The 72,089-nt window shown below is 42.1% G+C and overlaps 2 protein-coding genes across 2 annotated transcripts; both read right to left on the bottom strand.

Moving 5' to 3' along the window:
- Positions 1–42,070: 42,070 nt before the first annotated feature.
- On the bottom strand, positions 42,071–44,052 carry hmx4 (H6 family homeobox 4). The gene is made up of 2 exons (XM_045211774.1): positions 43,727–44,052; positions 42,071–43,495 (listed from the first exon to the last, which is right to left on the bottom strand). Exons 1-2 carry the CDS (start codon positions 43,947–43,949, stop codon positions 42,936–42,938), a joined length of 783 nt encoding a protein of 260 aa, XP_045067709.1. The 5' UTR covers positions 43,950–44,052; the 3' UTR covers positions 42,071–42,935.
- A 1,147-nt stretch (positions 44,053–45,199) lies between these two features.
- On the bottom strand, positions 45,200–48,045 carry LOC121554392 (homeobox protein HMX1-like). The gene is made up of 2 exons (XM_041867961.1): positions 47,338–48,045; positions 45,200–46,547 (listed from the first exon to the last, which is right to left on the bottom strand). The coding sequence occupies exons 1-2, from the start codon at positions 47,615–47,617 to the stop codon at positions 45,937–45,939; spliced, it is 891 nt and encodes a 296-aa protein (XP_041723895.1). The 5' UTR covers positions 47,618–48,045; the 3' UTR covers positions 45,200–45,936.
- Between the last annotated feature and the right edge of the window lie 24,044 nt (positions 48,046–72,089).

The following is a 72,089-nucleotide window of genomic DNA, read 5'->3' as shown; positions in this document are numbered from 1 at the left end:
GGGGGGATACCAGTGCCTGCAGCTTATGAGTATAGGTATGTATTAATATTTGGGCTTTTCTACATCAGGTCGTATTCGTGATCGTTGGAGAAAGCAGAATATTTGGGCATGTCACCAACAGTATTCTATTACAGCCCCCATTCATGTTAATTTTCTCGCTTTAGGGTTTAGGGTTCTCAATATCTTGTGTAAAAGCTTTAAGATCTTGATATCAGTCTTGTCTCTATCTTTGCTGGCTTAAAAACAAATAAGGGCCAGACACCAATGGGCTTTCTTTCTTTTTTTAACATAATGACAACATTCTGCTATAGTATGATTGGACCTTGGATCTACCCCAGTGTCTGTTAACTCTAGAGGATTACTTACCTGTATTGTGAGTGGCTATGTGACTGTACAAAACCTTAACAACACCTTCCTAATATTGAGTTGCACTCCCCCCCTTTTGCCCCCAGAACAGCCTCAATTCATCGTGGCATGGACTCTACAAGGTGTCGAAAGCGTTCCACAGGGATGCTGGCCCATATTGACTGCAATGCTTCCCACAGTTGTGTCAAGTTGGCTGGATGTCCTTTGGGTGGTGGACGATTCTTGATACACACATGAAACGTTTGAGGCTGAAAAACCTAGCAGCGTTGCAGTTCCTGACACAAACCCCGTTCAAAGGCACTTCAATCTTTTGTCTTGCCCATTCACCCTCTGAATGGCACACATACACAATCCATGTCTCAATTGTCTCAAGGCTTAAAAATCTTTCTTTAACATGTCTCCTCCCCTTCATTTACACTGATTTGATGTGGATTTAACAAGTGACATCAATAAGAGATCATAGCTTTCACCTAGATTCACCTGGTCAGTCTATGTAATGGAAAGAGCAAGTGTTCTTAATGTTTTGTACACTCAGTGTACACAGTGTTATGTTGGGAAAAGGCCGTACTAATTTGCTCTGCTTTCTAAACAAACCAATGCAAACATTTAAAAAATAGGTTTTTGTATTTACATGGTCAATTTATTCATACACTTTCTTTAAAAAAAAGTTTTACTTTTCAGAGCAATTAACTCTTAACCATTCACCTGCCATACTTCCTAAAATGCCTTGCAACAAATTACTATGATGAAGATTGTGACAAGTGTCATGTCATCTATTATACACGGTCGACTGACTCACAGTTGATGTCAAGTGTTAGTGTTCAGGCATTTTATTGCCCTGAATGTTCCGGAGGCAGCCTGTAGCTGTAACTGTGTCACTACTGAACAGAGGGTGCAGAGGTTTGCCTGTCTGAATAAGCCAAAGGGGCTAAAGCAAAAGCTGCCATATGTGTCCTTCCAACATCAAATGCATCACACACTGTACAGCACTTTTCCTCTGAACTCAGTCCCTTATGGCACTATGTACATTTTGTCTCTTTGCAATCTGTTGAGGAAGATTTCTTAGTGCCCTCTGGTTTTCAGAGTGAAGAACTCAATAAGCATGGGAGGGACTGTGCTAATACACTGAAGCTCATCCACCCAACTGCTCTCTCGCAATGGGGGTTCTCTCTCTTGCATATGTGAGCTATTCTCAGCAAGGCACAGTCTAGACACAGCCAAATTAAGGGTCAGGAATAAAACATAAAGCGCAATCAAAATAAGTGTTCTTGATCTTAATGCACATTATTGCAGTGTCCCACGGATAAAACACTTAAAAGTCAGTCAGGAAGAAGAGAAAAGCCGGAGGCTCTGGAGGCTGGGTACATGTCCGTGATGCACCCGGCTACTTTAGCTGTCATGCAGCAATATCTCAGTGCATTCGCTGAGTGCACTGATGCTTGGCTTAAGCCATTTAGCAGCGCCCTGGTTAACTGAAACTGACAAAACTTCTGATTCCAGCCTGATCTTAGAATAACACCCCTGGCGAGTGTGAAGCTGTCTTTGTGAATTTTGTCCCAGCAAAGCCCCATAACTGCATTTGTAACTGACAAAAATACAGATGAAGATGCCTTATGATGTTGCCAATGTTGCCCAGAGAGGGATAGTAAATGACACAAGGCCAAGGATGCAAAGCCAAGGCTTTGAAAGTGCCATAACTAAAATTAAATAAGACGACATTGGGGCCTTTTGAGCCAATGGGTGCTCCATAGGGTAAAGTGCAGGCTGGTTTCAGCCTAATATTGGCCAAGATTTGCCTGTTTAATAGGGTAGTTACCCAGATCCATGTGGTTCCACATCAGTACATCGTAAGATGTTGTGATGTTTACAATCAACTGGAGAAGTGTAATTGTCCAATGGGCATGTGAAATGTCAGAATTAATCAAGCACTACATTTCACTGAACATAATAAATAAGGCAAGTGGTACAATGGTTAATGAGGTAAAAGCACCAGCCACTTGAGAATATGACTTTGAACTGTGGCTGCTAAGGCCTACAATGCAGCGTAATACTTCTGGTGCTAACATACATGCAATTGAGGTAATTTAGTCAACTTCCATCTTTTCTTGGTTATCTCCAGATTGTATTAGATAATAAGAGGTGGAAATGAGACTAATGATGTAGTATTAGTGGAGTACAGTAGAAATGGGATGATAGCTATAACAGCAGGGGACCAAATATTGAGCCCTGTTGGTCACCAGAATCAGAAGGCTGTTAAGCTGAAACATCTGTGTATGATCCCCTGTGCAGTGAAACGGATAAAAAAAACAACTAAAGATCAAGCAAGTTCTGCTATATATTTTTGTGTGCGGACCTATTATATTTTCTGTTTATCACTTCTGTAAATTCATAATCGGAGCGAAAAGGAGGACTGACTAGTTGTGTTTATCATGGAATAATCCATTGCCCGGAAACCATCCCCGTGGATCAGACCCAAAGTCCAAACTTAATATTAGGTACTGGACCAGTTCTTAAAGGAAAACCACCCAAAAACTATATTTTGGTATTTGTTTAATTAGTCCACTGTTGACATAGTCCCAAAATGTTTTGCATGTCAGCAATCAAGTTTTCAAGATGTACATGTCAAAATAGAGAAATCTGGCCCATATGATGCATTTAGTAACTTTCTGTATTTTGAAAGTTACATATCTTGAAAACTTGATTGCTGACATGCTAAACATTTTGGGACTATGTCAACAATGGACTAATGAAACAAATACCAAAAGATAGTTTTCGGGTGGAGATTTCCTTTAAAGACAAAACACCTATGCCGATTTTGAGGAACTAACTTTGAATATGCACCAATTGCAAAGCCTTGTAAAAACTTTAATGTGCACATTTGTGTAAGCAGCAGTGTCTTCCAGATACACTCTTGCTTCTTGTTTTCAGAATATAAATGAGATAACGATATTTCACATCCCTGCAATTTTTTTTATTTGAGCTGTGATAAAACCAAAAAGTAGCCCTAAGCTATTTCAGGCATTTTTAAGTAATATTCTTCAAAAACCAAAGAGAAATCGACATGGTTGTTGAATGTTACAGACAGCACCTTTAAGCCACTCAAAACGCCTGTCACTTTGACACATAATGGCTGCACTTGTCAAAGTAATATCTCATTCTAAACTGTTGCCCATGCCACCCTGCAGTTGTTATGAAGGCATAACATAACACACAAGCACTGAGCCTGGACAATTTGTATTATAAATGTGGTAAAATAAAAAACGTAATGCTCATCATAGCGTGTACAAGCTAACAAGTTAATTAAGCGTAATCCTCTGCACATGAACTTTAAGCTCGTATTAGTAGTCAAAAGCGATCTGCCGTTAGGTGCAGTGAGATAATTATGTGATAATAAATATTCTACGGCGTGAGGTAATTTCTCAATGCTCTTAAAAGATAGCGGAGGATATGGCAGATAACTGCTTGAAGCCTCTGCGAGTCAGGCTGCGGCTAGGCTAAATGTGGCAGCAAGTGTCAGGTCAAATCAATATACGCTTCCCAGGGTTCCTTTGGTGCTGTAATCCAGGCCTTGGTGGGCACTGACCTAGAGGGATGCCTGAGCTCTTGTTTTCTTGTCCCATTTTTTCAAGAGTAACTGCACTTATGGATATGACAGCAATGAGCAGAAGCTAATTACCTTAAAAAAGCACAGTTTGTCTGTGCACTAAACCGCTTAGCTCATATCTGAGACACTTTTAACCTCCCGTTTCAACACTTGACAGCTAATGTAAAGGGCTGCTCATGGGAAATGGAAAATAATGGTACACTATATAGCCAAAAGTATGTGGCCACCCCTTCAAATTAGTGGATTCACCTTTCCAACAAGTCAGTTTGTCAAATTTCTGCCCTGCTAGAGCTGCCCCGGTCAACTGTAAGTGCTGTTATTGTGAAGTGGAAACATCTAGGAGCAACAACGGCTCAGCCGCGAAGTCGTAGACCACACAAGCTCACAGAACGGGACCGCCGAGTGCTGAAGCATGTAGCGCGTAAAAATAGTTTGTCCTCGGTTGCAACACTCACTACCGAGTTCCAAACTGCCTCTGGAAACAACGTCAGCACAAAAACTGTTCGTCGGGAGCTTCATGAAATGGGTTTCCATGGCCGAGCAGCCGCACACAAGCCTTGCGATCACCATGCGCAATGGCAACATCTAATCTTGTATTATCTTAAAATTAAAATAGATAATCCTAGCATAGTGCTTATTAGTCATGAAATTGAGGAGACTCCCATGGCTGGATGCTGCTGCAGCAAATTCAATGCAAGCCAACTCATGTGTGATGCGAAAATACTTATCCAGCAATCTGAGGTCAAACAAGGAGATCAAACCTTTGCCAATTACACTCATTTAAATGTAGTATTCTAGGATACATGTATTATAGTTGGGAAAGGACCACGTTTGTCCTAAAAGTTATTGAAGTCCAAGTGTGAACAGATGATTACAATCATTCATTGCAACGGGAGTTCATCAGAATTTGGCCTCAACGGACAGCCACAGTTTCTTCCTTTATTCACCAAGACAAATAATTTAATCCATCAGGAGGGATTGAAGCCAGGGAGAGAGTTTGCTAGAATGTTACAGCTCCCCTTGTAAGTGCTCCTCACTCACTTAAGCCATCAGCCGTGTCATTAAAAATGTAAAATTAACGTTTTTAAAGTGGAACACGATTCCGTTCCGTGCTCTGGGGGCACTGAAGCGCATGCTTGCATACGAAATGCATTTGGTCATCCCCCTGGCAACAGGGAAGGGAAGGAAAGGTGCCCTAAGTGAAACGGGAGAAGATAGTTTTTATTCTTTATTTAGAGAGTTATTCTAGCCAGTGAGTCATACTGATGCCCTGCTGATGTAAATCTGCCTTGCTCAATTGAGGCTGTTGTGGATAGAATATCTGGGGCAAACAGCAAGGATCAGTGGGAGAGTAGAACATTTCATTCAGGGCTTCCCGTTTGTCTTAAGACAGGTTTCTATCATGATAAGGATACTAGAAAGCTACACTAATCATTGTGACAGCACCTCTGTAAGAGGATGGTAAGGTTATAATCACACTATGTCACACTCACATTTGGGAATGTTATTACACTGCATAGATGAGGTCTGGGGAACCACTTTGAAATGGAATGATTCTTCAAATCAAATTTTATTTGTCACATTCTTTGTAAACAACAGGTGTAGACTAACAGTGAAATGTTTACTTATGGGCCCTTCTCAATAATGCAGAGAGAAAAATATTGAACAAATATTAACACAAATAATAAATACACAATGAGTAATGATAACTTGGCTATATACACAGGGTACCTGTACCGAGTCGATGTGCAGGGGTATGAGGTAATTGAGGTAGATATGTACATATAGGTATTGGTAAAGTGACTAGGCAACAGGATAGAAAATAAACAGTAGCAGCAGCGTACAGTGAGGGAAAAAAGTATTGGATCCCATGCTGATTTTGTACGTTTGCCCACTGACAAAGAAATGATCAGTCTATAATTTTAATGGTAGGTTTATTTGAACAGTGAGAGACAGAATAACAACAAAAAAATCAAAATAAACGCATGTCAAAAATGTTATAAATTGATTTGCATTTTAATGAGGGAAATAAGTATTTGAACCCTCTGCAAAACATGACTTAGTACTTGGTGGCAAAACCCTTGTTGGCAATCACAGAGGTCAGACGTTTCTTGTAGTTGGCCACCAGGTTTGCACCCATCTCAGGAGGGATTTTGTTCCACTCCTCTTTGCAGATCTTCTCCAAGTCATTAACGTTTCGAGGCTGACGTTTGGCAACTCGAACCTTCAGCTCCCTCCACAGATTTTCTATGGGATTAAGGTCTGGAGACGGGCTAGGCCACTCCAGGACCTTAATGTGCTTCTTCTTGAGCCACTCCTTTGTTGCCTTGGCCGTGTGTTTTGGGTCATTGTCATGCTGGAATACCCATCCACGACCCATTTTCAATGCCCTGGCTGAGGGAAGGAGGTTCTCACCCAAGATTTGACGGCACATGGCCCCGTCCATCGTCCCTTTGATGCGGTGAAGATGTCCTGTCCCCTTAGCAGAAAAACACCCCCAAAGCATAATGTTTCCACCTCCATGTTTGACGGTGGGGATGGTGTTCTTGGTGTCATAGGCAGCATTCCTCCTCCTCCAAACACGGCGAGTTGAGTTGATGCCAAAGAGCTCGATTTCGGTTTCATCTGACCACAACACTTTCATCCAGTTATCCTCTGAATCATTCAGATGTTCATTGGCAAACTTCAGACGGGCCTGTATATGTGTTTTCTTGAGCAGGGGGACCTTGCGGGCGCTGCAGGATTTCAGTCCTTCACGGCGTAGTGTGTTACCAATAGTTTTTTTGGTGACTATGGTCCCAGCTGCCTTGAGATCATTGACAAGATCCTCCCGTGTAGTTCTGGGCTGATTCCTCACCGTTCTCATGATCATTGCAACTCCACGAGGTGAGATCTTGCATGGAGCCCCAGGCTGAGGGAGATTGACAGTTCTTTTGTGATTCTTCCATTTGCGAATAATCGCACCAACTGTTGTCACCTTCTCACCAAGCTGCTTGGCGATGGTCTTGTAGCCCAATCCAGCCTTGTGTAGGTCTACAATCTTGTCCCTGACATCCTTGGAGAGCTCTTTGGTCTTGGCCATGGTGGAAGGTTTGGAATCTGATTGATTGATTGCTTCTTTGGACAGGTGTCTTTTATACAGGTAACAAGCTGAGATTAGGAGCACTCCCTTTAAGAGTGTGCTCCTAATCTCAGCTCGTTACCTGTATAAAAGACACCTGGGAGCCGGAAATCTTTCTGATTGAGAGGGGGTCAAATACTTATTTCCCTCATTAAAATGCAAATCAATTTAAAACATTTTTGACATGCGTTTTTCTGGATTATTTTGTTGATATTCTGTCTCTCACTGTTCAAATAAACTTACCATTAAAATTATAGACTGATCATTTCTTTGTCAGTGGGCAAACGTACAAAATCAGCAGGGGATCAAATACTTTTTTCCCTCACTGTATGTGATGAGTCAAAAGAGTTAGTGCAAAGAGGGTCAACGCAAATAGTCTGGGTAGCTATTTGGTTAACTATTTAGTAGTTTTATGGCTTGGGGGTAGAAGCTGTTCTGGGTCCTGTTGGTTTCAGACTTGGTGCATCGGTAGCACTTGCCGTGCGGGAGCAGAGAGAACGGTCTGTGACTTGGGTGGCTGGAGTCTTTGACCATTTTTAGGGCCTTCCTCTGACACTACCTGGCATAGAGGTCCTGGATGGCAGGGAGCTCAGCACAGTGATATACTGGGCTATACGCACTACCCTCTGTAGCGCCTTGCTGTTGAATGCCAAGCAGTTGCCATACCAAGCGGTGATGCAGCCAGTCAAGATGCTCTCAATGGTGCAGCTGTAGAACTTTTTGAGGATCTGAGGGTCCCATGGCAAATTCTTTATAGCTGTTTGATGTTCTCTATGAATAGAAAAAGAAAATGCTATTTTTGTCGGTTTGTTCTATTTTCTATGGAGGTGTGTCCGTCCCAGTGTGAGGAAGGGCTTTTTTTTTGCTTTTCTTCTTCTTTTTTATTTTTACAACATGTCATGACATTACTAATCATGTTAATAATTGACTTCTGTACACAGCGGAGGTGAGGTGAGCTTGGTCATGGTTGGGCGCCAGCCTACTGGGCCACATGGTTCTGTTTTGCCTCTTCCACATTTGTAGGATCAAGTGACTTGAATAATTATTCATGTATTAAAGTGCAGTATTCATTTGTATCACTCCTCTAGTGTTACGCTATACTGTACTATAACATATTTATATCACAGCACTAGCTGCTCTTGAATTGTGTGGCCATGTATTTGTATGTATATGTCTCCCGAGTGGCGCAGTGGTAGCTGTGCCACTAGAGAACCTGGTTCGATTCCAGGCGCTGTCGTAGCCGGCCGCGACCGGGAGACCCATGAGGCGGCGCACAATTGGCCCAGGGTAGGGGAGGGAATGGCCGGCAGGGATGTAGCTCAGTTGGTAGAGCATGGTGTTTGCAACGCCAGGGTTGTGGGTTCGATTCCCACGGGGGGCCAGTATAAAAAAATGATATATGCACTCACTAACTGTAAGTTGCTCTGGATAAGAGCGTCTGCTAAATGACTAAAATGTAAATGTAATGTATTGTCGCATGTCATTTTACCTACATTACATTTCCATTTCAAAATGAAGTTAAAACTCTTTTTAGATTACTGTACTATGCTACTTATTTGATTTACTGCAACTTATCATAATACATCATTATAAATAATTACATTCAAAAACAGATTATATGCAAAAATAAGAATACTTACTCAAAGGGAATGTAATTATTTTGCCCACTTGTCATCATCAATCATAATTACTTAACAATTTCATCACCTTGGATCAATTTGTGCCATTGAGATCAAACAGTAGTGCTAATGGAGACCCAGGTCTCCCCAAAGGTAATGTATTTCATGTGGGGTGACCCATTTCAGTAGCTGTGCAAACCGCTACCATTGCTTTCACCATGCAAGCTAACTCTAGTTATTTCCCTCTTGGTTTGGCACTGAAATATTATATCATCAAATTGTTTATGAAGTACTCTGTAAATACATCATTAAATCCTATACTGGACATGCCATCGGCAATATGCCTGCAAGTCCACTTTATGTTCATATTAGCATGAATGATCTAAATACATTTTATAACACTATGAATAAGCCACGGGGGTGTTTAAAAAAAAATAATGGTTAGCATTAGCTCTTTACCCTTTGTACTTAATGTAGGGATCTGCTTTATAAATATGAATGTTATTCTTTATTGCTTATGACAAGTGAAAGGGGTCCTTAAAGTCATCAGTGCCAGAGAGTCTTAAGATAAACTGGGTCTTCAAAGCTTTCACCCACACTGCAATTACTACTAATTGTCACTGCAGGCAGAGTTCTGGGAGAGAGTGTCCCCCTGCTCTCTTAATGGGTCGCAGAATAACACTGATGCTGGTCAGTTCCCACAATCCAACAGCTCACATCAAAGAGAACTAAATAGGAAGTTGGTTCTTTGAGGACAGGAAATGGAAAAGTGGTGTAGGTACAGCCAACAGGGGGCTGATGACCAGTTTGAATTAAACACGAACTGGAGGCCGGTAACACTTCTTCATCTAGATTACAAGGTGTGACACATTTTTTAGGTATTGTACTGTACAATGACTTGTGTTTGAATAGGGGGACTCCGGGCCTTGAGTTTCAATTTGAGGATGTTCTGCCAATCATTACACTTTTAACTTATTGTAAACAAACAAAAGTGGGAGTATTAGAAAAGGCTTAATTGGAATTGGCATGTTCATGCCTAAGAGGAGTAACTTTATAGTGTTGAGGAATATGAAACATGGTGTTGTATAGATTAAAAAGGCATTGGGTGTCACGATCGTCGAAAGGAGCAGACCAAAGCGCAGCGCGTTGAGTGAACATGACTTTATTAGATAAAAGTCTAAACACGAAAACAACAAAACAATTGACGATAATGAAGTCCTCTGTGACACCGACAGAACATGGAACAAAAACCCACAAACACACAGTGAAACCACAACAGTTTAAATATGGCTCCCAATCAGAGATAACGAGCCGACAGCTGTCACTCGTTACCTCCGATTGGGAGTCACATGAATAATCAAGAACCACCACAAACATAGAAATGAACACCTAGAAAACCAACATAGAAATACACCCAAAAGAAAATGAACAACCCTGGCTCAATAATCAAAGTTCATGGAGCCAGAGTGTCACAGTACCCCCCCCTAAAGGTGCGAACTCCGGGCGCACCAGCATACAGTCTAGGGGAGGGTCTGGGTGGGCGTCTGTCCATGGTGGCGGCTCTGGCACTGGTCGTGGTCCCCACCCCACCATAGTCACTACCCGCTTACGTAGCCTCCTCCAAATGACCACCCTCCCATTCAACCCCACTGGATTAAGGGGCAGCACCGGACTAAGAGGCAGCACCGGACTAAGGGGCAGCACCGGACTAAGGGGCAGCACCGGACTAAGGGGCAGCACCGGACTAAGTGGCGGATCCTGGCTGGCTGGCTCTGGCGGATCCTGGCTGGCTGGCGGATCCAGGCTGGACGGCTCTAGCGGATCCTGGCTGGACGGCTCTGGCGGATCCTGGCTGGACGGCTCTGGCGGATCCTGGCTGGACGGCTCTGGCGGATCCTGGCTGGACGGCTCTGGCGGATCCTGGCTGGACGGCTCTGGCGGATCCTGGCTGGACGGCTCTGGCGGATCCTGGCTGGACGGCTCATGGCTGGCTGACGGATCTGGCTGCTCATGGCTGGCTGACGGATCTGGCTGCTCATGGCTGGCTGAAGGATCTGGCTGCTCGTGGCTGGCTGACGGATCTGGCTGCTCATGGCTGGCTGACGGATCTGGCTGCTCATGGCTGGCGGAAGGCTCTGGCTGATCCTGTCTGACGGAAGGCTCTGGCTGATCCTGTCTGGCGGAAGGCTCTGGCTGATCCTGTCTGGCGGAAGGCTCTGGCTGATCCTGTCTGGCGGAAGGCTCTGGCTCCTGTCTGGCGGAAGACCTCGGCTGCTCCTGTCTGGCGGAAGGCTCTAGCGGCTCCTGTCTGGCGGAAGGCTCTAGCGGCTCCGGTCTGGCGGACGGCTCTGAAGGCTCATGGCAGACGGGGCGGCTTTGCAGGCTCAGTACAGACGGGCGGCTTTAGCGCCCGTTGGGCAGACGGGCAGTTCAAGCGCCCGTTGGGCAGACGGGCAGTTCAGGCGCCGTTGGGCAGACGGGCAGTTCAGGCGCCGTTGGGCAGACGGCAGACTCTGGCCGGCTGAGGCGCACTGTAGGCCTGATGCGTGGTGCCGGAACTGGAGGTACCGGGCTGAGGACACGCATCTCAGGGCTAGTGCGGGGAGAAGGAACAGGGCATGCTGGGCCCTGGGGACGCACCATAGGCCTGATGCGTGGTGCCGGAACTGGAGGTACCGGGCTGAGGACACGCATCTCAGGGCTAGTGCGGGGAGAAGGAACAGGGCATGCTGGGCCCTGGGGACGCACCGTAGGCCTGATGCGTGGTGCCGGAACTGGTGGTCCCAGGCTGAGGACACGCATCTCAGGGCTAGTGCGGGGAGCAGGAACAGGCCGGGCTGGGCTGGCGACGCGCACCGTATCCCTGGTGCGAGTGGCCGGAACAGGCCGGGCCGGGCTGGCGGGCGCACCATATCCCTGGTGCGTGGAGCAGGAACAGGCCGGGCTGGGCTGGCGACGCGCACCGTATCCCTGGTGCGAGTGGCCGGAACAGGCCGGGCCGGGCTGGCGAAGCGCACCATATCCCTGGTGCGTGGAGCAGGAACAGGCCGGGCTGGACTGGCGACGCACACCGTATCCCTGGTGCGTGGAGCAGGAACAGGCCGGGCTGGGCTGGCGACGCACATCGTGGACCTGGTGCGTGGAGTAGGAACAGGCCGGTCCGTACCGGGAACACACACCACTGGCCTTAACTGGGGATCAGGAACGGGCCGGACCGGACTGGTAACACACTTCAGTCTCTCACGCCGTGCCACAACAACTTCCCTCCCTCTACTCGCCAATGGCTCCCGTAATCCAAAGCCTTCTCTCCATATCTCCCTGTGGCAGCTTCCTGCTGCCCAGCCGCCTGCCATGTGCCCCCCAAAAAATTTTTTTGGGGTTGCCTCCCGTCCTTCCGACGATAGCCCTGCCGACGCTGTTGCTCCTCTCGCCGTCGCCTCTCCACCGTTTCGCTCCATGGACGGCGATCCATCCCATCCAGGATCTCCTCCCACGTCCAGGACCCTTTTCCGTCCAACAGCTCCTCCCATGTCCAGACCCTTTGCTCCTGGACGCGCTGCTTGGTCCTTTTGTGGTGGGTTTTTCTGTCACGATCGTCGAAAGGAGCAGACCAAAGCGCAGCGCGTTGAGTGAACATGACTTTATTAGATAAAAGTCTAAACACGAAAACAACAAAACAATTGACGATAATGAAGTCCTCTGTGACACCGACAGAACATGGAACAAAAACCCACAAACACACAGTGAAACCACAACAGTTTAAATATGGCTCCCAATCAGAGATAACGAGCCGACAGCTGTCACTCGTTACCTCCGATTGGGAGTCACATGAATAATCAAGAACCACCACAAACATAGAAATGAACACCTAGAAAACCAACATAGAAATACACCCAAAAGAAAATGAACAACCCTGGCTCAATAATCAAAGTTCATGGAGCCAGAGTGTCACATTGGGGCCCCTCCACTATGTCTTACATAATATGTTTGTGGTTAGCAAGAGGTGCTTGTTTCAGACCCCATGTACTGTAGTTTAAGCAGCCCGTCAGTTTAAACTAATGTGAGTTGAAATATTGCTGGGGGACTGCTGGGAATGCTAATGCCTTGGGAGTCGTATCCTGTGGGTCTGTGGATGAAATCAAACCCAGATATGCATGAGAAAGACCAGAGGTGCAACAATGCCACTAAAGGAAGGGTGCCTCATAATGAAATCCTTTTGAAAGTCCAGCTTTGATCATAAGGCTTAGTAATTCATCATTACCTACACAGTGTTTGTTGTTGATATCGGTGCCCATGGGACTACAGTAAATAAATTACAATATATCTCCTTCTGAGGTGTTTTGTTAGGTTTACTATACTATACTCCTTTGAGTATAGGCTACTCATTCCATTCCCCAAACGGTGTCTTCATTGAAACAGTAATATTTCATAAATTGTATTATCTGAAATTATGCTTTTTGACTCTCGCTCAAATAGAGCGACAGTGAAATACTTATAGGCCATTTGAAGTGAAATGTCAGCACCAAATTAACGTTAGCTAATATTAACTTGCAATTGACATTTTGAAGACAGTTACACATAGTGCCTCAGGCATGACTCTAAACCTACGGTAGTGTTATTTAACTGGGAAATAAAATATGCTTTGAAATGAAGTGAAAAATTCTCTGTTAATACATTGTCAATATTCTATATTCATTAACGTTGAAGAGGATGAAGCCTTTGAGATTATTACACTGGTTTGAGTAGGCAGCATTATGGAGATTGTACTCCTATTAGACATACTTTGGAGAGACAGTTCCTCAGTTTAGGGTTCTTTAATATTGATCGTAGATTAACAAAGGTTCACACTTCTGTGCCATTACCACTCAGCAATGATTATCCATTTATCCATACACGATGTGGTCTGGAAATAATAAACATGAATACAATGGCATCAATACTAGGAAGGCAAATATTAATTAAATATAATAATACAGTGACTGAAACAAAAATACTGGTAGCTAGCTACAACAAGACTAGGCAGCTAACAATGACAGGCGAAAATGTAACTAACAATGTCCCAGAGCTAGCATAAAAACGAGATACATAAATGCTGTAATAATGACGAAAATATGATTTAACTGTTTGAAGGGTTGTTGCCTACATGAAGACTTTCCATGTGGTGAGCCTGCTGATGTTTGGGAGATAAGGACTGGAACTAACGGACAGTAGTTTCTGAAGAGCTCGAGAGCAGGCGGGACAGTAGTGGGGCCTTTTAAAGACTACGATGAGTCCACCTGATGGGCCTTCACATACTGGCTGTAAAGGTATCAGGAGGTAAGGCATGTCCGAACCGATCAGCAGCAGAGGTTGGGAAGGTTCCGGAGGTGGTTGTGTTGCCTTTGGAGAGCTGCGACTGAAAATGAGTGTTCGGTAAGGCCTAAGTTGTCGGCGGTGGATGTCTGATGCATCCGATACTTCTTGGAGGGTTCGAACAGATGGGAAACATCAAAGGATACTGAGGCACCTTGGAGTTGTACATCATCTTGGCGAACAGTTCTGAGGGTGAGTCTCTCAGGTTCAGTAGTGAGGTTCAGTTGTAGCACAGCTTGTGGCAAGACAACGCTTCGCTCTGAGCCATCGTCGAGCACGGCTTATGTCTCCATGGCTCCATCTCTGTTGTATAGTAGAACTTTCACAACCTTCAACATCACTTTCTGTGATCGGTTCGGTCCGTCCAGGTACACCTTTGTAGTAGGAATGCTCACCATGAGAACACTCTTCTGGTCTTGCTGGATGGAAACGTGAAGCACCGTTAGGTGCAGCTTGTTGCATTTCTTGCAGGGTTGTTTGAGGTTGCAAGCATCTGATTTGTGGGATCATCCACACTTCCAACACTGTTGTCCATCCTTTATCCACTCATTGATCTGTCCTGTGTTCAGCTTCTTGAACTGGGGACAGGCGTTTAGATGGTGTTCTTTGTTGTCACAGTGAGGACAGTATGGCTTGGGCTTGGAAGGGGGAATGGATAATGCAGACTCCTGAGAGTTGGGCCCTTCACTGGAGTTGAAGTAGGTCGAAGCAGATCGCTCTTTTGGTCGAGAAGACGCACATTGGTCTTTCTTAGCTGGCTCGGGCATGTCGCATTTGTAGAGGGCTGCAGCTCTGCTTGCAATATGCTTAGTCTGGGACTTCCTCTGCAACCAGGCTGCCAGGTCAGGTAAGGTGTACGTTTGGTCCCTGCCTGTCTTGAGAATGCCGTGAGTAAAGCAATACACTACAAAGGCATCCCAGTAGTTCTGTGGCATCTTTCTTAAGAGCCGGTCGACATGGGATAAGCGACTGAGCTCGTAGCCGTTCTGGACTTCAAGGGACCTACGCATGCCTACCAAGGCATAGGTAGACAGTGCAAAATCATCAAAGGCTTCTGCGTCATCGAGCTCAACGGTGGGGGAGTTCAGTATGGTGGCTAGCTCATACTGGACAAGTTGCCGGGGCTGACCGTACTTAACCTGCAAGGCTTGTAAGGCCGCAGTGTAAGGTCTCGGCTCATGCATGTAGGCCTTGGAGAGCTGGGGTGCACTTGGTAGTTTTAGGTGTCCAAGGAGCACTTGATGCTTGTACAGGTCATTCAGGTGTTTGTGATTGCTCATCATGTCGTCCAGGGCCATTTTGAGGAGGTCAAAGTCACTCTTTCCGTCTCTCTCGAAAATGGGGCAACGACAACTTTGGGATGCCATATGATGAGGCAATCAGATGTTCCATGCCAGGTGGCAGAGCAGGCGCAAGGTAGGGTCTGGTCTGGAGTGTTGGTCTGGAACGGGATAACCCGGGTGGAAGTAACTGGGTATGCTGGAGGTGGAGCAGGGTGCAGAACCATGGGAGCTGGAGCAGGGTGCAGAACCACAAGAGCTGGAGCAGGGTGCGGAACCACGGGAGCCGGAGCAAGTTGTGGAACAACGGGAGTTTGATCGGGGGGTGTGGATGCTGGGGCTGGGTGCAGAACTCTGGGTGCTGGAGCTGGTTGCGGAGATAGCCATGCTGGATCAGCCACCATGAGCTTGGTTGCTGGTCCAGGGTACCATGTAGGGAGACAAAGTTTTTCAAGTGGTAAAGACACAAAGCTTTCCTGTGATGAGTTGGACGACTCATCAGATAGTACTGGAGAGGTGCTCCTCTGGTCGTTATCTGGCTCATGAGTCATCGGGGCTCCGCGGGTAACAACATATTCCTCTTTCTCTTTAAGGAAGGATATGACGAGTTTGGCTAGCTCATTCTCTGTTTTCTTTAGACGCTGCCGCCTGGTCAGTTGTCTAGTTGCTTCACGGGCTCAGGGAGCTTCCTCCTTTCGATGCTGAGCGTCTGGCTTGGGTGACAAGGCGTTGACACTCCATGTCAACACAATGATTTTCCTCAAACTAACGTTGAGGAAGCTTCATTCTGTCCTCCACCATTGCTGCTTGGAGGTCGGAAAGGGCTGGGAATAGGCTCACTCAGCGGGCACTAGATCTGGAACTGGGCACACTCCTTTCAGATAGGATGTCTGCTTGACTACTCCATCGTCCTAGGGAGAGGCGTGGCTGTGTTGTGGCTGAGTGTTGTTCTTGGTGAAGGAGGTATTCAATTGCATAGTCAGCCAGGCGCGCTGAGGGATGTCTCTCTCTGGGATTACGGATGCATGGATGGGTCAGGTGCGTCCGTATGTGCTGTTGCCGTATCTTTAGGTGGTTACTTAATCCGGCTCCGAAGGACCATGTTGAAGAGGATGAAGCCTCTGAGATTATTACACTGGTTTGAGTATGCAGAGATATTAGAGAGACTTTGAGAGAGACAGTTCCTCAGTTTAGGGTTCTTTAATGCTGATCGTAGATTAACAAAGGTTCACACTTCATTCATAAACATGAATACAATGGCATCAATACTAGGAAGCACAACAAAACAAGATACAGCTCTCATCTGTTATAATAATATAATGACTGAAACGAAAACACAGGTAGCTAGCTACAACAAGACTAGCCAGCTAACAATGACAGGCAAAAATGTAGCTAACACTGTTACAGAACTAGCATAAAAACGAGAGATTCTGGCCACAGCAGCAGATGGCAAGCTGAACTTGGTAATAAATTGAACACTCTGCAGGCCCATGCTAGCTATGACATCATAATTTACTCTTAAAGGGATAGGCTTTCTTACAATTATGCAAAAAGTAATGTTTTTTAGTTACTATAGTAAATAAGATTTGAGATATTTTGATACACCAATAAACAACAGTATTCTTTCTGTGATATCTACAGTATATGTTGACTACTATACAGTAGTAGTAAAAAAAGATGGACGACATTCCCCTGAAATCCTTAATAATGTTATACCATTCTATATGTTTTTACACACGTTTTCTTCCACTCCTATAGCCAAATAACTGGTGCAAATTGCCAGTGTATATGCAGGCAACTAATGAGGTCTAAGATATTTTATTCTCCTGCTACTGCTGTCTGCAAAATATTTATGTTGAGTGTAATCGTGCTATGCTATCTGGCACAGACACTCTCTGGCGGCAGCGAGGCAAAACCTGCAGCCCAGAACTGCTCCACTTAATGCAACGTGATGTGAGAGGAGCAGACAAGCGAGAGTGGAAGGCCCTCCAGTCATGCAAAATGCAAAAGAAATATGACTTTATTATACCCCCCTAATGGTGACATAACAATCTGTTGAAGCACTTCGGCAAATCTCAAAACATTTCGGGGGATAAAATAAAATAGCAAGGGAATAATGGGGTCTTGAGGATGGCATTGGGTGTAGTTGTGGTTTGATGGAATTTTTTGTGACTACTGGAATTTTGAGTGACTACCGGTTTGATTGCTTGATTGAGAGCAATTGCTCTTAGACAGCTATATTGTGTGTTTGTGTGAAAAATAAACCCCCAGATATATGACTGGTATAACCCATTACCTACATAATATGAAAACATTATATTCTCAACCTTAAAATCTGAGACAGATTTTAACCTCTATTACTGATATCTTTATTAATTTTCAAATCCACAATGATGAAAATAATTTGGTAGTCTATCTGACATGATACTTTCACACACAATCCCCAAAGTACATACTTTCAAGGACTTCTTGGTGCATTCATTGACATCTTACACTAAGGAACCATGTCAACTTGCCTAAATCAAGTGCAGTATAAATGGATAATGGAGTGAAAAGATGAGAAACCCCTCAACTTCAAAGATTTGAACTAAATGTACTCATATGTAATGTACTTTGGGGAACGCTTGAAATATACAGAATATTTATACATCTTGGGATTTACGTTAGTTGAGAGCTTTTAGTTTTACCCCTGAAAGTACAGACGTGGACTCATCAAACTGCTTGTGATCTATTTTGTCTTGCCATGTTTCTCAAAGCGAAGGTTTTGGAAAGGCAGAGAAGGAATTTGTTTAATATGTTGTTATCATTTGTTCAGCGGGACCACACAAATTGTATGCCTATGGTCAATGGCCAAATACATATTTAATAGCAAAAGTTTCGAAGGGTTCTATTTATAAACACAAACTTCATGTTCTTTTTTTGCAGGCCCCTGCAATTATTGCGGTAAATAATGGATGGCTGAAAGCATCCTACGCGTCCAGTTGCATCTGCGCTTGGACACTGTACGCACCACTGTACTCACCAAGTAAACACTGATATTTATGAGTAGTGTTGTTTATCTTTGGAACAAAAGGATGTTCTATCACTTAACCCTTTCACTAACATGAAAAAGGAAGTTCCCTTTGTCCCTGGTGGTCCATTGTTACTCCCAGAATATGTTGTTTCTCAAGTCACCTGAATAGCAGATATAGTCTATTCAGGATATAGTTCTCTAACTGACTGCTGCTGATGTGGAATCAAAAAAAGGGAGGGAAAAAAGTATTGGATCCCATGCTGATTTTGTACGTTTGCCCACTGACAAAGACATGATCAGTCTATAATTTTAATGGTAGGTTTATTTGAACAGTGAGAGACAGAATAACAACAACAAAAATCTAGAAAAACGCATGTCAAAAATGTTATAAATTGATTTGCATTTTAATTAGGGAAATAAGTATTTGACCCCTCTGCAAAACATGACTTAGTACTTGGTGGCAAAGCCCTTCAAAGTCACAGAGGTCAGACGTTTCTTGTACATTTACATTTTAGTCATTTAGCAGACGCTCTTATCCAGAGCGACTTACAGTTAGTGAATACATTTTTTTTTTTATACTGGCCCCCCGTGGGAATCGAACCCACAACCCTGGCGTTGCAAACGCCATGCTCTATCAACTGAGCTACATCCCTGCCGGCCATTCTCTCCCCTACCCTGGACGAATTGTGCGCCGCCCATGAGTCTCCCGGTCGCGGCCGGCTGCGACAGAGCCTGGATTCGAACCAGGATCTCTAGTGGCACAGTTAGCACTGCGATGCAGTGCCTTAGACCACTGCGCCACTAAGTAGTTGGCCACCAGGTTTGAACACATCTCAGGAGGGATTTTTGTCCCACTCCTCTTTGCAGATCTTCTCCAAGTCATTAAGGTTTTGAGGCTGACATTTGGCAACTCGAACCTTCAGCTCCCTCCACAGATTTTCTATGGGATTAAGGTCTGGAGACTGGCTAGGCCACTCCAGGACCTTAATGTGCTTCTTCTTGAGCCACTCCTTTGTTGCCTTGGTCGTGTGTTTTGGGTCATTGTCATGCTGGAATACCCATCCACGACCCATTTTCAATGCCCTGGCTGAGGGAAGGAGGTTCTCACCCAAGATTTGACGGTACATGGCCCCATCCATCATCCCTTTGATGCAGTGAAGTTGTCCTGTCCCCTTAGCAGAAAAACACCCCCTTAGCATAATGTTTCCACCTCCATGTTTGACAGTGGGGATGGTGTTCTTGGTGTCATAGGCAGCATTCCTCCTCCTCCAAACACAGCAAGTTAAGTTGATGCCAAAGAGCTTGATTTTGGTCTCATCTGACCACAACACTTTCACCCAGTTCTCCTCTGAATCATTCAGATGTTCATTGGCAAACTTCAGACGGGCCTGTATATGTGCTTTCTTGAGCAGGGGGACCTTGCGGGCGCTGCAGGATTTCTGTCCTTCACGGCGTAGTGTGTTACCAATTGTTTTCTTGGTGACTATGGTCCCAGCTTCCTTGAGATCATTGACAAGATCCTCCCGTGTAGTTCTGGGCTGATTCCTCACCGTTCTCATGATCATTTCAACTCCAATGGGTGAGATCTTGCATGGAGCCCCAGGCCGAGGGAGATTGACAGTTATTTCGTGTTTCTTCCATTTGTGAATAATCGCACCAACTGTTGTCACCTTCTCACCAAGCTGCTTGGCGATGGTCTTGTAGCCCATTCCAGCCTTGTGTAGGTCTACAATCTTGTCCCTGACATCCTTGGAGAGCTCTTTGGTCTTGGCCATGGTGGAGAGTTTGTAATCTGATTGATTGATTGCTTCTGTGGACAGGTTTCTTTTATACAGGTAACAAGCTGAGATTAGGAGCACTCCCTTTAAGAGTGTGCTCCTAATCTCAGCTCGTTACCTGTATAAAAGACACCTGGGAGCCAGAAATCTTTCTGATTGAGAGGGGGTCAAATATTTATTTCCCTCATTAAAATGCAAATCAATTTATAACATTTTTGACGTGTTTTTCTGGATTTTTTTGTTGTTATTCTGTCTCTCACTGTTCAAATAAACCTACCATTAAAATTAGAAACTGATCATTTCTTTGTCAGTGGGCAAACGTACAAAATCAGCAGGGGATCAAATACTTTTTTCCCTCATTGTAGGCACAAATTGTGTATTAAACAGACATATTGAGAGGTAAAAAATACAAATTCTGGCAATAAATCAGAATGCTGGGACTTAATTCAAGCTCTGTATGTAATATGTGAAATTAACAAGACGAATCAGTTGGTTGAAATGTAATTTTGTCTATTGTATCTACACTACCAGTCACAAGTTTGGACACACCTACTCATTCAAGGGTTTTTCTTTATTTTTAATTTTTTTTACAGTGTAGAATAATAGTGAAGACATTAAAACTATGAAATAACACATATGGAATCATGTAGTAACCAAAAAAGTGTTAAACAAATCCAAATATATTATATATTTGAGATTCTTCAAATAGCCACCCTTTGCCTTGATGACAGCTTTGCACACTCTTGGCATTCTCTCAACCAGCTTCATGAGGTAGTCACCTGGAATGCATTTCAATTAACAGATGTGCCTTCTTAACAGTTAATTTGTGCAATTTATTTCCTTCTTAATGAGCCAATCAGTTGTGTTGTGACATGGTAGGGAGGGTATACAGAAGATAGCCCTGTTTGGTAAAAGACCAAGTCCATATTATGGCAAGAACAGCTCAAATAAGCAAAGAGAAACGACAGTCCATCATTACTTTAAGACATGAAGGTCAGTCAATACTGAACATTTCAAGAACTTTTAAAGTTTCTTCAAGTGCAATCGCAAAAACCATCAAGCGCTATGATGAAACTGGCTCGCATGAGGACCGCTACATGAAAGGAAGACCCAGAGTTACCTCTGCTGAAGAGGATAAGTTCATTAGAGTTGCCAGCCTTAGAAATTGCAGCCCAAATAAATCCTTCACAGAGTTCAAGTTACAGACACATCTCAACATCAACTGTTCAGAGGGGACTGTGTGAATCAGGCCTTCATGGTTGAATTGCTTAAAAAAAACACTACTAAAGGACACCAATAATAAGAAGAGACCTGCTTGGGCTAAGAAACACGAGCAATGGACATTAGACCGGTGGAAATCTGTCCTTTTGTCTGGAGTCTGGAGGTTTTTGATCAAACGCTGTGTCTTTGTGAGACGCGTGTGGGTGAACGGATGATCTCAGCTTGTTAGGGAGTGCTCCTAATCTCAGCTTGTTACCTGTATAAAAGAAACCTGTCCACAGAAGCAATCAATCAATCAGATTACAAACTCTCCACCATGGCCAAGACCAAAGAGCTCTCCAAGGATGTCAGGGACAAGATTGTAGACCTACACAAGGCTGGAATGGGCTACAAGACCATCGCCAAGCAGCTTGGTGAGAAGGTGACAACAGTTGGTGCGATTATTCACAAATGGAAGAAACACGAAATAACTGTCAATCTCCCTCGGCCTGGGGCTCCATGCAAGATCTCACCCCGTGGAGTTGCAATGATCATGAGAACGGTGAGGAATCAGCCCAGAACTACACGGGAGGATCTTGTCAATGATCTCAAGGAAGCTGGGACCATAGTCCTCTGTAGCTCAGCTGGTAGAGCACGGCGCTTGTAACGCCAAGGTAGTGGGTTCGATCCCCGGGACCACCCATACACAAAAATGTATGCACGCATGACTGTAAGTCGCTTTGGATAAAAGCGTCTGCTAAATGGCATATTATTATTATTATTATTATTATAGTTCAGTCTCGGCCCCGTGTAGCTCAGTTGGTAGAGCATGGCGCTTGCAACGCCAGGGTTGTGGGATCGTTTCCCACGGGGGGCCAGTATGAAAATTTTTATGCACTCACTAACTGTAAGTCGCTCTGGATAAGAGTGTCTGCTAAATGACTAACATGTAAAAATGTTAAAATGTAGTTCCCACTGTAAAGCATGGAGGAGGAGGTGTTCAGCTGTAGCTCAGCTGGTAGAGCACGGCGCTTGTAACGCCAAGGTAGTGGGTTTGATCCCCGGGACCACCCATACGTAAAAATGTATGCACGCATGACTGTAAGTCGCTTTGGATAAAAGCGTCTGCTAAATGGCATATTATTATTATTATGGTGTGGGGGTGCTTTGCTGGTGACACTGTCTGTGATTTATTTAGAATTCAAGGCATACTTAACCAGCATGTCTACCACAGCATTCTGCAGCGAAACGCCATCCCATCTGGTTTGGGCTTAGTGGGACTATCATTTGTTTTTCAACAGGACGATGACCCAACACACCTCCAGGCTGTGTAAGGGCTATTTGACCAAGGAGAGTGATGGAGTGCTGCATCAGATGACCTGGCCTCCACAATCCTCCGTCCTCAACCCAATTGAGATGGTTTAGGAATGAGTCGGACGGCAGAGTGAAGGAAAAGCAGCCAACAAGTGCTCAGCATATGTTGGAACTCCTTCAAGACTGTTGGAAAAGCATTCCAGGTGAAGCTAGTTGAGAGAATACCAAGAGTGTGCAAAGCTGTCATCAAGATAAAGGGTGGCTATTTGAAGAATCTCAAATATAAAATATATTTTGATTTGTTTAACACTTTTTTGGTTACTACATGATTCCATATGTGTTATTTCATAGTAGAAAATAGTAAATAACACATAATAAAATAGTAAATTTCAATGAAGAAAAAAACCCTTGAATGAGAAGGTGTGTCCAAACTTTTGACTGGTACTGTATATATTTCTATATATCTATGGAGAGTTAGTGTGCTCCCATGTGTGTGTACTTAGTCTATATGACATACTACATGGCAGTGCACTCCAGTCTTTGCCCCTGGCTATGCAGGAAGTACAGTAAATCTTCAAGGCAACCTCTGGTAAATTTTCTGTGCCGTTAAAATAATTATATTCCTTTACATTTCTAAAATGCCTGCTGGCCCAAAGCCTTATGTTCATGAACCTTATGTTATTTCAGCTCCTGTTTCTGCACATGGGGATGATGTTCAATGTCTGGCCTCATTTCATGTCTCATTTATTGATAATGCTGCGTCATTTATTTATAAGGCTGGGGTCAATTCAAATTGAAGTCAGTCAATTCAGGAAGCGATTTTAATAAAAAATTCAAAAATGGATAAACTTTTAAAATAAATATCTTCTACTCCTCAATTTATTGAGAAGTAATTAAAAATATATGCTGTTTTTTCAAATGTGGAATTGTTATTTAAGTTTACTTCCTGAATTGACTGCCTTCAATTCGAATTGACCCCAGTCCTGATATCTATTGCTATTGGTACCTGAGTTCTAAACATTTTAACATGTGGACATGTGCCTAACATTGATGGTCCATGCGATGGTGAACTTTAACCTTTTCGGCACATCATTCAGCCCTGTGTGTAGATGACTAACGTTGATATTCGTATTAATAGTGGCAGGAATAGCTGATGACAGATTGGATGATTGTCTCCCGAGCTTCTCTCCCCAGTGTGGATTATGATGATAGCCCAACCTCAGGCTGATGTCATGATGTGTTGACTCCTAGATTAAATGTAGTGTGAGGAGGTTCTTGGTGCCTTCCTGCAGCGACTAACTATACTGTACAGTTCTTGGGTAAGTTTGCCACGAGTCAGAGAGTCTGTGATTTAAGTGTGTTTGGGAATAGGAAGCGACTAGTGAAATTATCCCACTCAAGCTTTACAGAAGGTGTACATAACATCATAATAACTAGTGCATAATACATTAAACATGAATGCATAAATACATACTGTATGTATATTTACACTCTTAGAAAAAAGGGTTCCAAAAGGGTTCTTTGGCTGTCCCCATAGAAGAACCCTTTTTGGTTCCAGGTAAAACCCTTTTTGGTTCCAGGTAGAACCATTTTGAATTCCATGTGGAAGCATTTCCACATAGGGTTCTACATGGAACTCAAAATGGTTCACCTAGAACCAAAAGGGGTTCTACCTGGAACCAACAAGGGTTCTTCAAAGGGTTCTCCTACGGGGACAGCCGAATAACCCTTTTAGGTTCTAGATAGCAAAACAAATTCTAAGAGTGTATACATACTATGATATAATGCCTGCATAGTGTGTAAAACAATATTATTGAGAACAGTAATTGTGGGTACAGTAAGTAAATTAATTGAATAATATCTAAGCAGAGGCTACGGTCAGCTCGTAGGATCGTTGTATAATGAGCCGGCTAGTTCTGTCCCACCATCTGCATGCGTGTATTAGTCAAAGCCATTGGATTTGTTTCAGACGAGTGGTTCCAACTGGAATAGCTGAAGTGTTACAAATTGTGTTTCCCTTGGATTCCAGCTAGGGCCAAAGGACTGGTGAACAATTCACAGCCCTGGTACAGAGGCACCATTACGTTGACGCCGATTTGAGGAGTAGCAGCACAGTTTTGTGAATGGTCATCGGCGGGCAAGTGGAATGGCACACTGTTTATTAGTTCATTCATCATTGGTGCAGATTCATAGGAACAATAGGTGGATGTCTAAAGAGAGAACAAGGCTACAGTGCCTTCAGAAATTATTCATACCCCTTGACTTATTCCACATTTTGTTGTGTTACAGCCCGAGTTCAAAATGGTTTAAAAAGAAATCTCTACCAACTACACAAAATACCCCATAATGAAATGTATTGAAAATGAAATGCAGAAATAGCTAATTTACATAAGTATTCACACCCCTGAGTCAATACTTTGTATAAGCACCTTTAGCGGCAATTACAGCTTTGAGTCGTCTTGGGTATGTCTGTATCAGCTTTACACATTTTCTCCCATTCTTCCTTGCAGATTTTCTCAATCTCTATTAAGATAGATGGGGAGCGGCAGTGAACAGCAATCTTTAAGTCTTTTCACAGATTTTCAATGGGATTCATGTCTGGGCTTTAGCTGGGCCACTTTAGCTGGGCCACAGACGCGGTGTGGGTGAACGGATTTGTATTTGTATTTGTATTTATTATGGATCCCGATTAGCTGCTGACTCTTTCTGGGGTCCAGCAGAATTAATGCAATTCATACCATTTTAAAAACATTACAATACATTCATAGATTTCACAACACACTGTGAGTCCTCAGGCCCCTACCACATATCTACAGTACAAAAATCCATGTATACGTGTGTATAGTGCGTATGTTATTGTGTGTGTGTATGCATGTGTCTGCACCTATGTTTGTGTTGCTTCACAGTCCTCGCTGTTCCATAAGGTGTTTTTTAATCTGTTTTTTAAATCTAATTTTACTACTTGCATCAGTTACTTGATGTGGAATGGAGTTCCATGTAGTCATGGCTCTATGTAGTACTGTGCGCCTCCCATAGTCTGTTCTGGACTTGGGGACTGTGAAGAGACCTCTGGTGGCATGTCTTGTGGGGTATGCATGGGTGACCAAGCTGTGCGCCAGTAGCTCAAACAGACAGCTCGGTGCACCCAACATGAACACAAGTAGTGATGAAGTCAATCTCTCCTCCACTTTGAGCCAGGAGAGATCGACATGCATATTATTAATATTAGCTCTCTGTGTACATCCAAGGGCCAGCCGTGCTGCCCTGTTCTGAGACAATTGCAATTTTCCTAAGTCCTTTTTTGTGGCACCTGACCACACGACTGAACAGTAGTCCAGGTGTGACAAAACTAGGGCCTGTAGGACCTGCCTTGTTGATAGTGCTGTTAAGAAGGTAGAGCAGCGCTTTATTATGGACATATTTTTCCCCATCTTAGCTACTGTTGTATCAATATGTTTTGACCATGACAGTTTACAATCCAGGGTTACTCCAAGCAGTTTAGTCACCTCAACTTGCTCAATTTCCACATTATTTATTACAAGATTTAGTTGAGGTTTAGGGTTTAGTGAATGACTTGTCCCAAATACAATGCTTTTAGTTTTAGAAATATTTAGGACTAACTTATTCCTTGCCATCCACTCTGAAACTAACTGCAACTCTTTGTTAAGTGTTGCAGTCATTTCAGTCGCTGTAGTAGCTGACATATATAGTGTTGAGTCATCCACATACAGTGGGGAAAAAAGAGAAGTTACAGGTCTGTGAGAGCCAGAAATCTTGCTTGATTGTAGGTGACCAAATACTTATTTTCCACCATAATTTGCAAATAAATTCATTAAAAATCCTACAATGTGATTTTCTGGATTTTTTTTTCTCATTTTGTCTGTCATAGTTGACGTGTACCTATGATGAAAATTACAGGCCTCTCTCATCTTTTTAAGTGGGAGAACTTGCACAATTGGTGGCTGACTAAATACTTTTTTTCCCCACTGTACATACACACTCTGGCTTTACTCAAAGCCAGTGGCATGTCATTAGTAAAGATTGAAAAAAGTAGTGGTCCTAGACAGCTGCCCTGGGGAATTCCTGATACTACCTGGATTATGTTGGAAAGGCTTCCATTAAAGAACCCTCTGTGTTCTGTTAGACAGGTAACTCTGTATCCACAATATAGCAGGTGGAGATAAGCCATAAAACAAGTTTTTCCAGCAGCAGACTATGATCGATAATGTCAAAAGCCGCACTGAAGTCTAACAAAACTGCCCCCACAATCTTTTTTATCATCAATTTCTCTCAGCCAATCATCAGTCATTTGTGTAAGTGCTGTGCTTGTTGAATGTCCTTCTCTATAAGCATGCTGAAAGTTTGTTGTCAATTTGTTTACTGTAAAATAGCATTGTATCTGGTCAAACACAATTTTTTTCTAATAGTTTACTAAGGGTTGGTAACAGACTAATTGGTCAGCTATTTGAGCCAGTAAAGGGGGCTTTACTATTTTTAGGTAGTGGAATGACTTTTGCTTCCCTCCAAGCCTGGGGGCACACACATCCTAGTAGGCTTAAATTGAAAATATGGCAAATAGGAGTGGCAATATCGTCCGCTATTATCCTCAGTAATTTTCCATCCAAGTTGTCAGACCCCGGTGGCTTGTCATTGTTGATAGACAACAATACTTTTTTCACCTCTTCCACACTGACTTTACGGAATTCAAAGTTACAATGCTTGTCTTTCATAATTTGGTCAGATGTACTTGGATGTGTAGTGTCAGCAATTGTTGCTGGCATGTCATGCCTAAGTTTGATAATCTTGCCAATGAAAAAATCATTAAAGTAGTTGGCAATATCAGTTGGTTTCGTGACGAATGAGCCAGCTGATTCAATGAATGATGGAGCTGAGTTTGCCTTTTTTCCCAAGATTTCATTTAAGGTGCTCCAAAGCTTTTTACTGTCATTCTTTATGTCATTTATCTCTGCATGTGTATTTCCCATCGTAAAGCATGGAGGAGGAGGTGTTATGGTGTGGGGGTGCTTTGCTGGTAACACTGTCTGTGATTTATTTAGAATTCAAGGCACACTTAACCAGCATAGCTACCATAGCATTCTGCAGTGATACGCCATCCCATCTGGTTTGGGCTTAGTGGGACTATCATTTGTTTTTCAACAGGACAATGATCTAACACACTCCAGTGATGGAGTGCTGCATCAGATGACCTGGCCTCCGCAATCCCCCAACCTCCACACCAATTGAGATGGTTTGGGAAGAGTCAGACCGCAGAGTGAAGGAAAAGCAACCAACATATGTGGGAACTCCTTCAAGACTGTTGGAAAAGCATTCCAGGTGAAGCTGGTTGAGAAAATGCCAAGAGTGTGCAAAGCTGTCATCAAGGCAAAGGGTGGCTATTTGAAGAATCTCAAATATAAAATATATTTTGATTTGTTTTTAAAAAATGTGGGTTACTACATGATTCCATGTGTTATTTCATAGTTTTTATTTTTATTCTACAATGTAGAAAATTTTAAAAATTAAGAAAAACCCTTGAATGAGTAGGTGTGTCCAAACTTTTGACTGGTACTGTATGTAAATGAGATATTTCTGTATTTCATTTTCAATAAATGTGCAACAATTTCTAAAAACATGTTTTCTATTTGTCATTATGTGTAGATGGGTGAGAAGAAAAAAAAAATATTTAATCCATTTTGAATTCAGGCTGTAACACAACAAAATGTGGAATAAGTTAAGGGGTATGAATACTTTCTGAAAGCACTGCACGTTCCAATCGCCATACTAGCAAACCACTTTGAATTCATACCTAACACATTGCTTCATTCGAAGTGTACTAGTGTGGATATTGTTATAGAGTCACTGTGTGACATACTAATTCAGATCACATATGATTGTATGTGAAGGGTAAAGCTTGTGATTCAGCAGATCAAAAGTCATTTTTCCTTGCATTTATATTTCGGTGAACGATATTGGGAGAACGGCTTTGTTATTGTGCCATCCTATCGTCCCCATAGGTTAAATGGTTTACAAGCTGGGATGACACGGGCTGTAAACAAACTGCAGGTGCATCTACCTGGCAGGCTGCCACTTAGGCTAATTACCCACGATCCAATTAGTTATATTTGGGTAAGTAGGCGATTGCCTTTTCACTGCATCAACCGGAGCTCTGCTCTTCCACTCGTGTTCCACTCAGCTGGTGATTGTTCAGTGATATGCATTTCCCCATGTTCAATTCCCATGACTCCGCTTTTGTGCCTGTGATTTTAAGCCATCACACAGGATTGAGCCGTGTGATGCGCAGCTGCTAAGCCCTGTGGAAGGATTTGCTTGGAGCGCATGCAACCGCTCCGGTTGAAGGAAACAAAATGGCTTCGGGACAACCCGATTACATTCCTGTGGTAGGAGACGTGGGTCAGGTTGCCGTCCCCATCGCCAATTGTCTGGAAGGGGAGTGGTAAATCAACAGGAAATACAGCAGCTGTCAGCAATTGGATGCCATTCACTTTCACACTACAGTCATAAAGAAGTCAGCACATTACTCCATTACTCATCGGGTTCCATTACAGGAAGTCACAGTTGGTGATTGACCTCTGGAAGGTTTTTATAAAAGTGGTCATTTGTATTTTGACCACATTTTACATCGTACATTTAAGCACCTATTTGGATCCCACAGCTGACACCAGTGGAACAAAGCTGAGGGTCACTTCAAACCAGTACAAGTCTTGCACATGCAAAACCAGTATGCCACCATTTTAGTTGCCACAAAGTCTTGAGTAAAGCTCTACTACTGATAGTATTCCCTCTCATGCCAGAACCCAAGTTATATCTACCACAGGTACTAAAATAAAAGGGTGTTAGACTAAGAAATGATCATTGATGTTCATTACATTTACATTTTAGTCATTTAGCAGACGCTCTTATCCAGAGCGACTTACAGTTAGTGAGTGCATACATTTTTATTTTATTTTTCATACTTGCCCCCCATGGGAATTGAACCCACAACCCTGGCGTTGCAAACACCATGCTCTACCAACTGAGCTACATCCCTGCCGGTCATTCCCTCCCCTACCCTGGACGACACTGGGCCAATTGTGCGCCACCCCATGGGTCTCCCGGTCGCAGCCAGCTACGACAGAGCCTGGATTCGAACCAGGATCTCTAGCGGCACAGCTAGCACTGTGATGCAGTGCCTTGGACCACTGCGCCACTCGGTTCATCCGTGCCAACAATAACAGTGTTACGACACACTCATTGGATATTATTCTAGTTTCATAGACGGGTGATTTTGATGCTCAGATGTCTAGGTGGGATGCCAAGTGAATCCAATTAAGAGTTTAATCTGACCATTGTTTGTGTTCACTGTGGCGCCAAACAGCCCTAGGGACTGCTGGGAGGAAGCCAGTCATATCCCCTGATTACTGTATTTCACTCAGTACAGTATGTAGCTAGCCGAGCTCATCTATAGTCCCAATACAATCACGTCAAACACTCTATGTAGGCTAGCTAGCAGAGCTGAACCATAGTCCACTATGAACACGTCACACTGCTGGCAACATTGTCCAGCCCTATCACACGCAGTGGGCAAAGTAGCTTTAATCTTTTAATTAGATGGGACACAGCAATTTATCAAGAAATGTGTTTTGGATGATGCATGTTCTTTAATTAAATTGGTCTTATATAATAAACCACTAACAGTCCACTATTGATCAGAGAGAAAAGAGAGGGGCTCACAAAAGAGCTAAGAAACAGATATGTCTACGCGCACTCACACACACACACGGTGCACACGCACACACACACACACACACACACACACACACACACTCACACTCACACATACACACAAACACACACACAGTGCACACACAGTGCACACACACACACACATCACACACAGGGCGCACACACACACACACATATATTCACACACACGCGCAGACTTTGTGCCTCCTGGTGACATGCTATAGTCACAGTAGCCTCCTGGCGACTTCAGTCGATAGACTTCCATTAGGAGAGGATAGGCTGTCAAAGCAACCCATGACCTCCTCTCGCCCCCTTGGAGCCCACTGGCCTCTGCTGTCTGTATCAATATGAATTTTAGCCCCTGTGCCTGTCACCCACAATTCCTTATGTCCATTAGTCTCAAGTATCTTGTATTATTGATTTCTGTTGGTCTTTTGTCCAAAGTATATACAATGATCTTAAAACAGGGACTCTGATGTGTTGGATGGATTTCTATCCACTGGGGCATTGGAGTTCTTTGGTATTCTGCCATTTTAATGATTTTCAGGGCTCTGTAACTCTGTTTGCATATTTGCAAGATCTTATCGCCTTTCATAATTGCTTTAATAACAGTTATGTAAGCAGGCTAAACAGATGTGTCTGATAGTATGATGAGGTGTGACAGATATGGCCAGATGACAGGGCTTTTGTAGTCAAAGTGAAATGGACCTAAAAGTTCAAGGCATTTCATCTCAGTGGACTAGATGAAGAGAGCTGTTGTTGTCATCGACATGGAAGAATGGCACAGCAAATCTCAATGTGGTCATAATCTTATGAGATGTTGGGAAAGAGCCATAGGTTTGGGTCTCTATCTTCATATTCAAAAACATAATAGTCTAAAAGTGTTGTGACAATGGAAACTATAGTGTAAAACAGTGTTATCAATGTTTGGGAACTGCTATTCACTGCTAGTCATTTTTTTGTTCCATAACAGAATGATAAACAGTTCAAAGGAAAAAGGTAAATAAGAATGATGACAGATATCTTGTAACTTGCAACTTTGGAACAAATATGGTGTTTTGCTGGTGCTGCTTGTGTTTCATTGACAAAGTGGACGGGTGCCTGAGACAGGAAGGTTGAATGACCTTTGACTTTATTTTCATGTCCCAGGCCTTTTTTCTCAGATAGGGTCACTGTAATTCCTTAGCCCTCATTCAATTTACAGAGGCACTGTTTCACTGCAGGCCACTAAAGTCGACTAAATTAATGGATCAATAAGCCATCTGAAAGCCTATGGGGAGTACAGAGATTCCCCCAGTTGCTATCGGGTTACTGGTCATAATGAATGGGCTGTTGTTTATGTTGTAAAGTGCAGTGTCATTAAGTCTTTTGAACAAGCCCCCCTCTCCAGACCTTACCACTAGGGAGACGCTCCTTGGGCCTTGAATATACGAACGTCAGCTTACAAAAATGTCACTGTTTTTTAGAGACTGATGTGGCTTTGTTTACTTGTGGTAACACTACTTCATAGTGTTTTATTGTTCCTGTACGTACAATGTAACAAACCACTGTAAATACTAATTGTAACATTGCACTTACGGCTTTAGACCTAACCCTAATACAGTGTAATGCTTTACAATACTTGTTACACTGTACTTACAGGGCTAATTATACAACAATAAGAATACTGTAAAGTGTGACGGTACCATATTGACCAAGACACCTGCGGATCTAAGCCGGGGGGGGGAATTGTTTTAAGATGGTCATACCATGGATAATTTAGATATTTGATTTAGAATTTTATATATATATATATATATACAGTGGGGAAAAAAAGTATTTAGTCAGCCACCAATTGTGCAAGTTCTCCCACTGAAAAAGATGAGAGGCCTGTAATTTTCATCATAGGTACACGTCAACTATGACAGACAAATTGAGATTTTTTTTCTCCAGAAAATCACATTGTAGGATTCTTAATGAATTTATTTGCAAATTATGGTGGAAAATAAGTATTTGGTCACCTACAAACAAGCAAGATTTCTGGCTCTCACAGACCTGTAACTTCTTCTTTAAGAGGCTCCTCTGTCCTCCACTCGTTACCTGTATTAATGGCACCTGTTTGAACTTGTTATCAGTATAAAAGACACCTGTCCACAACCTCAAACAGTCACACTCCAAACTCCACTATGGCCAAGACCAAAGAGCTGTCAAAGGACACCAGAAACAAAATTGTAGACCTGCACCAGGCTGGGAAGACTGAATCTGCAATAGGTAAGCAGCTTGGTTTGAAGAAATCAACTGTGGAAGCAATTATTAGGAAATGGAAGACATACAAGACCACTGATAATCTCCCCTCGATCTGGGGCTCCACGCAAGATCTCACCCCGTGGGGTCAAAATGATCACAAGAACGGTGAGCAAAAATCCCAGAACCACACGGGGGGACCTAGTGAATGACCTGCAGAGAGCTGGGACCAAAGTAACAAAGCCTACCATCAGTAACACACTACGCCGCCAGGGACTCAAATACTGCAGTGCCAGACGTGTCTCCCTGCTTAAGCCAGTACATGTCCAGGCCCGTCTGAAGTTTGCTAGAGTGCATTTGGATGATCCAGAAGAGGATTGGGAGAATGTCATATGGTCAGATGAAACCAAAATAGAAAAAAAAAAAATAGAACTCGTCGTGTTTGGAGGACAAAGAATGCTGAGTTGCATCCAAAGAACACCATACCTACTGTGAAGCATGGGGGTGGAAACATCATGCTTTGGGGCTGTTTTTCTGCGAAGGGACCAGGATGACTGATCCGTGTAAAGGAAAGAATGAATAGGGCCATGTATCGTGAGATTTTGAGTGAAAACCTTCTTCCATCAGCAAGGGCATTGAAGATGAAACGTGGCTGGGTCTTTCAGCATGACAATGATCCCAAACACACCGCCCAGGCAACGAAGGAGTGGCTTCGTAAGAAGCATTTCAAGGTCCTGGAGTGGCCTAGCCAGTCTCCAGATCGCAACCCCATAGAAAATCTTTGGAGGGAGTTGAAAGTCTGTGTTGCCCAGCGACAGCCCCAAAACATCACTGCTCTAGAGGAGATCTGCATGGAGGAATGGGCCAAAATACCAGCAACAGTGTGTGAAAACCTTGTGAAGACTTACAGAAAACGTTTGACCTGTGTCATTGCCAACAAAGGGTATATAACAAAGTATTGAGAAACTTTTGTTATTGACCAAATACTTATTTTCCACCATAATTTGCAAATAAATTCATTAAAAATCCTATAATGTGATGTTCTGGAAAAAAAAATCTCATTTTGTCTGTCATAGTTGACGTGTACCTATGATGAAAATTACAGGCCTCTCTCATTTTTTTGTGTGGGAGAACTTGCACAATTGGTGGCTGACTAAATACTTTTTTCCCCCACTGTATATACATTACCAGTCAAAAGTTTAGACACGCCTACTCATTCAAGGGTTTTTCTTTATTTTTACTATTTTCTACATTGTAGAAACTATGAAATAACACATATGGAATCATGAATTAACCGAAAAAGTGTTAAACAAATCCAAATATATTTTATATTTGAGATTCTTCAAAGTAGCCTCCCTTTGCCTTGATGACAGCTTTGCACACTCTTGGCATTCTCTCAACCAGCTTCATGAGGAATGCTTTTCCAACAGTCTTGAAGGAGTTCCCACATATGCTGAGCACTTGTTGGCTGCTTTTCCTTCAGTCTGCAGACCAACTCATCCCAAACCATCTCAATTGGGTTGAGGTCGGGTGATTGTGGAGGCCATGTCATCTGATGCAGCACTCCATCACTCTCCTTGGTCAAATAGCCCTTACACAGCCTGGAGGTATGTTTTGGGTCATTGTCCTGTTGAAAAAAAAATGATAGTCCCATTAAGCGCAAACAAGATGGGATGGAATATTGCTGCAGAATGTTGTGGTAGCCATGCTGGTTAAATGTGCCTTGAATTCTAAATAAATCACAGACAGTGTCACCAGCAAAGCACCCCCACACCATTACACCTCCTCCTCCATGCTTCACGGTGGGAACCACACATGCAGAGATCATCCATTCACCTACTCTGCGTCTCACAAAGACACAGCGGTTGAAACCAAAAATCTCACATTTTGACTCATCAGACCAAAGGACAGATTTCCACCGGTCTAATGTCCATTGCTCGTGTTTCTTGGCCCAAGCAAGTCTCTTCTTCTTATTGGTGTCCTTTAGTAGTGGTTTCTTTGCAGCAATTCTACCATGAAGGCCTGATTCACGCAGTCTCCTCTGAACAGTTGATGTTGAGGTGTGTCGGTTACTTGAACTCTGTGAAGCATTTATTTGGGCTGCAATCTGAGGTGCAGTTAACTTTAATGAACTTATCCTCTGCAGCAGAGGTAACTTTGGGTCTTCCTTTCCTGTGGCGGTCCTCATGAGAGCCAGTTCCATCATAGCGCTTGATGGTTTTTGTGACTGCACTTGAAGAAACTTTCAAAGTTCTTGAAATATTCCGTATTGACTGACCTTCATGTCTTAAAGTAATGATGGGCTGTCGTTTCTCTTTGCTAATTTGAGATGTTCTTGCCATAATGTGGACTTGGTGTTTTACCAAATAGGGCTATCTTCTGTATACCACCCATACCATGTCACATCACAACTGATTGGCTCAAACGCATTAAGAAGGAAAGAAATTCCACAAATTAACTTTTAACAAGGCACACCTGTTAATTGAAATGCATTACAGGTGACTACCTCATGAAGCTGCTTGAGATAATGCCAAGAGTGTGCAAAGCTGTCATCAAGTCAAAGGGTGGCTACTTTGAAGAAACTCAAATACAAAATATAAAACCGTTGAATGAGTAGGTGTGTCCAAACTTTTGACTAGACCTGTATATGTACCTTATTTACATAAGTATTCAGACCCTTTGCTATGAGACTCGAAATTGAGCTCAGATGCATCCTGTTTCCATTGATCATCCTTGAGATGTTTCTACAACTTCTTTGGAGTCCACCTGTGGTAAATTCAATTGATTGGACCTGATTTGGAAAGGCACACACCTGTCTATATTAGGTCCCACAGTTGACAGTGCATGTCAGAGAAAAAACCAAGCCACGAGATCGAAGGAATTGTCCGTAGAGCTCCGAGACAGGATTGTGTTGAGGCACAGATCTGGGGAAGGGTACCAAAAAATTTCTGCAGCATTGAAGCTCCCCAAGAAAACAGTGACCTCCATCATTCTTAAATGGAAGAAGTTTGGAACCACCAAGACTCTTCCTAGAGCAGGCCGCCTGGCCAAACTGAGCAATCGGGGGAGAAGGGCCTTGGTCAGGGAGGTGACCAAGAACCCGATGGTCACTCTGACAGAGCTCTAGCATTCCTCTGTGGAGATGGGAGAATCTTCCAGAAGAACAACCATCTCTGCAGCACTCGACCAATCAGGCCTTTATGGTAGAGTGGCCAGACGGAAGCCAGTCCTCAGTAAAAGGCACATGACAGCCCCGCTTGGAGTTTGCCAAAAGGCACCTAAAGACTCTCAAACCATGAGAAACAAGATTCTCTGGTCTGATGAAACCAAGATTGAACTCTTTGGCCTGAATGCCAAGCTTCACGTCTAGAGGAAACCTGGCACCATCCCTACGGTGAAGCATGTTGGTGGCAGCATCATGCTGTGGGGATGTTTTTCAGCAGCAGGGACTAGGAGACTAGTCTGGATCGAGGCAAAGATGAACGGCGCAAAGTACAGAGAGATCGTTGATGAAAACCTGCTCCAGAGCGCTCAGGACCTCAGACTTGGATGAAAGTTCACCTTCCAACAGGACTACGACCCTAAGCACACTGCCAAGACAACACAGGAGTGGCTTCGTGACAAGTGTCTGAATGTCCTTGAGTGGCCCAGCCAGCCAGAGCCCGGACTTGAACCTGATTGAACATCTCTGGAGAGACCTGAAAATAGCTGTGCAGCGACACTCCCCATCCAACCTGACAGAGCTTGAGAGAATCTGCAGAGAAGAATGGGAGAAACTCCCCAAATACAGGTGTGCCAAGCTTTTAGCGTCCTACCCAAGAACACATGATGCTGTAATCGCTGCCAAAGGTGCTTCAATAAAGTACTGAGTAAAGGGTCTGAATACTTATGTAAATGTGATATTTCCGTAATAAATTAGCAAACATTTCTAAAAACCTGTTTTTGCTTTATCATAATGGGGTATTGTGTGTAGATTGATGAGGGGAAAAAACAATTTAATCAATTTTAGAATAAGGCTGTAACGAAACAAAATGTGGAAAAAGTGAAGGGGTCTGAATACTTTCCGAAGGCACTGTATGCTGTCTGACAAAATCACTATTTTGTAGTTCCTCAAAGTAAATAAGGCATACATTTATGACTGCTGAATATCAACTATCAATCACTTAGCGCATGTATTTTCAGGTAGCGATATCTCGGGAAGCAACAGCTGCTCTTTATATCCACTCACGATGGCGCAATCTTCTGCCTCTCCATAGCAGGCATAAAAGAAACACAGACCGGACAAGTGGTTGTGCAATGGATTATGCTCATTGTAGTTAATTACCACATTTGATACGCTAGACTATGTAGAACATTGGCCTGTTGGAAACTACAACTCCCTACTACATCACACAGTTCAGACTGGATCTGATTTATCTCTAGAGAAACTGTGCAATGTGTGCATTGAGCTCACAGAAAAAAAAACGTGCAAAATGGAATTCAAATCATTGAACTGATGTCAGTCAATTCGTTGTTTGAAAAAACGAAGATTAACAGACATTTCGGTTAATCACTCAGCCCTATAATTAATAAGGAATAAGGTTTTGAAGTGTCTGTCCTATATCTAGGAGATAAGAAAGCTCAGGAAATATTTTAGTTTTTTGGACACATATTTAACCCCTATTTTTTTGTTGCTGCAAAACTACTCCCATACTACAATTATTATTAATTTTTTACCTGTACCGGGTTACCTCCAGAAGAGTTCCGTGACACTTGTGGGGGTCGTAGAGCAAAATGGATAACATCATCGTGTTCAGGAGAGTCTCCCCTTTCCACAGTGGGGTCATATTAGTTTGTAGCTTAAACTGTTCGGATGCTACAAACAGAAGTTGGCATGTCAGCGGTACCGACTTCAGACGGGGGTCGTAGAGCAAAATGGAAAACACAATTGTGCTCTTGAGAGCCTCAACTTTTCATATTAATTACTAGGCCAAACCATTCGGAAGCTACAGATGTTTCCGCGAGAAGACCGATTTTCGGGATGTCTCCTCATCTGACAAACAGCGCTGTAGCTCTGCCACTTTCCACCGCAGATGCGGATGGCTGACATACAGTAGGTGGATGCGGTGGATTGAGATACAGCACATGCAAAAAAAACAGGTGCGTCAATAGACGCTCAAGGATATTAAATCTTCTCTCAGGCCGCAATTGGCCAGTGGGCCTGTAGTTTGAGACCCCTGCTTAATAATTTGTCTCATATATGACAGAATTATATGCCATTAGGTGAGTAGTTTGCATACAGTTACAGTAACATGGCTTATCGGGTGAGGATTAGCCTTTTGAATATAGGCCTACTGCTGAAATAACTGTGCTGATTCACAATGTCTCAGTTCCGATGCATTTATAAACGTGACAAGCACAACTAGCCCTAATTGCTGGTTGCTTTATCAATTTCACTACACCCAAAGGCTGCTCTGTGCACTACTAATTAGTAGTAATTATATATCCCATACTAGAATGCACACAGAGGGCTTTATGGCAACACTGGTATGGCATGAGAGTAGTGCCTTCATCACTGAAGTGTGAAAAAATATTAATGGCACATTATTAGGGTAATTGAGCATCTGGTAAAACTCTAACCGCCTGTTAACAACAAGGCAATTGATAAGGCTTGACATGGAATCCTTGATCCAAGTTGTCCCTCTTAGCTAATACAAATATGACTTAGCATGACAACATTGGGTCAAGACCTCTGAGATGGAAATGAGCAAACTATGAGACTTTATGACACATTGATTTCTGTAGAAATAAGAAAACCCACTGAGCGCAATGTCGATAATACAAAAATACACACGCACGCATGTGCAAACACACACGCACGCACACACTGAGTTCTAGATCAGTATAGTCATGTACTCCCCTTGGCTATACAGGCATCCACTTCCCACTTAGTGTTTTCAACGTGATTCAACCTGACTTCTCCAATCTTCACTGGAATATGGGACCATTGCACTGAGAAACTGTGATGTTAACAAATATCGCCAAAGCAGTTGGATGGTGCTGTGTGTTTCTGTTTAAGCTATAACAGCGAAGCATTTGCATTTTAGTGGCATGAGAACGGCTCACTCCACAACGGTTAAACGTGACCACATGATCACTCGCAATTCGGGATCAATGATCTCAAACAATGTAGTGAACAATAAGTCATTTTAACACAGAATCAGAAACATGTGCACTGTGGGGTACTCATGGTCAGATTTGAGAGAAGTGCTGACTGTTCTGGACAGCCTTGAGCTGTAGTACAGCCCGGAAATAACTTCAAACCAAACTCACAGTGCTGTTTCTCGATAGAGAACCCTCCTTTGTAAGCCACGGCTGGCAGGAAGTCAATAGCATGTATTAAACTACCCATAATGCTCTCCAGTCATCGATAGCCCTAAGTGAGTGCATATGGTGTCTCAACATTGGATTTGTTTGATCAGGTTGAGATTTTAATGGATTTTTAGCCGCCTCTGTCTGACAAGTCTGCGGATTGCAGCCCGGCTCAGCGAAGACTACAGGCAGCCAAAGGGTCATCTGAACCTTGTGGTTTGGGCGCAGAGTGCTTAGATACAGAGAGCGAACGCTGCTTTCGCAACCGTCGGACACTGGGAGAGTCAGGAAGTCTGGCGACTGTAACCCCCCCTCCACTTAAACATACACACACTCTCAGAGACTCACTGCCCCACCCCAAACGTGCACGCACACACAGACAATCGGGATCATATTACTATATTTGTGCATAAAACTTGCACTTTTGTTTAGAATATATGCTGTGTCAATCTGTCATTGTTCGATAGCATTTAACATATTTATCCTAATTCATTAACCAAGACACTAAAATGTCTACTTTACTGATATTGATTATATCCCGGATTAAATTTAAATATATTGCTTTAATCCACACATAAAAACAACTGTGCCATTATAGCACTACTAATCTGAGTGTAACTAATCTGAGTACGGTACTAGTAGTTAGAGTTCTACTAGTACTATTCTGAGTTGGATTAGAAGAATGAAAACGTCTCCTGCCGCCTGTTGGGTAAAGATAAACTAAAATCCAATCCACCAGATTGTCTCCAACTGGATCAAGGAGCTATGAGGTGATTGGTATGGGATTCTGTTTGGATGAGAGACTGAATGTGAGTCTCGGTCTGGATAGAGGACTTCTGACGGTCTTGTGACGTACAGTGTGGCAAAGCAGTTCACTTTTTGTCCTGAATACAAAGTGTGATGTTTGGGGCAAATCCAATACAACACATTACTGAGTACCACTCTCCATATTTTCAAACATAGTGGTGGCTGCATCATGTTATGGTATGCTTGTAATCATTAAGGACTGGGGAGTTTTTCAGGATAAAAAAGAAACGGAATGGAGTTAAGCACAGGCAAAATCCTAGAAGAAAACCTGGTTGAGTCTGCTTTCCAACAGACACCAGGAGATAAATTCACCTTTCAGCAGGACAATAACCCCAAAACACAAGGCCAAATCTACACTGGAGTTGCTTACCAAGAAGACAGTGAATGTTCCTGAGTGGCCGAGCTACAGTTTTGACTGTCTCCTGAGTGGCCTGAATACCCCATTTAATCAATTTTGAATTCAGGCTGTATCACAACAAAATGTGGAATAAGTCAAGGAGTATGAATCATTTCTCAAGGCACTGTAGGCACGGACTTGTGGCAGACTTGTCTCTTATGTATTTACACAGGGAACTTACATAGGGGAACTCTGCACTCATAAGGAAATTGGAAAACATTCCACGTTTTGAGTTTAAAGATTCGTATTTAATCATGTGTAGACTGTTTTAACATGGTGAAAGTGCTACATTGAAATAAAGTACATTCTGTATTAGTATTTATGTTACTCATGTTCACCCACAAAACACTGCAGATATTTTGTTTGCAGATATCAACATAGTTCTCGGTCATAGGTCTGCACACACAACCTTCATTCATAGTATTATTTTATTATAAAAAGGCACTAACGAGTACTGGGAATATGTCTAAATATATAATTGAGGTTCACCCACTGATAATCCCAGTGTTCATGGTTGCAATAATTTGTACAAGATTAGACAAATCCTATTAAATATATGTTCCATTCGAACACAATGGTAATAAACAACCTTGGGACGAGAGGCAGGAATTTGGTAGAGAAAACAACTGATTTGAGTGCAGACTAAGTGGTTGAGTGAACAGGTTAACAGTGGCAGGCCTTTGAGCCGCTGTGACAGGGAGAAAGCAGCGCGAGGCTTTGCCACTGAAGGGGGAACTGACCCGGAAACACTGTGGAAGTGCAGCCAGCGTGGCCCTTTAGGAAAAATCTCTCCACAAGCATCTATCCGAATGTAAATATGCATGCACCATATCTCTCTTTCTTTTTCTTTCTCTTTTTCTCCCCAATTCTGTCCTATATTGCAACAAGCAACCCCTGCATGGTTTTTGGGTAGTTCACAGACCTTCAAGTGAATGTCTGTCACTTCTCTTACCATTTAAGTCCAACTTGCTTATAGTAGTACTTATATATAAGCATTTAGCCCTACTCAATAGAGCTCGTCAGCTTGTAGTCCAAAAATACAGAAATGTGTTACCTTTGGTTCGTTCAGACATTCCTATGGGGGAAATGAATGGGGGAAAGAATGGGGTTTTGGGATAAATGTCAAAAATAAGGTCTGAGGTTAACACAGGCTTAGGAGATCTTATACGTTTTGTTCTATGGGATAACATCAGTCAGTTAACATGGCCTTTATGAATTATAAAGCTTTTATGTGCTTTATGTGCTTGTTTTGATGACATAAATGCTGCAAAATTCACACAAAGTGACATTAGCTGATGAAGATTATTTTAGAACAAAACGTATAAGATCTCATAAGCCTGTGTTTACCACAGACCTTATTTTCGGCGTTTATCCGATAACCCTACAAAAAAAATCATTAATTTCCCTATAGGCTTTGGCCAACGAGCCATGGCGGAGTTAGTGCCTACAAAAAGACGCCATTACTATTTATCTCTATTGAAGCTTAATATTACATTGGCAAGTAAACTACAAAGTAAATACGTTGCTATGCTTACAACTGTTATACCTGTTCGCGGCTGGCACAATTTAAAACATTTGCAAATAAACTGTTACTGAAGATAAATTCATAACGTTAAGCAATAATGGTTGAGTAGGTGAACATAATTAATTAAATGTTACTTGGTAATGTAATGCACATAAAGGTTTATATGTGTAATCACACAAACTGCAGACAGGAATCACAGCTGTCACTTCAAAATAAAGTGGGACCAAATGATCACTTGGGGAGAGAAAAAAAAACAATAAACATGAATACTTATTGAAGCTTGCTGTATGACTGTTGAATATCTGAAGTAATATACTGTAGCCTAGCATTATTATAGTCAAAATGTAATTCAACAAACTCAGAGATTGCAAATATTAAAACATTTTATTGCATATTATCATCTTCATGATATAAGTCAACAGCTTTACAATCTGTCGTTTGAAATTATTTTAGATAATAACATGTAAAAAAAAAAAAAAAAAAAGATTACAAACCAACATGGAACTGCAAAAGTAAGGCCATATTATTAAACTGTAATAAGACTGCACAGAGAGAAAGATATGTCAACAATTTAAGACTATAGCTACAATACTTAGAAAATCTTACCTGGAACTATCTAGGAAGCAAGCAACAACGAATGGTGGGATAATAAAGGTAGGCCTAATAAAGTGAACAAATAGTTCAGACATCAAATCCCAAACACAACATAAACATACATTCATTCAAATGTCATTACTGTACAAAATAAAATGGATCAAATAACAATAATGCATGCATAGATCATACTTTGGTATGGTGTGAATTCATTGATGAAAATAGCTGTGGGAGAAGTAGAAATAATAATAATAATATCCTTTATAATAATATAAAAATAATAACAACGTGTAGGCTACACTGACTATATAGGCTCCCCTTGGGCCCTAATCTTTATTTAAACTCACCCAAAACCATATCACTTTGTATTAACTTAATTATTTGCAATTGTGAAAGACTAAAAGTGGCACATGCATGTCGTGCATTGGTCAATGACGCAAATATCACGAGAACGCCAGCATAAACTGAATAGCTCTATTATCTATGTATACTGAAGAAATGTGCATTTTCAGTGATGCTGAATTTGTATTAACATCCTTGAAAATAAAATAAAAAATACAACGTTATTACCACGTGTCAGTGGGTGCTCTAATTCCAAACGTTTTTGATTGCCATGGATGTCGACTGGGTAGCCTACATCCCTAAAAGTCATCCGTCTGCATCGAAAAGGCTAAAATATTTACCAGCGTTTGAAAAATAAATGTAAGGCGCGCTGTTTCCTGGATACATAACAGGGAAAGGCATTGGTAGCAAACATCCGCCCAATATGTTGCTATCTTTGTAAAGAGTTGGTAATTGCACATTTTTCCCGGCCTCTGAAAAGTGGTCGCCTGGAACTGGTCCTTCAATGTCCGTGGATAACTGTCGCTTCAATTTATTCCGACGATTCTGGAACCAAATTTTCACTTGAGTCTCGGTAAGTTGTAATGAGTTCGCCAGACATCCCCGTTCTGCACTGCTCAGGTACCTTTTCATGTCAAAGGTAGATTCCAGCTGAAAAATTTGCCTCTTGGAGAATATAGTGCGTGTTTTCTTCTTTGCCATTGCTTTGGTTTTCGAGTTGCCTTTATGTTGCTCAGATACATCGTCGCAGCTGCTAGTGCTCTCGGTCCTTGGACTAGTGTCAATCATCTTCGTCGCCTTGACGTCCTCACGGCAGACTGAAAGCGCACAAGCCGAGATATCGTGGCGGGTGCTGTTTGTTTGCGCTGTGAAATGAAGCGATAAAACTTGTTTTGATGCAATGGTGACAACAACTCGTATATAATCTGTGACACCCACCCGACCACAGTAAGTGGAATATGAAAAATTACATAACCCAGAGTTTGAAATTGCCTAGGCTGGATAGTATTTTAATTGCTCAGCTGTTATAGTTTACCATAAATGAACACATGCAAAACCGAAATGGGCGATTTTAAGACAACCAAATAAGGGCTCACCTGTCTCGGTGTGTGTGTAGTTTGACTCATGCCTTCTTTGTTCATCGTAGTCCTCATATCGGTGGGTGAAAATATTTGTACAGCCGGCGTCGCTCTGCACGTTTGAGTCGTATGCATCCAAGTTGCTGTTGTTGTTTTGCTTCAGACTAAGAATATTGTCAATAGTGAATTTCAATGAAGCAGTCCGAAAGGGAATAACCGCCTTGTTCATATTCCCCGACATTTGCAGTTTTTATTGTGTTCTGAATGGTGAATTGAGGTCCCCAAAACATCGAAGACTCCAGATACTCCAAGCACCATTGCTCCTCGATTGCAACTACACTAGGGCGTAGGGTACCGTTTATTCAATGAACCGGAAGACTGTGGTTTAGCTGCTTTTGATTGGTGAGATTGCGAGGCAGCGTGAAGCCAAATAGGTGACGCCTATCAGATGAGAGCGGGAAGCATCCTTAGGCAAGACTGAAGTTAACCTCCTTGATTGTTTCCGCGTGTTTTCTTGGGAATATTCACGTTACAGTTAAAAGTGCCCAAACTATTTTTTAGATGTTTACCAATTCTTTTCAAAATTAGGCTACATGAATAATTGGCATATAGCTCAAATAGGCTATATATTCCACTCCATATATGCCTAAGTGATGTCACATCCATACAATTGAGACTTATATTAATCAGTCAGGTATGTACAGTTGTATCACCTTTTTGCTCCCATTAATCGTATTAATTGAAACGTTAACGCGGGCACTGATATTACCTCTCCAACAGATTCATCATAATGTTGTCTTGTAATTTCATTTGATTTTGAGTGTTACTCATTAGACAGCTATAGGGAGATTGGGGTTTTAGAAATGTAGGCTATGAGGCTAATAAATTATGTCAGGATATTCTAGATATTCTATTCAAATGTTCTAATTTGACGAAATCAGTTTCCATTATGTCTAATGCCGTTCATTTCAACTATTTCATTTAATGAATCATTTCAAACAACTTGATTGAACATTTCAGTCAATTCGAAGCGTTAAAAAACGGTGAAATCTTTCTTTACCCATGCCCCTGTCCTGAACCTAAACAAATAGCCTACACTGATAAACTGTTGAATAAGAAGAAAGGTATATTCAGTCGTCACTTTAAATGTCTGCATCTTCTCAACATTGGTGTGGAATTTCTAAAAGCATTTTTCCTTAACTTTTTGAATTGTCAACCAAATAAGGGCTAAATGCGGGGGCATACATAGTTTGTTGGTCTTGAAAATATCCTGGTGAATGTTTATGAATTTTGAAAGGGAAATTGCTTATTGCTCCAGTTGGATTAGGCTTTCAGTGTTATTTTCGATGGCCGTAGGTCGAGGCCTAGCCACTGGTCAGACAGAGCCTTACAGAGACTGGCTATCAACATAACAACAATTCGTGCTAATTATGAGAATACAAAGCAGGCCTTTTAATTAACACAATAAACATCAAACATGGTGTGCACTTTATCAATTTTATTTACATTAATCGGACAACTCGTGTACAAAATGTAATATGAAACCCACTTTAAATAGCCTAAGAATTATGAAATAATACAGTCCCGTAACCCCATGCTCGTAAAATGTCTATCTACAGGTGCCAAGTTTTGTCATTTAAAAATATTACAAACACACAAACTGGTAGACTAACCCATGACAATATTCCATCCAGTTTCCAAGTAAATAATCATATACATCGAATGATATGTGCTTAAGTTAAAATTCCCAAATGTAGTGTCTGGCTTGAGGGATTCACCTGTTAACATTTTTGTACACACTCAAATCAAGAAAATACACGGTAATTGCAACATGCGTATTAAAACAGAAGAGTTGCGGCCTATAGGCTAAACAGGTTGGTCAAATTGTTGTCGCCTTATGAATGTGGCTGTGATTTTGGTGATTTGCATAAAAGTCACCCTCAGCAATAAACTCCTGAGGGGATTGTCTCTACCACAGCATTTCCCAAACTCGGAAACCTCGGGACCCCAAGGGGTGCACGATTTGGTTTTTGCCCTAGCACTACACAACTCATTCAAGTAATCAACTAATAATCAAGCGTTGATTATTTGAATCAGCTGTGTAGTACTAGGGAAAAAATCTAAACGTGCACCCCTTGGGGTCCCCAGGACCGAGTTTGGGAAATGCTGCTATAGCATGTCCAATACGCAAATTATTAGTTCAATATAATACACCAATAATGTGTGTCTCACACAAGGCCTGTGATCTGTGATCTTATAAAAGACATGGGGTGGGTGAACTGGGAGACGGGATAATTCACAGTACTCGAGAAACCCACTAAGGGTGGCGACACCTGTGCCAGGTTTACGCTCAGTGTCCCAGGTGCCGCGTTCTCGTGGTATAGAATAGGAACCCTGACAATCCTTTGGGCCGAATACGAGATGCTCGTGGCCTCCATGTCGGCAGCTAGCTGTCTCTTCCACTTGTTCCTGCGATTCTGGAACCAAATCTTGACCTGCGTCTCGGTGAGCTGTAGAGAGGCGGCCAACCCCGCCCGCTCGGTGCTGCTCAGGTAGCGTTTCATGTCGAAGGTGGACTCCAGCTGGAAAACCTGAGTCCGGCTGAACACGGTGCGGGTCTTCTTCTTGCAAGCTGCTTTCGTATCAGCTGTTTCACTGTCTTCTCGTGCGAAGCAGGAAGACCCTGTTTCGTCATCCTTGTCATCTGTCAGACTGCCCTCTGCCCTCTCATCCGGTTGGTCGTTGTCTTCCACCGGCTCTGGTAGAGTGGGAGAATCCCGGTTGCTGGTTTTTAGGGAGTATCCGGGATCATCTGAGTTGCTGGAATGGCACTGCGGACCTGAAATGAACGAGGAGTGTCATGAGAGGGCCATTGGTAAACTGTTTCTGCTACATTTTACGCACCGGCCAATAGGGATCAATAAGTGCATGTATCTCTCAATCATGATATCAACCCTAATGGCAGCAGTGATAAGTGATTGCAGTTTTCGACGGTAGTCGGTTTTTTAAGTGCTGCGGGCAGGCCATCCTATCGCCTCGCAAAACATAGCCTAATGACCTCTTAGCTAGTAATGAAACATGTAATGAAACACAGCCTTGCAATTGTATGATAAGCATAATTATGGTGTATAAGCTTAATTTCCAATCAGTGTTACGTTTGAAATGTATCGAAGTGACGTGCCATACCCCGTTTAAAGAGGAACCGAATGGAGATGTTTTACGCACGGGGTACGAGCGAATACACTAGTGCTGTTATGGTTTGTTGCAGGATGTATGGGCTATGCATGCCACATTCAATGCAGTGTTGTCTATTTTTACTGGCATGTCATGTATTGTGTATTGTCATTGGAAAGAAGAATATAAGCTAATAGGCTCTTACGCACAGAAACCTCAAAGCATTGTCGATAGCAGCTCTTTCACGTTGTTTTTATCTGAGGAAATGCGTAGGCTATCCTCAAATGCTCCTTATTGTGAAAGCGGATCTGCCTAAGAAGAATGTAGGCTATTAGCTAGTAAACAAGCTACCCTTCCTACAGTTTGATGTGGTTATAGGTTACCCTATATGTCTCTTCCATACATAGGCTACATAGACAAATGGGACAATTAACAAAAGTGACACTAAAGCATACTCTGTAAATCACTGCAAGCTTTGTTTGGCGATGTCCCACACCAGTGGCGTTGGGCGTTTAATCCAAAGTAAGACACTTGACGCTCCACTTGGCTGCAGCGGCTCTCAATGACAGCGACTTGGTTGTAAGAGAGTCCGGTTTCCTTACAGTCCCCCTCATCTTCGGCCGTAGAACGCCTGTCTGTAGTCCTGGTAGTAGACCGAAGTAAATTCTCAATGGAAAATGATGAACTTCTTGACGTTGGACCATGATGTTCAGACTCCGGTGCCTTATCAAGCATATTTTGTCGTCTTCAAACCACCTAGTCACCGATAAAGAAATTACTTAAAAAATATTTACGTGCTGTTTAGACATTATTGGGTGTCTCTTTTGCTTTCTCTTAGTTATGCCTACTCTTTCTCTCGAAGTCCGTCGAGCTATCCATGAGAGTTCGAGATAGAGCGCGAGAATGTGAGAGAATCCGTAGATATACTATGGTAAATTCCACGGCGCGAGAACCACGCGCAGCAAAGAAATTGCGTCTTGCGATTGGACAGCGGAGGCAGCGAGCAATATTACTCCAGATAAATAACAGAATTGCTCGCATTGAGCCCCCTACTACACTGTGTGTTGGAAGATACCCCGTCTCTCAGTTGCTTTATTTAGGTCAATTAGGGAACAAATCAAAGCAGAGATACGGCCGTGTCCCCGGGCTGGGATGCATGTTAGAAGAAGGGATGGCTTCTTGGAGAATGACACAGTACCTCCTATTGGTTACTTCTGTCTATGCACGCTCTAAATGTATTGTGCCATTCATATTTGAATGCATGCATTCTTTCTCGTGCAATAACTATTCCAATTGATAGGGGGATGGACACGTGCAATTCATAGAATATCAATAGACTATCAATAGCGTTTCACAATTTAGCTAAACACTTAACCCCTTCTCTAAAGGGTATAGACATTCTAGGGTATAGGATTTCGATATTGCAGGAATTCATTTTTCATTATTCGTAAGTATAATGTATTCATTTGTTTATTTGGATACCCATTCGTTTTTGCAGAGGCAGCAGCTACTCTTACTGGGGTCCACAAAAAACAAAAAACACAAAACATGACAAGTAACAAAACACTGACACTGATAGGCAAGGACAGTCACACAAATTTAAAATACAACGATATACAAACATTACAATAAAAAAATGATGTGTGTGTTAGAGTGTGTCTGTGTGCTATGGCCGATAATAGTATTGTTAAGCAGCATATGGAAGCTATTGATCTGGGCCTAGTTTGCCTCTATCTGTAAGAGGCTTATTACATTCATATTAAGTTTAGTCAACATGTTTTTGTTTTTTCTTTGGCCTACTTTTGAAAGTTACTTTAGTGCCCAAAAAGTGGCCCAAGATATCTAATTCAAATAATGATATCGCTGTTATTGTAGGCCTACCTCAAGTTGTTTAGCCAAACTACCCAATATTAAATACATTTTTATAACAGGGTAAATTGAAGTGGTTTCCAATGTAGGCATATTTTAATATAATAAACGAACAGAAATTATGCAAAACTGCGTGTGAAATATCGTGTCTTATTGGGCCTGAAATTCAAATATAAGCTGTGCATTGTGTAGTGTATTGTATTGTGTATTTTATTAATTTAATGTGTTCATTTTTCATTGAATGGTTTCAGGCAAGCAATGCCATGCCGCTTTAGAGAGTTTTGTATATTAGGGTGATGATTATGATGATTATGATGATAATGATTATTATTAGGCTTTTATTATTATTATTAGTATTATTATTACATTTTTTCATAAACTCTGCTATTACTATTTTATTTCCAATTGCACATTATGCTCTAAACCTGGCCAGTAAAACATCAAACAGTCCCAAAACAGTTTCCCGAGTGCCTTCAACCCAATTCAGTAAAACTAAGCCATCATTAATATTCAAAATGTTTATTGAATGTTATAGGGTTCAGTCCTGAGCTTTAATAGAGTGCAGTACTATTCAATATTTGCTTTAATAATCTTTATCGTGATAAATGTTAGGTTAAAATCACATTTGCGTGGTAGAGAAATGGGGCGTTACCCTAATAGTCAGATATTTGTGGTGTTTATTTAGAATTTTGGACACCATACCCATGCACTGGCGTGGTGTGTCATAGTAATCACAGAGATGTAAAGTATTATCTTTATTATTATTATTATTATTATAAATCCATGTATATACAGTAGGCTAATAGCCCATAGGGTCAGTAATTTGAAGATTAACTATTAAGTGTTTATTGATTCATTGAAAAAACAAACCACTCAGATAACAAATCAGAAATCCCCTAACACGATAATTTCTCTCATCAGTAGTTACAGCAGACAGACAAAATATTCATTTAAACCTCCATTTAAATGACTAGATTTAAGGTTTTCCCAATATGTTATTTTAGATTGACTTCATATGGATTTTTACTTTTTCTTACATTCTTACAAAGTCTCAGCAAAGTTTTTTTTGTAGAATTTAGGATTGTTGATGGACCACCAAGCTATGTCCACCTATTTCTGAAAACGTAATCTCTTTAATTTCCTGTGCTTTGTAGGATGGACCTTTTTTAGTTTAGTTGACTAATTTGTTTATTTGTTTTTAATTGTGATATGAACTGTGATAACCCTTCAGACATCACAAATGTTTCATAATTATCTCATGATAAACATATGATGTGACTAATTGTGCATTTTACCCATTGCTGGACTTGAGAACATGTGACTCACCTCTAAGCGAGGATCCTATGGCCTATGCAGATATCATATTTCAGGGTCTGCAGCTCTTGCATGACGCCAAAGAGTCTTGTGTTGGTTATCCTGTAGAGACTATGTGAGAATGTGTGACTAGGGAGGCATAGCCTTTCGCCTGCATCTATTACTATACTGGATGGAAATAACTAAACTATAACCTTATACAGTGTCTTCACCTTAAAGACACCCATTGAAAAACACTACTGAGAGAAAAACACAGGTGAAAAATACATTGGCTGCGGCACTTTACATTAAGTGGCTCTAAAACCTAGGCAGGCATGTAGGCACACTTAAAAAAAAAACGTACAACAGTGATGTTAATTTGCAGTTTGTGTAATAAAACATTGGACATTTTATATGCATTAGGTTTGTACACAAATTCTAATAATTGTGGTTAAATCTCAACTCAATCTAGAAATATTGCTTTAGATTGCAGTTTATATATCCTTTAAATTGTGCAAGCCACAAAGTATAACAGTTGAACTCTGCTGCAGTGTGTACCCACATTGTACTTACATTGCATGTGTGACCCAAAATACAATATCATTTAAAAATAAATTTGAAATCATGATGTTTTCAAAATATCCAACATACCCCAAAAAAATATGTAACAATGCAACATTGCTTGATTATCATGAGTTATAGGCCGTGTCTAGACTTGACAGTTCATGCAGCTTTAGTATTCAGATCATAAAATTCTGTTAAATGTGTCTATCGTGTCCCCAGTGTGTCCGGATTTCCTTTTCCCACGCTATCTTCAAATGCCAGTATGCATTCTACAAACGGTGGAATAGGCAAAATATGATAATAACACAACAACAACTGATGGCAGTAGCTAACTACTGTAGCTAACTAGCCAGCTAACCTCTGTAGCTAGCCAGCAAGCTAGCAAGCAAAGCTAAAGGGATTGGAAACGGGTTAGCATAATTCTAAAAATCATGGCTAGCATTTATGTCAGTAAACACATTCCTCACACGCTAGGAACGTATTTCCTCCAACTTTATAATGAAAAGGTGCCTCGGTTCCAAAACACACGTTTTCTGTAGACTTGTGGGAGGAATGCTGATGACGTCGCCCACTGTATGCGCTTTCGGTAGCCTGATTGCGTCCAGTCTGAGTAGAAATCCGCACACAATGCATCCCTGACTACCTCCTGAAGTGGTCAGCCAGATCTGAACACAATCAGACCACAAAGCAACTTTTGTGCGTCTAGACCAGCCTTTTCAATGCGATCTTTGAATTCTGATAGCAGAAGTTGCATGTAAGTGTCAAGTGTAGACACGACCATTGAGACATGTTGAATCCTTACACAAATACGAGAGGACAGGACATTCAGCCTTCAGAGAGATTTGCTCTGTTCAATCTGTATCGCTGAAGTGTTACAGATTGCGCAAAATAAATGTAAAGGTCATTTCCGATTGAGCCGACATATGCAGCGTTTACCGTGAATGCAGCCTCCGCTAACGCAGGAACATTGCAATCACGCTGTATCGCTGAACTTCACATTCCTTCAAGCCCTTACACTCGTTATTCCTTCTATACTCCTGGATATGACCATCGGATGATCAATCTCACTGATATGACAATGGCATTATATGATATATGACCCCTGGTATACAAAACAAACACAGGCACGCAGGCCCACATGCAGTCACATACAAGTACACACACACACACACACACACACACACACACACACACACACACACACACACACAAAACTATAGATTTTTATTTTGCAAGTTAGGGGTGGAGAGCTATAGATTGAGACTGAAGGGGGTCCTACACTGGAGTGTTTACGGACATATTCAATCTCTATATTCCAATCTGTTGTCTCCACTTGCTTCAAAATGTCAACTATGGATCTTGTACCCAAGAAAGCGAAGGTAACTGAACTAAATTACTATCGCCCTGTAGCACTCGCTTCTGTCATCATAAAGTGTTTTGAAAGGCTAGTAAAGGACCATATCACCTCCACCTTAACCAACACCCTAGACCCACTAAAATTCACATTTTGCCCCAGCAGATCCATGGATGACACAATCGCCATTGCACCGCACACTTCCCAATCCCACCTGGACAAGAGGAATACCTATGTAAGAATGCTGTTCATCGACTACAGCTCAGCCTACAACACCATAGTGCCCTCCAAGCTCATCACCAAGCTCAGGGCCCTGGGTCTGAACCCCTGCCTGTGCAACTGGGTCCTGGACTTCCTCACGGGCCGACCCCAAACGGTGAAAGTAAGCAACAACACCTCCACCACGCTGATCCTCAACACGGGGGCCCCAGAGGGGTGCGTGCTCAGCCCCTTCCTGTATTCCCTGTTCACCCATGACTGCCTGGCCATGCACGTCTCCAACTCAATTATCAAGTTTGCTGACGACACAACATTGGTAGGCCTGATTACCAACAACGATGAAACCAGGCGGAGTAGTGCCAGGAAAATAACCTCTCCCTCAATGTCAACAAAGTGAAGGAGCTGATCGTGAACTACAGGAGACCACAGAGAGAGCACGCACCCATCCACATCAACAGGGCTGAATAAATTCAGCGTGGCCCCTAAGACCCTCACAAACTTCTACAGATGCACCATTGAGAGCATCCCGTCGGGCTGTATCACCGCCTGGTACGGCAATTGCACCTTCTGCAACCGCAGGGCTCTCCAGAGGATGGTGCGGACAGCCCAATGCATCATTGGGGGCACACTGCCTGCCCTCCAGGACATCTACAGCACCCAGTGACACAGGAAGTGCCGGTGCCCCCGCACATTGACTCTGCACCGGTACCCCACTGTATATAGCCTCCCTACTGTTATTTTATTTTACTGCTGCACTTTAGTTATTTGCTTTTATCTTTAAAAAATGCATTGTTGGTTAAGGGCTTGTAAGTAAGCATTTCACTGTAATGTCTACACCTGTTGTATTCGGCGCATGTGGAAAATAAAATGTGATTTGAAGATCATCAAGGACCTCAGCCACCCGAGCCACGGCATGTTCACCCTAGAAGGCGGAGACAGTACAGGTGCATCAAAGCTGAGACAGAGAGACTGAGAAACAGCTTCTATCTCCAGGCCATCAGACTGTTAAACAGTCACCACTAGCAGGCCTCCACCCAGTCTCCTGCCTTGAACCTTAGTCACTGTACTAGAAGGCTACCACCCGGTACTCTACCCTGCACCTTATAGACTGCTGCCCTATGTACATAGTCATTGAACACTGGTCACTTTAATAATGTTTACGTACTGTGTCACCCACTTTATATGTACAGAGCCTTGCAAAAGTATTCATCCCCCTTGGCGTTTTTCCTATTTTGTTGCATTACAACCTGTAATTTAAATTGATTTTTATTTGGATTTCATGTAATGGACATACAAAATAGTCCAAATTGGTGAAGTGGAATGAAAAAAAGAACTTGTTTCAAAAAATCCTAAAAAATAAATAATGGAAAAGTGGTGCGTGCATATGTATTCACCCCCTTTGCTATGAAGCCCCTAAATAAAATCTGGTGCAACAAATTACCTTCAGAAGTCACATAATTAGTTAAATAAAGTCCACCTGTGTGCAATCTAAGTGTCACATGATCTGTCACATGATCTCAGTGTATATACACCTGTTCTGAAAGGCCCCAGAGTCTGCAACACCACTAAGCAAGGGGCACCACCAAGCAAGCGGCACCATGAAGACCAAGGAGCTCTCCAAACAGGTCAGGGACAAAGTTGTGGAGAAGTACAGATTGTTGGGTTGGGTTATAAGAAAATATCAGAAACTTTGAACATCCCACGGAGCACCATTAAATCCATTATAAAAAAATGGAAAGAATATGGCACCACTACAAACCTGCCAAGAGAGGGCCGCCCACCAAAACTCACAGACCAGGCAAGGAGGGCATTAATCAGAGCGGCAACAAAGAGACCAAAGATAACCCTGAAGGAGCTGCAAAGCTCCACAGCGGAGATTGGAGTATCTGTTCATAGGACCACTTTAAGCCGTACACTCCACAGAGCTGGGCTTTACAGAAGAGTGGCCAGAAAAAAGCCATTGCTTAAAGAAAAAAATAAGCAAACACGTTTGGTGTTCGCCAAAAGGCATGTGGGAGACTCCCCAAACATATGGAAGAAGGTACTCTGGTCAGATGAGACTAAAATCAAGCTTTTTGGCCATCAAGGAAAACGCTATGTCTGGCGCAAACCCAACACCTCTCATCACCCCGAGAACACCATCCCCACAGTGAAGCATGGTGGTGGCAGCATCATGCTGTGGGGATGTTTTTCACTCGGCGGTCCATTCTGTGAGCTTGTGTGGCCTAACACTTCGCGGCTGAGCTGTTGTTGCTCCTAGACGTTTCCACTTCACAATAACAGCACTTACAGTTGACCGGGACAGCTCTAGCAGGGCAGACAATTGACGAACTGACTTGTTGGAAAAGTAGCATCCTATGACGGTGCCATGTTGAAAGTCACTGAACTCTTCAGTAAGGCAATTCTACTGCCAATGTTTGTCTATGGAGATTGCATCGCTGTGTGCTCGATTTTATACATCTGTCAGCAACGGGTGTGGCTGAAATAGCCGAATCCACTAATTTGAAGGGGTGTCCACATACTTTTGTATATATAGTGTAAAATATTTTTACAAAATCTGGATCATGTGTGTGAAAAAAGGCTATGTATTACTGCACTGCTGGAGCTAGAAACACAAGCATTTAGCTGCACCTGTGATAACATCTACAAATATGTATACGCGACCAATAAACTTTCGATTTGATTTGATTTACACACAAAATTCCATATTCTCTCAGTGAGATCTATTCAAATAATTTAGGCAAAATATCACTATGACACAGAGACATTCTCCAGCACTAATTAGTTTGAAGACCCTGCAGTACACACACCTGCTTCATGCTCTGATAAGAAGCTAATGGTATGTTCCTTACTGTTGGTCGACTTGTAGATTTGCTCTTTTTCTCTCTCAATTTGCACAAAATACCAATACACCTGTCTGTGTAAATTCTAAAGTTCTAAAGTAAGTCTAAAGTTTCCATAAAAGCGTATGAGATGTAAAGAGAGCTTTAAAATACATGCATAAAGAAAGTTCTTCCTCATGGTCCAATATTATATGACCTGAATCACTTCATAAAAACGACTTGTAGTTTTTCGACAAAGCAAATCTCTGATTATATCTAGAAAGTGTTTTGTAGTATTTCAGCTCAAACAATAATTCAGGGAGACATGTTTTTGTGCCGATTCGAGGCAACCTTGAAATGATCTCATTCCACTCAGCGAGCAGTGTATGGAATGGGGCGTAGTCTTTCTTGCTTTATTTTCAAGAATGGCAGCCATGTTTGAAGTAACGTTATTCAAGGTGGCGTCTCTGCTTTCTAAGCTCCGAATTCAATAATGAAAAATTCTCCTTCACCCTTGCAACAGAACAATAAGCGAAGGGAAAAGTGCAAGAGAGAACACAGTCCTGTATCTTTGAGCTACATTTTCTTTGCAAACCCTACTTAAAGTATATTCAAATATTTTACTGTCTTGCTTGTGAAACAAAACCAAAAGATCATTGTAAAAAAACACCCACAAATCGAGTTGCTTCAAATTATTATTATTAAGTAACTGGTTCCACAGCTTTTTTTCTTGTTTACCCAGTTTACTCAGTCAAAGTGTTAGCTGAACTTAATATTTTTAGTTGGACCAAACTTAACTCCAACACAAGAAAACGTAGGCATTCAACTTAAAATGATGTGTTTGCTCAATTTGTCTCATATGTTCATTCAATTAGAAATGATTATTTTTGGCATCTTACCTAAAAAAAGGCTGTGGAACTAGTTACACACAGTGCTTTTAACCCACAGTGTTTTCATCTTACATAATTGACACATATGATTACATTATGCATGTTCATGTATACAGTAATTATAATTCAACATGTCCTCGACTGGGATTTGAACTCACAACCTCTTGGTTTATGGCATTCTGATCTTTGTCTGTGTCAATAATCAGTTGATCTGACTATTCTCAAATCATTGATTTGATTTACTTATTTCAGCAATGTTCGTTTTTTTCTGTATAGTTGTCTAATGTTGGTTGGGCATATAACTCTGTTTTAATGTTACTCTTTAATCACTATGATAAATAAAAGTTTTTCTTGAGTGTACTTTTAACAGAGCTGAGATTTACTTTGAAGTGCAAAGTGTAGCAATACGGGTGATATCAGTTACTGACATAGACATGGTGGTGTAGCAGGAAGATTGGAATGCTGTGAACCAAGAGGTTGTGAGTTAAAATTCCAGGTGAGGACATGTTGAATACTAATTACTGTATAAATGAACATGCACAATGTAATCATGTATGCCAGCGTGTGTCAAATATGTAAATTGAAAACATTGTATGTTTAAAGCACTGTGTGTAACTAGTTCCACAGCCTTTTTTTGTTTTGGTAAAATGCCACAAAAAAATTGCTGAATGAACATATGAATCAAATTGAGCAAACACATCATTTTAAGTTGACTGAATTTTTGCCTACGTTTTCTCATGTTGGAGCTAAGTTTGGGCCAACTAATAATGTTAAATTCAGATAACACTTTGACTGAAAAGTTTAGTAAACAAAAAAAAGGCAGTGGAACCAGTTACTTAATAATATTTAGTTGAAGCAACTAGATTTTTATATACAGTGAATGGCAATTGACTCTTTTGGATCTTGTTCATTTCTTTGTATGTAGGCCTACAGTATTCCATTACATTTAGTTTAATCAGCCACAGTTTCACTGTCTTAGATCTATTTAGTCTATGTGCTCAGGATACCGATTACTCAGCGTTAATCTTAATCTTACATAAATACTTATCAAAATAATCCCACACAAATGCATACAGGCTATAGAGATAGGAATACTGTACTATAGAGGCTTAAGGCCAGATAAGACTCCAACAGCACACACTTACTTAAGCCCCCTATTTCAATTGGACTAGACAAGGGTTATCAATCCATAACTCATTTGCTGTATACACTGATGATTATGCTGATTCCCAGGTTTAGTCTTGAGATTACTCATCCATATACTGAACCCATTAATAGTCCCCGAATTCAAATTCCTATATCATTAGTAACATATACTGTATGTTTTGCTTCTTCTTCTACCGTCTGCATTACGGATTCCAGAGGATGAGGATGACTGTATTAGGAGCCTGTCTGTCGCGGGAAGCCTCCTGTATCATTACCGCAGCAGCAGAGACGATAATAGGTCACTGTCATCGTGCACTCTGCTGAGGTCAAGGCTTTGGCCCAGAAAGCAGCAGTGTATATGAGGTCATGAAGGTCCAGACATCTAAGATGAATCTGCCTTTAGAGAGGCAGTCATCCAGAACACCATTGCTTTTAGATATGTCTTGTGTTTGATGAAGTTGCCTAATTTAGCAGAATGCTCAGGGAGATTTCTGTATCTGTACCTCTCTCTATATCCCTCTCTCTGTCTCGCTCTTTCTCTGTCTCGCTCTACCGGTATATTTATTCCAAAATATTACAGTGCTTAATTCCATGCCATTTTCATAACATTTTTGACACATACAGTGTGGTCCGAAATTATTGACACCCTTGATAAAGGTGAGCAAAAATGACTGTATAAAATAAATAATTCAAATACTGAGCTATATTATATGCTAAAGAAATTATACTAATACAATTGCTCAGAGAAAGAGATTTTGTTTAACAAGTAATACTTTTCTTCTCAAAAAGGTAGGGGTCAAAATGATAGACACCCCTGTTTTCAACACCTTTCAATACCTCACCTTGCGAGGATAACGGCAATGAGCCTTTTTCTAAAATGTTTTATGAGTTGGAGAACACATTGGAGGAATCTTAGACCATTCCTCCATACAGAATCCTTCCAGATCCTTGATATCCTTTGACTGCGCTTATGCCCTTTTCAATTCAAACCACAAGTTTTCAATGGGGTTCAAGTCCGGAGAATGAGATGGCCATTGCAAAATGTTGATTTTGTGGCCAATTAAGCATTTATTTGTGGATCTTCACGTTTGCTTGGGGTTATTGTCTTGCTGGAAGATCCACTTGCGGCCAAGTCTCAGCCTCCTGGCAGAGGCAACCAGGGTTTTGGCAAAAATATCCGGGTACTGGGTAAAATTCATGATGCCGTTGACATTATCCAGGGCCCCAGGACCAGTGGAAACAAAATACCCCCATAACATCAAAGATCCACCACCATATTTTACAGTATGTATGGGGTAATTTGCTGCTCATGCATTCTCATTTAGACGCCAAGCCCACCACTGGTGTGCGTAGCCAAAGAGATGTATTTTCATGTAATCTGACCAAAGCACCGGGTCCAATCCAAGTGCAAATCCAGGCGTTTACATTGGATAACATTAAAATATAGCTCTTTGGCCACGTACACCAGTGGTGGGTGATAATGATAATGCATGAGCAGTTAAATATGGTATGATTGAGCTAATCTGATTTACCGGTATGACCTAAGATTGCCACAAATACAGTGACATGCAGTCAAGGTAGGCAGTGCTTACCCTGTGACAATCAAATAAAAAAAGCTGTTATGAAAAGCCAAATCATAAAATTATATATACAAATATACACTGCTCAAAAAAATAAAGGGAACACTTAAACAACACAATGTAACTCCAAGTCAATCACACTTCTGTGAAATCAAACTGTCCACTTAGGAAGCAACACTGATTGACAATACATTTCACATGCTGTTGTGCAAATGGAATAGACAACAGGTGGAAATTATAGGCAATTAGCAAGACACCCCCAATAAATAAGTGGTTCTGCAGGTGGTGACCACAGACCACTTCTCAGTTCCTATGCTTCCTGGCTAATGTTTTGGTCACTTTTGAATGCTGGCGGTGCTTTCACTCTAGTGGTAGCATGAGACGGAGTCTACAACCCACACAAGTGGCTCAGGTAGTGCAGCTCATCCAGGATGGCACATCAATGCGAGCTGTGGCAAGAAGGTTTGCTGTGTCTGTCAGCGTAGTGTCCAGAGCATGGAGGCGCTACCAGGAGACAGGCCAGTACATCAGGAGACGTGGAGGAGGCCGTGGGAGGGCAACAACCCAGCAGCAGGACCGCTACCTCCGCATTTGTGCAAGGAGGAGCAGGAGGAGCACTGCCAGAGCCCTGCAAAATGACCTCCAGCAGGCCACAAATGTGCATGTGTCTGCTCAAACGGTCAGAAACAGACTCCATGAGGGTGGTATGAGGGCCCGACGTCCACAGGTGGGGGTTGTGCTTACAGCCCAACACCGTGCAGGACGTTTGGCATTTGCCAGAGAACACCAAGATTGGCAAATTCGCCACTAGCGCCCTGTGCTCTTCACAGATGAAAGCAGGTTCACACTGAGCACATGTGACAGAGTCTGGAGTCGCCGTGGAGAACGTTCTGCTGCCTGCAACATCCTCCAGCATGAACGGTTTGGCGGTGGGTCAGTCATGGTGTGGGGTGGCATTTCTTTGGGGGGCCGCACAGCCCTCCATGTGCTCGCCAGAGGTTGCCTGACTGCCATTAGGTACCGAGATGAGATCCTCAGACCCCTTGTGAGACCATATGCTGGTGCGGTTGGCCCTGGGTTCCTCCTAATGCAAGACAATGCTAGACATCATGTGGCTGGAGTGTGTCAGCAGTTCCTGCAAGAGGAAGGCATTGATGCTATGGACTGGCACGCCCGTTCCCCAGACCTGAATCCAATTGAGCACATCTGGGACATCATGTCTCGCTCCATCCACCAACGCCACGTTGCACCACAGACTGTCCAGGAGTTGGCGGATGCTTTAGTCCAGGTCTGGGAGGAGATCCCTCAGGAGACCATCCGCCACCTCATCAGGAGCATGCCCAGGCGTTGTAGGGAGGTCATACAGGCACGTGGAGGCCACACACACTACTGAGCCTCATTTTGACTTGTTTTAAGGCCATTACATCAAAGTTGGATCAGCCTGTAGTGTGGTTTTCCACTTTAATTTTGAGGGTGACTCCAAATCCAGACCTCCATGGGTTGATACATTTGATTTCCATTGATAATTTTTGTGTGATTTTGTTGTCAGCACATTCAACTATGTAAAGAAAAAAGTATTTAATAAGATTATTTCATTCATTCAGATCTAGGATGTGTTGTTTAAGTGTTCCCTTTATTTTTTTGAGCAGTGTATATATATATATATATATACAGTACCTGTCAAAAGTTTGGACACACCTACTCATTACAGGGTTTTTCTTTATTTTTACTATTTTCTACATTGTAGAATAATAGTGAAGACATCAACACTATGAAATAATACATATGGAATCATGTAGTAACCAAAAATGTGTTAAACAAATCCAAATATATTTTATATTTGAGATTCTACAATTAGCCACCCTTTGCCTTGATGACAGCTTTGCACACTCTTGGCATTCTCTCAACCAGCTTCATGAGGTAGTCACCTGGAATGCATTTCAATTAACATGTGTGCCTTCTTAAAAGTTAATTTGTGGAATTTCTTTCCTTCTTAATGTGTTTGAGCCAATCCGTTGTGTTGTGACAAGGTAGGGGGGTATACAGAAGATAGCCCTATTTGGGTAAAGATCAAGTCCATATTATGGCAAGAACAGCTCAAATAAGCAAAGAGAAACGAAAGTCCATCGTTACTTTAAGACATGAAGGTCAGTCAATATGGACAATTTCAAGAACTTTGAAAGTTTCTTCAAGTGCAGTCGCAAAAACCATCATGCGCTATGATGAAACTGGCTCTCATGAGGACCGCCACAGGAATGGAAGACCCAGAGTTACCTCTGCTGCAGAGGATAAGTTCATTAGAGTTACCAGCTTCAGAAATTGCAGCCCAAATAAATGCTTCACAGAGTTCAAGTAACAGACACATCTCAACATCAATTATTCAGAGGGGACTGTGTGAATCAGGCCTTCATGGTCGAATTGCTGCAAAGAAACCACTACTAAAGGACACCAATAAGAATAAGAGACCTGCTTGGGCCAAGAAACACGAGCAATAGACAGAGTCCAAATTTGAGATTTTTGGTTCCAACCGCTGTGTGAGACGTGGTGTGGGTGAACAGATGATCTCCGCATGTCTATTTCCCACCGTAAAGTATGGAGGAGGAGGTGTTATGGTGTGGGGGTGCTTTGCTGGTGACACTCTCTGTGATTTATTTAGAATTCAAGGCACACTTAACCAGCATGGCTGCCACAGCATTCTACAGTGATATGCCATCCCATCTGGTTTGGGCTTAGTGGGACTATCATTTGTTTTTCAACAGGACAATGACTCAACACACCTCCAGGCTGTGTAAGGGCTATTTTACCATGGAGAGTGATGGAGTGCTGCATTAGATGACCTGGCCTCCACAATCCCCCGACCTCAACCCAATTGAGATGGTTTGGGATGAGTCGGACCGCAGAGTGAAGGAAAAGCAGCCAACAAGTGCTCAGCATATGTGGGAACTCCTTCAAGACTGTTGGAAAAGCATTCCAGGTGAAGCTGGTTGAGAGAATGCCAAGAGTGTGCAAAGCTGTCATCAAGGCAAAGGGTGGCTATTTGAAGAATCTCAAATATAAAATATATTTTGATTTGTTTAACACTTTTTTGGTTACTACATGATTCCATATGTATTATTTCATAGTTTTGATGTCTTCACTATTATTCTACAATGTAAAAATAGTAAAAAATAAAACCCTTGAATGAGTAGGTGTGTCCAAACCTTTGACTGGTAGTGTATATATATACACTGTATATTTTTAAGGAGGTAGATCAGCTTTAATATTGCAGATAGATTGTAGCTTCCATCAACGTAATTGTCTGCATCATTTCCAATCCCCCATATATATTTTTGTAAATATATATATACAGTGAGGGAAAAAAGTATTTGATTTTGCTGCTGATTTTGTACGTTTGCCCACTGACAAAGACATGATCAGTCTATAATTTTAATGGTAGGTTTATTTGAACAGTGAGAGACAGAATAACTACAAAAAAATCCAGAAAAACGCATGTCAAAAATGTTATAAATTGATTTACAGCCAAGTCTCTGAATGTCCTTGAGTGGCCCAGCCAGAGCTGGGACTTGAACCCAATCGAACAGCTCTGGAAAGACCTGAAAATAGCTGTGCAGCGACGCTCCCCATCCAACCCGACAGAGCTTGAGAGGATCTGCAGAGAAGAATGGGAGAAACTCCCCAAACACAGGTGTGCCAAGCTTGTAGCGTCATACCCAAGAAGACTTGAGGCTGTAATCGCTGCCAAAGGTTCATCAACAAAGTACTGAGTAAAGGGTCTGAATACTTATGTAAATATTTCTGTGTTTTATTTTTTATACATTTGCAAAAATTTCTAAAAACCTGTTTTTGCTTTGTCATTATGGCATAATGTGTGTAGATTGATGAGGGAAAAAACAATTTAATCAATTTTAGAATAAGGCTGTACCTAACAAAATGTGGAAAAAGTGAAGGGGTCTGAATACTTTCCGAATGCATGCATAAATACACATATTTTTTAAATATATTTTCCTTTATTATTATCTGCTAACCCTACCATCCCTCCCCTAATTGGAGTAAACTAATGAACAACAACACTTAGGTTTCTACTTCCAGCTTATACATACTATATACATTTTACGGACACAATCTATTTTACAATAGTTATCTTTTGCTTGTTTTTACTCATGTCCTTCCGCTAAGCTCAACCCCTCCCATCTATTTCTGAAGACCATCCAGTTTGATTTCTATTTGCCATATATTTGTAACTGTGCTGTTTCACAAAAGCCCCGAACCTTCATACATTTTACGGACACAGTATACTCTACATTAGTCATCTTGTTTTTATTAGTCCCACCCTTCAGCTCCACTCAACCCCTCCCATCTATCTCTTAACACCATCCAGATTGGATTCATTTTTCAAATGCGCTGTGATGTTTCACAAAAGTTCTGAGCCTTTCTATTCTCATAGCTTCTACAGATTGTAAATTAAAGATAAACATTTTTGCTAAAAGTATTATTAACATTGTGAAATTTTACTGACACACCTTTTTTTATGCGTCAGGTCATTCATCCGCATGAAATGGTTGGATGGAAACCTGGTTAATTTCAGTTAATAGCCTATGTCACTCTGGTTGTTGGAGTTATCTGTTGTATGGTGAACTTGGGCTTCATCAAGGTTTATTTGTGAGTTAATCTGGCTTTGATAAAAGCCAGTGCTTAAACCAGCCACCGACCTCACTGCACATCACTGCACCGATATGGACGTTCTAGGCGATATGGGCACCTGTGCCATCAGACTTTTAGCGCTAACTTTGGAACACTATGGGCTATCAACTAAGTTCCAATTGCTTCTGAAAGATGAGACTCAACTTGGTATAGAGACATTGACTGGAATCTAAATACAGTGCCTTCAGAAAGTATTGTTGTGTTTCAGCCTGAATTTAAAATGGAATAAATTCAGATTGGTTTTGTCACTGGCCTACACACAAAGGTTTTTACAAATGTGGCAAAGAAATTAACTTTATGTCCGGAATACAAGCGTAATGTTTGGGGCAAATCCAACACAACACATCACTGAGTAGCCTACCACTCTTCATATTTTCAAGCATGGTGGTGGCTGCATCATGTTATGGGTATGCTTTTCATCGGCAACGACTACGGAATAGAGCTAAGCGCAGGCAAAATCCTAGAGGAAAACCTGTTTCAGTCTGTTTTCCACCAGACACTGGGAGATGAATTCACCTTTCAGCAGGACAATAACATAAAACACAAGGTCAAAACTACACCGGAGACAGGGAATGTTGCGGAGTTACAGTTTTTACTTAAATCTGCTTGAAAAGCTATGGCAAGACATGAAAATGGCTGTCTAGCATTGATCAACAACCAATTTGACTAAGCTTGAAGAATTTTGAAAGTAATAATGGGCAAATGTTGCACAATCCAAGCGTGGAAAGCACTTAGAGCCTTAGCCAGAAAGACTAACAGCTGTAATCGCATCCAACGTTGATTTTAACATGTATTGACTCAGGGGGTTGAATACTTATCTAATCAAGATACACTATATATACAAAAGTATGTGGACACCCCTTCAAAGTAGTGGATTCGGCTATATCAGCCAAACCCGTTGCTGACAGGTGTATAAAATCGAGCACACAGCCATGCAATCTCCATAGACAAACATTGGCAGTACAATGGCCGTACTGAAGAGCTCAGTGACTTTCAACGTGGCACTGTCATAGGATGGCACCTTTCCAACAAGTCAGTTCGTCAAATTTCTGCATTGCTAGAGCTGCCCCGGTCAACTGTAAGTGCTGTTATTGTGATGTGTAAATGTCTAGGAGCAACTATGGCTCAGCCGCGAAGTGGTAGGCCACACAAGCTCACAGAATGGGCCTGCCGAGTGCTGAAGCGCGTAGCCTGTCCTTGGTTGCAACACTCACTACAGAATTCCAAACTGCCTCTGGAAGCAACGTCAGCACAATAACTATTCATCGGGAGCTTCATGAAATGGGTTTTCATGGCTGAGCAGCCACACACAAGCCTAAGATCACCATGCACAATGCCAAGCTTCGCCTGGAGTGTTGTAAAGCTCGCCACCATTGGACTCTGGAGCAGTGGAAACGCGTTCTCTGGAGTGATGAATCACGCTTCACCATCTGGCAGTCCAACGGACAAATATGGGTTTGGCAGGAGAACGCTACCTACCCCAATGCATAGTGCCAACTATAAAGTTTGGTGGAGGAGGAATAATGGTCTGGGGGTGTTTTTCATGGTTCGGGCTAGGCCCCTTAGTTTCAGTGAAGGGAAATCTTAACGAAAAAGCATACAATGACATTCTAGACAATTCTGTGCTCCCAACTTTGTGGCAACAGTTTGGGGAAGGCCCTTTCCTGTTTCAGCATGACATTGCCCCCGTGCACAAAGCGAGGTCCATACAGAAATGGTTTGTCGAGATCGTTGTGGAAGAATTTGACTGGCCTGCACAGAGCCCTGACCTCAACCCCATCGAACACCTTTGGGATGAATTGGAATGCGGACTGCGAGCCAGGCCTAATCGCCCAACATCAGTGCCCGACCTCACTAATGCTCTTGGGGCTGAATGGAAGAAAGTCCCCGCAGCAATGTACCAACATCTAGTGGAAAGCCTTCCCAAAAGAGAGGAGGCTGTTATAGCAGCAAAGGGGGAACCAACACCATATTAATGCCAATGATTTTGGAATGAGATGTTCGACGAGCAGCTGTCCACATACTTTTGGTCCTTTTTCTAGTGTTTTATTTTTCATATATATACAGTGGGGAGAACAAGTATTTGATACACTGCCAAATTTGCAGGTTTTCCTACTTACAAAGCATGTAGAGGTCTGTAATTTTTATCATAGGTACACTGCAACTGTGAGAGACGGAATCTAAAACAAAAATCCAGAAAATCACATTGTATGATTTTTAAGTAATTAATTTCCATTTTATTGCATGACATAAGTATTTGATCACCTACCAACCAGTAAGAATTCCGGCTCTCACAGACCTGTTAGTTTTTCTTTAAGAAGCCCCCTTGTTCTCCACTCATTACCTGTATTAACTGCGCCTGTTTGAACTCGTTACCTGTATAAAAGACACCTCTCCACACACTCAATCAAACAGACTCCAACCTCTCCACAATGGCCAAGACCAGAGAGCTATGTAAGGACATCAGGGATAAAATTGTAGACCTGCACAAGGCTGGGATGGGCTACAGGACAATAGGCAAGCAGCTTGGTGAGAAGGCAACAACTGTTGGCGCAATTATTAGAAAAATGGAAGAAGTTCAAGATGACGGTCAATCATCCTCGGTCTGGGGCTCCATGCAAGATCTCACCTCGTGGGGCATCAATGATCATGAGGAAGGTGAGGGATCAGCCCAGAACTACACGGCAGGACCTGGTCAATGACCTGAAGAGAACTGGGACCACAGTCTTAAAGAAAACCATTAGTAACACACTACGCCGTCATGGATTAAAATCCTGCAGCGCACGCAAGGTCCCCCTGCTCAAGCCAGCGCATGTCCAGGCCCGTCTGAAGTTTGCCAATGACCATCTGGATGAACCAGAGGAGGAATGGGAGAAGATCATGTGGTCTGATGAGACAAAAATAGAGCTTTTTGGTCTAAACTCCACTCGCCGTGTTTGGAGGAAGAAGAAGGATGAGTACAACCCCAAGAACACCATCCAAACTGTGAAGCATGGAGGTGGAAACATCATTCTTTGGGGATGCTTTTCTGCAAAGGGGACAGGACGACTACACCATATTGAGGGGAGGATGGATGAGGCCATGTATTGCGAGATCTTGGCCAACAACCTCCTTCCCTCAGTAAGAGCATTGAAGATGGGTCGTGGCTGGGTCTTCCAGCATGACAACGACCCGAAACACACAGCCAGGGCAACTAAGGAGTGGCTCCGTAAGAAGCATCTCAAGGTCCTGGAGTGGCCTAGCCAGTCTCCAGACCTGAACCCAATAGAAAATCTTTGGAGGGAGCTGAAAGTCCGTATTGCCCAGCGACAGCCCCGAAACCTGAAGGATGGAGGAGTGAGCCAAAATCCCTGCTGCAGTGTGTGCAAACCTGGTCAAGATCTACAGGAAATGTATGATCTCTGTAATTGCAAACAAAGGTTTTTGTACCAAATATTAAGTTCTGCTTTTCTGATGTATCAAATACTTATGTCATGCAATAAAATGCAAATTAATTACTTAAAAATCATACAATGTGATTTTCTGGAATTTTCACAGTTGAAGTGTACCTATGATAAAAATTACAGACCTCTACATGCTTTGTAAGTAGGAAAACCTGCAAAATCGGCAGTGTATCAAATACTTGTTCTCCCCACTGTATATATATTCTTTACAAATGTTAGAATTTTTCTTCCACTTTCACATTACAGAGCATTTTATGTAGATCGTTGACAAAAGTACAGTGGGGAAAAAAAGTATTTAGTCAGCCACCAATTGTGGAAGTTCTCCCACTTAAAAAGATGAGAGAGGCCTGTAATTTTCATCATAGGTACACGTCAACTATGACAGACAAAATGAGAAAATGTTTTCCAGAAAATCACATTGTAGGATTTTTTATGAATTTATTTGCAAATTATGGTGGAAAATAAGTATTTGGTCAATAACAAAAGTTTCTCAATACTTTGTTATATACCCTTTGTTGGCAATGACACAGGTCAAACGTTTTCTGTAAGTCTTCACAAGGTTTTCACACACTGTTGCTGGTATTTTGGCCCATTCCTCCATGCAGATCTCCTCTAGAGCAGTGATGTTTTGGGGCTGTCGCTGGGCAACACAGACTTTCAACTCCCTCCAAAGATTTTCTATGGGGTTGAGATCTGGAGACTGGCTAGGCCACTCCAGGACCTTGAAATGCTTCTTACGAAGCCACTCCTTCGTTGCCCGGGCGGTGTGTTTGGGATCATTGTCATGCTGAAAGACCCAGCCACGTTTCATTTTCAATGCCCTTGCTGATGGAAGGAGGTTTTCACTCAAAATCTCACGATACATGGCCCCATTCATTCTTTCCTTTACACGGATCAGTCGTCCTGGTCCCTTTGCAGAAAAACAGCCCCAAAGCATGATGTTTCCACCCCCATGCTTCACAGTAGGTATGGTGTTCTTTGGATGCAACTCAGCATTCTTTGTCCCCCAAACACGACGTGTTGAGTTATTACCAAAAAGTTATATTTTGGTTTCATCTGACCATATGACATTCTCCCAATCCTCTTCTGGATCATCCAAATGCACTCTAGCTAACTTCAGACGGGCCTGGACATGTACTGGCTTAAGCAGGGGGACACGTCTGGCACTGCAGGATTTGAGTCCCTGGCGGCATAGTGTGTTACTGATGGTAGGCTTTGTTACTTTGGTCCCAGCTCTCTGCAGGTCATTCACTAGGTGGTTCTGGGACTTGTGATCATTTTGACCCCACGGGGTGAGATCTTGTGTGGAGCCCCAGATCGAGGGAGATTATCAGTGGTCTTGTATGTCTTCCATTTCCTAATAATTGCTCCCACAGTTGATTTCTTCAAACCAAGCTGCTTACCTATTGCAGATTCAGTCTTCCCAGCCTGGTGCAGGTCTACAATTTTGTTTCTGGTGTCCTTTGACAGCTCTTTGGTCTTGGCCATAGTGGAGTTTGGAGTGTGACTGTTTGAGGTTGTGGACAGGTGTCTTTTATACTGATAACAAGTTCAAACAGGTGCCATTAATACAGGTAACGAGTGGAGGACAGAGGAGCCTCTTAAAGAAGAAGTTACAGGTCTGTGAGAGCCAGAAATCTTGCTTGTTTGTAGGTGACCAAATACTTATTTTCCACCATAATTTGCAAATAAATTCATTAAAAAACCTACAATGTGATTTTCTGGAGAAAACAATTCTCATTTTGTCTGTCATAGTTGACGTGTACCTATGATGAAAATTACAGGCCTCTCTCATCTTTTTAAGTGGGAGAACTTGCACAATTGGTGGCTGACTAAATACTTTTTTTCCCCACTGTAAATGGATAGGAATTCATACTGTACCTTATCAAACCAGTAAGCGTCTGGGATTGGGATGTGGTCGCTACGGAAATGCCGGTGTCTGCGGCGGCTGTAGGCGACAGAGGTCAGGTCAGGGAAGTTCCTGTTCAGGTCAATGTTCTGGGCGTTACCTCGACCCAGGGTCCAGCTGTGGTAGTTCTGAGCCTGTAGAGTTTCATACAGTGGATAGTATACTGTTAGTATTGAGCAGTGAATATTGTATTATTGATATTTGATTGGTGTTGTCGCCTAACGTGAGGCTGCTGAGGGGAAGACAGCTCATAATAATGGCCGGAACGGAGCGAATGGAATGGCATCAAACACATGGAAACATGTGTCTGATGTATTTGATACCATTCCACTTATTCTGCTCCTGTAAGGTTCTGTATTTATTTTCTTAGTCAACCTTGTGTTCTTGAACGTAGCCCTGTTTCTTTGTGTTCTTGAACGTAGCCCTGTCTTTCATTTTTGTTCATTGATTTTACCTTTTTTGCAAATAAATTCATTAAAAATCCTACAATGTGATTTTCTGAATTTTTTTCCCTCAATTTGTCTGTCATAGTTGACGTGTACCTATGATGAAAATTACAGGCCTCTCTCATCGTTTTAAGTGGGAGAACTTACACAATTGGTGGCTGACTAAATACTTTTTTCCCCCACTGTAAGTGAGCAAGAGGACAAATACATTAGAGTGTCTAGTTTGAGAAACAGACGCCTAACAGGTCCTCAACTGGCAGCTTCATTAAATAGTACCTGCAAAACACCAGTCTCAACGTCAACAGTGAAGAGGTGACTCCGGGATGCTGACCTTCTAGGCAGAGTTGCCAGTTGAGGACCTGTGAGGCGTCTGTTTCTCAAACTAGACACTAATGTATTTGTCCTCTTGCTCAGTTGTGCACCGGTACCTCCCACTCCTCTTTCTATTCTGGTTAGAGCCAGTTTGCGCTGTTCTGTGAAGGGAGTAGTACACAGCGTTGTACGAGATCTTCAGTCTCTTGGCAATTTCTCGCATGGAATAGCCTTCATTTCTCATTACAAGAATAGACTGACGAGCTTCAGAGGAAAGTTATTTGTTTCTGGCCATTTTGAGCCTGTAATCGAACCCACAATTGCTGATGCTCCAGATACTCAACTAGTCGCAAGAAGCCCAGTTTTATTGCTTCTTTAATCAGCACAACAGTTTTCAGCTGTGCTAACATAATTGCAAAAGGGTTTTTTAATGATCAATTAGCCTTTTAAAATGATAAACTTGGATTAGCAAACACAACGTGCCATTGGAACACAGGACTGATGGTTGCTGATAATGGGCCTCTGTACGCCTATGTAGATATTCCATGAAAAAACCGCAGTTTCCAGCTACAATAGCCATTTACAACATTAACAATGTCTACACTGTATTTCTGATCAATTTTATGTTATTTTATTGGACAAAAAAATTGCTTTTCTTTCGAAAACAAGGAAATTTCTTTTCAGGGTACATACATCTACCTCTGTGCCAATTTCAGTCCACATTTCCAGTTCAGCCTTGCACCACTAGTATACAAAATGATAGATTATTTTTCATTCCTTCATATTAACACAGAAATCCTTGTAAATTGTGTTTTATGTTCGTAACTAGTTGGTTGACAAAGTCCAAAAATGTCAGAAGAATAAAAAAAAGGGTTTCTAAATTATGATTTATTTTTACCCCTTGGGGTCAAAATGTACCCCTGTTGGTGCTTTTAGGGTTAATCTGCATGTTATCCCCTCTCCAGAAACTCAAAAGACCACTCCAGATCAGGCGGCTCATTCCCATTGAAACTGACACATACTTCTTCCAGTTTAATCCCCATTACCTTTCACCTCACTGCACACAGGACGCAATTTACCAGGACAGGCCAAAAGGCATTCTGGGATTTGTTTGGTTTAGTCATTAACAGAACACATTGCTAAAGCCTAAACTCGACACAAAACCGGATAGCCAAAAAATTATATTACCACACAATTGTTTTATGTTATTAGGTGGGAATTTGAGCTTGTAATTTTTATGAAACTATAGTACGAACGCCCGTTTGTTTAACCCTTTAACAGCAAATTAACCCCTGTTAAGGCCAGCTCGTCAGTTCAGCACAATAGAGGAGAAGGCTTGACATTTTAAGCACATCACAGCTTAGTGCCAAGAGCTGCCCTCTCCCACAGATCATGTGTGTGTGGAGTCTGTGGTTGGGGAGATGGCAAGATTAAAGACCAAGTTCTGAGATGTCAAATATCTATAAACGCCTCTACTAAAAGGACACATAAATCTATGGTGTTTTTCCCAATGAAAGTCTGTGGCTACATCAGGGGATCAGTTGTAATGAAAAAATAGGAATGAATGGGGAAAAGATAATCTCCTGATAATGATCATTGGCCATATAGTTGGTAGAGCATGGCACTTGCAACGCCAGGGTTGTGGGTTCGTTTCCCACGGGGGGCCAGTATGAAAATGTATGCACTCACTAACTGTAAGTCGCTCTGGATAAGAGCGTCTGCTAAATGACAATTTAAAAAAAAATATATATATATATATATATATATATATATATATATAACTAAACTATTCACATAGAAGACTCCTACAACTGTTTATACAAAGGCTTTATTAGTTAGTAATTAGGCTACTGCGTTCTGTTTGAATCATAACCTGCCCCTCCATGAACCCTTAGTGTATGGACGGAATCAACATCAGCATAATCGTTGAGCTCCTTACCATATAGGCCTGGAGGTCGACTCAAAGCAAGGTTAATTTTTCTGTATGAGATAAGTGCAGGTACACAGGAAGCACGTTTTATCCCTCAGGGCTGGAACAAAGGAGCACTTCTGATGGATTATGTTGTCCACTGGAAATAAATAGGCTTATGGGACATTAGATCAATGTGCGTATATCAGAGTTAGTTCCAAGGCATATTTGCCTCTCCATAATTCCACTAATGCCTTCAGCAGTGCCAGGAACTGGGGTCAAATGTTAACACAGCACTTCTCATGTGGTTGACATCACTTGCAGGTAGATCATTGCAGCACTAACCATTGTTTGAGATGGCATTATTGGGTTAGATTAAAGGGCATTTCCACCACTTTCCAACCTCATTTTCATTATCTCCAGCACCATACCGTGTCTACATACAGTATGTGAAAATGGCGCATTTCTATATTTTGTAGAAAAAAAGATGAAGTTAAAAATGTCTACCCGATGACATCACAAAAACAGTGATTTTCAAACACTATGGGATTCGCGGTGACGTGTGGAGCAAGAAAATACCCGGCATCTGGCTAGAAGCTTGTTACAGGTTTTTAAAATCACAGTTCTTTTTGTTTTAATGTGATGTCACAGAGAAGTGTTTTTTAGGACCTTATCTTTTTAACCACAGATCATAGAAACACACTGTTTTCAGATATGTAGACACTGGTTTGGTGCTGGAGATAATGAACA

The sequence above is a fragment of the Coregonus clupeaformis genome, chromosome 39 (assembly GCF_020615455.1).
Source record: "Coregonus clupeaformis isolate EN_2021a chromosome 39, ASM2061545v1, whole genome shotgun sequence".
Taxonomy (NCBI): Eukaryota; Metazoa; Chordata; class Actinopteri; order Salmoniformes; family Salmonidae; genus Coregonus; species Coregonus clupeaformis.
Note: the sequence above shows the minus strand (reverse complement) of the source record. Positions and strands in the feature narration are given on the sequence as shown.

Excerpts from the sequence above, each read along its gene's own strand:
- hmx4 (XM_045211774.1), bottom strand. The coding sequence starts at position 43,949 with ATGTCGGGGAATATGAACAAGGCGGTTATTCCCTTTCGGACTGCTTCA. Across the intron at positions 43,496-43,726 it reads CTACACACACACCGAGACAG|CGCAAACAAACAGCACCCGC; the intron begins GTGAGCCCTTAT and ends TTCATTTCACAG.
- LOC121554392 (XM_041867961.1), bottom strand. The coding sequence starts at position 47,617 with ATGCTTGATAAGGCACCGGAGTCTGAACATCATGGTCCAACGTCAAGA. Across the intron at positions 46,548-47,337 it reads AGCTTGCAGTGATTTACAGA|GTCCGCAGTGCCATTCCAGC; the intron begins GTATGCTTTAGT and ends CGTTCATTTCAG.